Source organism: Staurois parvus, unplaced genomic scaffold (assembly GCF_062004578.1).
Source record: "Staurois parvus isolate SC_StPar_1 unplaced genomic scaffold, SC_StPar_1.0 ptg000151l, whole genome shotgun sequence".
Taxonomy (NCBI): Eukaryota; Metazoa; Chordata; class Amphibia; order Anura; family Ranidae; genus Staurois; species Staurois parvus.
In genome coordinates this window covers 4,358,163-4,430,251 of record NW_028317947.1, presented here as the reverse complement: position 1 = coordinate 4,430,251, position 72,089 = coordinate 4,358,163, and the positions used below count along the sequence as shown (strand labels likewise).

General features: G+C 44.1%; 2 protein-coding genes and 2 non-coding genes across 4 annotated transcripts; all 4 read left to right on the top strand.

The window, feature by feature from the left end:
- The first annotated feature begins 35,839 nt into the window (after positions 1 to 35,839).
- LOC149463860 (protein kinase C theta type-like) lies at positions 35,840 to 38,692 on the top strand. The gene is given in 4 exon segments (XM_089674696.1): positions 35,840 to 35,913; positions 37,025 to 37,226; positions 37,875 to 38,270; positions 38,390 to 38,692. Coding segments are annotated over 4 exon segments (975 nt in total).
- Positions 38,693 to 44,934: 6,242 nt separating this feature from the next.
- TRNAL-CAG (transfer RNA leucine (anticodon CAG)) lies at positions 44,935 to 45,017 on the top strand. Its single transcript has one exon. It is a non-coding gene; the product is annotated as a tRNA-Leu (tRNA).
- Positions 45,018 to 64,042: 19,025 nt separating this feature from the next.
- LOC149463858 (protein kinase C theta type-like) lies at positions 64,043 to 66,895 on the top strand. The gene is given in 4 exon segments (XM_089674695.1): positions 64,043 to 64,116; positions 65,228 to 65,429; positions 66,078 to 66,473; positions 66,593 to 66,895. Coding segments are annotated over 4 exon segments (975 nt in total).
- Positions 66,896 to 71,827: 4,932 nt separating this feature from the next.
- TRNAL-CAG (transfer RNA leucine (anticodon CAG)) lies at positions 71,828 to 71,910 on the top strand. Its single transcript has one exon. It is a non-coding gene; the product is annotated as a tRNA-Leu (tRNA).
- The last annotated feature ends 179 nt before the right edge of the window (positions 71,911 to 72,089 follow it).

Sequence of the window (72,089 nt, the reverse complement as noted above, 5' to 3'; positions counted from 1 at the left end):
ATCTTATCTAATGGCAAATTTGTCATGTCCATTAATGGGTTAACCATTTCTTTCCATTGACAGCAATCACAGGTGGTAATTGTCACATTACATGAAGAAGGGTTTGATGGATCCTCTAATGAGTGGAGCACACAAGTGATTGAAGTAGACTATTGATTAAATAATAAGTGCTTTTCTCGTTAACAGAGAACTGCTGTTCTGAAATAAGACATTGGTTTCCAGGACAATATGATGGAGTGATCAGCCTGGTCAGTTGCTTTCACTTCTTCCATATTTGGATACATTTTGTGCCTTGTCTCATCCCTGGCAGAACAAAAATGTTGTACTCAAGATGAGAAAATACCAAATCACTTGAAATCTGACATCACAGAGTTAACAAGTCTATTAAAAAAAATAGGCAACAGAACAAATATGTTGAAGCCTAACTCCCAATAGTTTTTTGTCCAGTTTTTATTTTTGCCAGTGACCCTACCGGGGAGAAATGGGGGTTAATTGTCATTGAGACAGGAAGGCTTGTTTATAAATACAGCATTCTTGTACATTTTAACTCTTGCTTACTCTACTAAAAAGGTTTTTTGTATGCGTCCCAAGTTTCCTTGTCTGGGCAGGAACAGAGGAAGAATCTTCTGAGTGGTGGTAAAGACAAAAATAAAAACCTGACAGAGACTCTGCCCCCCTACTCCTGTGCTCTATTCAAAATGAAAAGTTTTGTTTGGTTTTATAGGGAGCACGGCCTACCTGTTCAGGGAGCCAGTATTTCCTCCAGACATTACTATAGTGCAGAGTTCCACTTAAATGGGCGGTCTGAGTACGCTTTCCCTGAAAGTACAACTCCACACCTGCATTACACTCCGGACAAGCTCTACCTGTGTAAGACAGGCCTGGTACCACACGCCCAGTGGCATAGATATGGTGGCTCTCCTGCTAATATATGCCATGTATTCAGAATCTGCCCACATATCACCAGTCTCTGAGATGCACCATTTTCTAATATGGCAGCCCATCTTGGGTTTTATGGCCCTAGAACCTCCAGAATCCATCTTCCTGGTATTCTTAATGACTTTGTTCCCCTAACACACAGGTGTCAAACTGGTGGCCCTCCAGCTGTTGCCAAACTACAAGTCCCATGAGGCATTGCAAGATTGATAGTTACAAGCATGACTCCCAAAGGCAGAGGCATGATGGGACTACTCTTCCAAGCAAGGAAATCTATATTACTCAACTGGAAGAACCACTAAAGGCTCCTCGCTACTTTTCACATACAAACTAACAAAGCAAAGTATTCTTACTAAGAAAGTTTCACCTTTTGTTTTCCTTTGGGTTTGGACCCATTAGGACACCAGTCAAAGTTTATGGCTGCCACCTTTGTATTAAAAATTTTATCAAGAATAATAAGTTATTGCTCAGAGTTTGTGCCTGGCAGGTGGCAACAATTTTTCCTTACTTTGTCTTCTTTCGCTTAGCTAGAGTGAAGAGTGAGAAACATTGGGAGGAGGCCTCCTTTTAAATCAGAGGTGATAGCATGTTTTTCAGCATCTCCGATTGGTCCTTTGGGGGTCATGTAGCTCCCAGAAGCCTTGTGGGAAACCAAACTGCCAAAAATAATACTAAAATTGGAATTTGGCTCAAGCCATCCATATTCATGATATAGTTTGAAATTAGGGTAAGTGACTGAACAAATGCTGTCTGAATTATGGCATCAAATCTGTTACAAAGAATGTAGTGGCCAATGTGTGATTTGGAGAGGGAATATGTTATCCTGATCTTTGTGTTCACTTCTATTGGGGCTTAATTCCATTGCACTTTTTTAAATCCCTTTGTTGAAAATCCCTTAAAACATTTTTTTTAATTTTTGCAATGGCTTTTATATAATTATTTTTAAAGACTAATTAATAATATATACTTATTGAGGACAAGTGCACCTGAATGCAATGTCACATAAAGTCCACCATATTGTGTGCCACTCATCCCTTCTTGGAACCTTAAGGCCTGCCTATAGACCAGCAGGTATACTAGCTTTTGGAATTTCATGGTACATGGTATACCATCTTTGAGGCTGAACATGTATGGCAATATGCAGATCGTTGTCCTACTTTCCATAAGTGATCTCACAAGGAAAATACAGCATGCTTCCATCCTATCTCTGCTGTAATTGAAGAGAATAACAGGAAGTCAGTTTCCAAATCTCCAAAGACATTAAAGATTCTGAATGGTGATAACAATCTGTAGTTGTCAACTAGATTTTCCTTTTTTAATTCAATTACATGAAATACAATTAATTGCTATTTGTTATTGCAGTTTGTACTCTGCCATTTGCACATATACTTGTACATGAAATTAAGGGCACATATAACCGGGAATGTAACTAACGGCTTCAGGAGACATTAGAGGGTGACGGGAGGTAGAGAGCATTTCAATCACCCATAGGCATTTGAGTCTTCCAGCAATCCTAAACATGAGTAGTCATATTGTGGTACAGTTTGAGATTCTACCTATAGAGAGTGGCGTGGAAGGGTGCACTGCAGATACTTCTGGTTCCAGGTTTTTAGGTGCAAGACAACACCATATGGGCAAGATTTTCCAAACTCTTTGATCCCTTCTTCCCCAAGTAAGCCTCAACTAGCAGCATCTGTAGGCTATCCACTAACATGAGATTGTAACCCAATCCAACCATTATTGGACTGTATGTACATTTGTACACAAATCAGAAAACAGACAGAGCGCATTGGCCTAGTGAAGCATGCAAAGGTGTTATTGACAAATGTTGATATCAAATATACTCACAAAGATCAAGGGTAATCAGACACATAGGTGCATAGAGACCACATATATTTCCCCCCCCTAGATCCCTCAAAAGCCCATGTGAAACCTCCTGCTACAGTCAGTGTTGAAGCACCGTAAAGTTGATACATTTCTGGGGCCAGAACTCCCCTTTCCTCAGCGCCACAAATCCTAAAGTTTCAAATATTGTCAAATATAGAAAACAATGGTTCTGGTTAGTTGGCTCTTAAACAGAAATTGGGCCTTTAAAAGGGCCTTGGGCATATTCCAGGAGCTGGGGGAATCAAAAACTTACCACCGATGGTTTTAGAGAATTTAATTATAAAAATCCAGGACACAAAACTAGCACATTTTAAAGCAGACCTCCATAAAAAAAAGGTTTTCCTCTCACGCAGTGGGTTTGTACCCACACTGCATAGGTTAACTGCTTGTTTTGTCTAGGGGGGCATCAAAAGGCTATACTTACCCGATCCTTTGATCCTCTGGAAAAAAGTGCTCCCCCACGTCCAGTGGTGGACTGTTCCTGCTGTCCTTGTGTCCAGAGCCAGTCTATGACGATGACATCAGGAACAGTCCATTCACAAAACCGCTAGCATGCAGGGGGACAGGAGCAGCAGATACCAGTCTTGAGGATCGGCAATTTGGTAACTATTTCTCTGCTCTGCAATTCCCTAGACAAAAATGAGCAGTTAACCCACGCAGTGCAGGCATAGCCCCACTGCACGGGAAAAACAATTCTTAGAATTCTTCTTTAAGGGTTGTAAAACACCCCCTCCATCGGGGCTTAAAGTGCTGACTAGATGATAGATTCTGGAGAGAAATTGGTCCTTCTTCCAAAACAAACTTCAACTGCATGTTTCATGTCTATTTTCAATGGATATTTTGAAAAATCTGGCCCAGTTGCTGTCATTCTCCCACAATATAACAAGCTGGCTGAGCGGACCTTGCAAATTTAGTGAGCGTTTTGCAGTGCTAAGAAGATCTGATATCCTGGGTGGCCACATCATGCTGATATGGACTGGGTAATGTGTTAGGAATGTAAGGATGCCCCATCGTTTGATGGAAATGATAATTATCAACACACAGTGGACTGAATTCAAAGACACCCCAAAAATCAAAGTGAAAAAATGATGCAGTAAGCTAGTCCATTTTGATGAAATGTTATTGCAGCAACTCAGAATGGTACTCAGTAGTTTGTATGGCCCCCACGTGCTTGTATGCATGCCTGACATTGTTGGGGCATGCTCCTAATGAGATGATGGATGGTGTCCTGGGGTATTTCCTTCCAGACCTGGACCAGGGCATTAATGAGTTACTGGACAGTCTGAGGTGCAACCTGGCGGCATTGAATGGACCGAAACATGATATCCCAGAGTGTTCTATTGGATTTAGATCAGGCGAGTGTGGGGGCATTCAATGGTATCAATTCCTTCATACTCCAGGAACTGGCTGCATACTCTGGCCGCATGAGGCCGGGCATTGTCGTGCACCAGGAGGAACTCAGGACCCACTGCACCAATGTAGGGTCTGACAAAAGATTTCATCCCGAAACCTAATGGCAGTCAGGGTGCCATTGTCTAGTCTGTAATGGTCTGTGCGCCCCTCCATGGATATGCTTCCTAAGACCGTTACTGACCCACCACCAAAACGGTCATGCTGAATGATGTTACAGGCAGCAGAACGTTCTCCATGACTTCTGCAGACCCTTTCACGTCTGTTACATGGCGGACCTGCCAATTCTAGTGTTCAATTGCAAATGCCAATCGTGCTCTATGGTGCACAGGGCCCACTAGAGGACATCGGGCCCTCAGGCCACCCTCATGAAGTCTGTTTCTGATTGGTCAGAGACATTCACACCTGCTGGAGGTCATTTTGTAGGGCTCTGGCAGTGCTCATCCTGTTCCTCCTTGCACAAAAGAGCAGATACCGGTCTGTTGATGGCTTAAGGACCTTCTATGGCCCTGTCCAGCTCTCCTAGAGTAATTGCCTATCTCCTAGAATCTCCTCCATGCTCTTGAGACTGTGCTGGGAGACACAGCAAACCTTTTGAGAATAGCACGTCTTGATGTGCCATTCTGAAGGAGTTGGACTGCCGCTGCAACCACTGTAGGGTCCAGGTTTCACCTCATGCTACCTGTAGTGACACTGACCCTAGACAAATTCAAAACTAGTAAAAAAACAGAAAAGATTAGTAGGGAAAAAATTGTCAGTGGCCTCCTATAAAACCATTCCTGTTATGGGGGTCGTGTCATTGTTGCTCATCTAGTGCACCTGTTCTTAATTTCATTAACACCTAAGCAGCTGAAACTGATTAACAACCCCCTCTGCTACATAACTGACTAGATCAATATCCCAGGAGTTTAATTGACTGGACGCTGCAACTCCAGTTTTTTTGAACAGTATATATATATAAATGGCCTAGCGGTTGTGTAATACTATTTTTAGTTTTTGAATCCAGCAAGGGATTGCCATTCCCTTAACAGGATGAAGTTGTTTTAACCTATTGCATTATTGTAGTATTTTTGTGGGATTTTGCAGACTTCATTTAGAGGAGTGGTGAGTTACTTTCTACGGGGATTATGGCTACATTACTTTTGTACCCGTACATGATTATGAAGAGTACTTTGTTGTACTGTTGTTTAGAAGAGCTTCTGATTTATTTATTAAAGGCATTTACCGTATTTGCCGGCGTATAAGATGACTTTTTACCCCTTGAAAATCTTCTCAAAAGTCGGGGGTCGTCTTATACGCCAGTATACGGCATACTGACACTTTTTAGGGGGGCGGCGCGTTGCCGCCGCCGCCCCCCCCTTCCCCCAATGGAAGGGACACTAAGTACAGGGGTGGGCAGCGGCTGTTTCTTACCTGGTTCCGGTCCCACGACGATCCGGTCCAGGAAGCGCGGCTGCGCCTTCAGTTCGGCCACTGGATGTTCGTGCGGCTGCTCGGCTCCGCCTCCTCACCAGTGATTGGCCGCCAGAACTGTAGCTCAGGAAAGGCACACAGGCGGCCAATCACCGGCGAGGGGGTGGAGCCGAGCGGCCCCGCGAAAATCGAGTGCAGGACCAGCAGGTAAGTGGTCAGTGTAGAGGTGCTGCTGCAACCACATATGCTGGCTGCAGCAGCACCATACGAGAACAGGGTCAGCAAGTGTCAGTGGGAGGAATAGTGCCCCATCATTGGTGTCACTGATACCAATGATGGAGCACTATTCCTCCCACTGATACCAACGATGGGGCACTATTCCTCCCACTGACACCAACGATGGGGCACTATTCCTCCCCCCCACTGACACCAACGATGGGGCACTATTCCTCCCCCCCACTGACATCAACGATGGGGCACTATTCCCCCCCCCCCACTGACACCAATGATGGGGCACTATTCCACCCCCCACTGACACCAATGATGGGACACCATTCCTCCCACTGACACCAATGTTGGGACACCATTCCTCCCACTGACACCAATGATGGGGCACTATTCCCCCCACTGATACCAATGATGGGGCACTATTCCCCCCACTGATACTAATGATGACACCAATGATGGGGAACTATTCCTCCCACTGATACTAATGATGGGGCACTATTCCTGCCACTAATGCCAATGATGGGGCACTATTCCTGCCACTAATGCCAATGATGGGGCACTATTCCTGCCACTGATACCAATGATGGGGCACTATTCCTCCCACTGATACCAATGATGGGGCACTATTCCTGCCACTGATACCAATAATGGGGCACTATTCCTGCCACTGATACCAATGATGGGGCACTATTCCTGCCACTGATACCAATGATGGGGCACTATTCCTCCCACTGATACCAATGATGGGGCACTATTCCTGCCACTGATACCAATGATGGGGCACTATTCCTGCCACTGATACCAATGATGGGGCACTATTCCTCCCACTGATACCAATGATGGGGCACTATTCCTGCCACTGATACCAATGATGGGGCACTATTCCTGCCACTGGTGTGCATTGGAAGAGGGGTAGTCTTATACGGCGAGTATAGCTCAAACACTAAATTTTAGCAGGAAAAGTAGGGGGGTCGTCTTATACGCCCAGTCGTCTTATACGCCGGCAAATACGGTATATAGTGACAACAATTTATTTTATTTATTACAGGTACTTATATAGGGGCCTCAATTTACACAGCACTTTACATATATATTGTACATTCACATCAGTCCCTAACCATCAAGGGGCATACAATCTAAGGTCCCTAATTCACATTCATACATACACATACTAGGGCCAATGTAGGCAGGATCCAATTAACCTATCAGAATGTCTTTGGAGTGTGGGAGGAAACCAGAGTACCCAGAGGAAGTCCACAAAGGCACAGGGAGAACATGCAAACTCCAGGCAGGTAATTTACATATTGTATATTCGCATCAGTCTTTGCGCCCTAGGAGCTTACAATCTACAGGTAGCCATACATGGGTTGGATGAAATTTGGCTGGTTCAGCAAGGACTGGCTGAATTTCAGTCCATGAATGGGCAGGCTGGTCAGACAGAGGTCAGTCTACCAATTGACTTCTGTCCAGCTAGCCTGTTGGATTTTCCCCTCTCGATCACTGTATTCTGACAATGGGGAAGTCTCCTGCTGTCAAAATGCAATATCTCAGCGGGGAGGATCCCCCATCCACATTGAGTAATTTTTTTTTTGTCATTCAACCCGCTAGTTGACCAAAAAAATGACTCATCTTGGGCTGCTTAAGGCCCCTTTCACATGGCTGAACCAATAAGGTCCACTCTCAGTTTTTCAGGTTGACCTGATTGGAAGCTCCATGGTAGTCTATTGGTAGCCGAATGTAAATGGGTCCAAATCCGTTTACATCCAGTTACCTCCGAATCTGTCCAGATGTGAAAAAAAAAAAGTTTGCATCCTTTTTCATATCTTCAGACCTAAACATGAAGGATTGGGGGTAGTCTTATGTAAATGAATGCGAGATCTAACATTGACCCCCTAGATCTAACATGGCTCCAGAAAGCTCATGCAGCAAAAAATTACACAGTCATAGGTGTCACAAAAGTGACATCCGTTATGTTTTGCTCTGATTCAGCAGGATATCTATCCATGGATCCCTGCTGATCAGACCGGAGATGGCCACTGTCCGGTCTGATCATCAGGGTTCCATGAATAGATCCCCACTTGTCAAATCGGACAGTGGCCATGTTTAAGAGGCCTTAGTTCCCTATCTCGTGTATATTTCCTGTACACCAACCTTTCTCAAACTTTTTAACATGAGGAACCCTTAAAATAACTTTTAAATCTCAGGGACCCCTGCTAGTAATTACTATACCAACAACTAATGGTACATTAGTGTGGCGGTCAATGAGAACAATGCCTCTTACGTTGGTTGTCAGTGGAAGGAATGCTCCCCACACAAGCATCTAGAAGATCATTTATGTTAATGGTTACAATTCTGAGAAGTAGAAATTGCTCATTGCTCAAGAAGAAGAGAAGTGCTATCCACTATGTTACTGTGCTGGCCAATATGTGGTTTATTGAGTCATTTCATTATTGGGATGCAAACTGAATTTTGTATGGCTGCATTTTCCTATTTATCTGTAATCCACCCAACCAATATAAACTGTTTTGTGACTGTATACCAGTGATTGATGATACATTTTTAAGGGTTAACAAAAATCGTACATTGAACCATATTTTAATCGCTAAGGTTTTACATTTTGTAAGACACTTGAAAATTTGTACCACACATCAATTCTACAAAATAATTAATTTCTGCAATAAATCTTAACTGAATTTACACAGTGATATTCCATCCCCCACCTAATAATTCAATACAGAATCCAAGGTAACACAATTAAGACCAGTCAATCCACTGTCTACTGCTTCCAGCAGTCACCAGGGACCTTATTAACGCTAGAGCAATATTCCTCACATATGCTCGATTTTTGTAACTATTTCCCTGCCATGGAAGATATGTAGACCTAATTTATCTGGGAATCTGAAATAAATACTGATTGTACTAAAATATTGAATGAAAGCAGCCATTCAGATGTATTGTTTGTGTCAGCTATATAATAATTGTTATACCTGTAGTATCTGTTTATTATATACAGGCAAAGAAGATAATGGTGCCTGGGGGGAAGATATGATTTGTCCAATCTGAGTATGCAGAGAACATGAGTCTGGTCTAATGCTGGCCATAGACAGGTCGAAAATCGGGCGATTTTTTTTAAAAGGGCAAGAGGGCACCCTACGTCTGGGGGAAAAGAGATTTAGCCTTCACATACAGAAAGGCTTCTTCACAGTAAGAGCTGTGAAAATGTGGAATAGACTCCCTCAAGAACTAGTTCTGGCCAGCTCAGTAGATTGTTTTAAAAACCAGCTGGATGCATTCCTAATTCTACAAAATATAACATTTGTAGGTCATAACACCAAATTGTTGATGCAGGGAATAAGCAGCAAATTAGATCTTGCTTTGTTGGGGTTTTTTGCCTTCTTCTGGATCAACTGTGGAACTGTGGATTTTGTACATGAAGATTTTTTTTTCATTTCAATTTATTTTTTTCTCTTGGTTGGACTAGATGGCCTTGGATCCTTTTTTTGCCTTGACGATGTAACTACTACTAGATGCATGGAAGTTATTGTGTAATTTTAAAGTGTTACTAAACCCATGGTCCTTCATTCACTATATCTCGTCTCCCACGTTCACAGAACATGAAAATGCAATTATTTTAGTAAATATAACCTGCTATATACCTTTTCCCATTAGCAGTTAGAGCAGTCTTATAACTTCAGTGTCCAGCTGAGCACTGGTTAAAGCTTGTAGGAGGAGTTTCATTCCCCCATAATTGTCCTATGAGGCTGCAGGACCCCTGACCTTCTGTCTGGACAATGCTGATTGGCCCTGTGCTGATCACATGCACTCTCCAAAGAATAAAAAACTTCTCTAGCAATACACATCAAACGGAGCATGTGTAGCTTGCCTTCAAGGCTCTGTTCTGTCAGCAGATGGTTTGGGGACAGTAGAAGAAGGGGAGGATCAGAGAAGACAGGATCAAACTTCCATTTTACACAATGCAGAAGATTAATCCCTTTGGTTCCACAGTGAATATAACAAGCATGCTTTACTGCATATACAGACTGATTTTGCAGTTGTGAATTTAGTAACACTCTAAGCGACTAGCAAACATATCACGAAGACACAGCTGGTAGGGAAAAAACAGGAACATAGGTTGAACTGGTTCCAAGAGATAGAAACCTATAAGAGCCAGTGGATTGGCTACTCCTAGATATACCATAACTTGGATAAATGAGAACCTTTAGCGATGATACATTGCATGATTTCACACTGTGTGTGTCAATACGGCTGAAAGCTAGCTCGGGGTGCCACATAAATCACCCCAACAGGCTCTGCAGGCAAAGCTGGACCTGGTGTGAAATTTATCAATAACTACTATTATATAGCACCAACAGTTTGTGCAACGCTTTACAACATAAGGGTAGACAGTACAGTTACAATACATTTCAATACGGGGGAAACAGAGGGCCCTGCTCACTAGAGCTTACAATCTAAAATAATAAAATTAAACCCCTAAATAGAGACTACTACCCAGACTACTGTAATATTAGGCTTCCTCCTACACAAGCTGTCCTCTAAGATGCTTCTCTTCCCACTTCTCTGGCTGCAGGCTTTCTGACGTCATCATGTACAATGCAGGACCAGCAGTGAGGCTCCATGTGAGAACCTCTGTCAGTCATTGGAGAAAAACAGCCCACAGCCTTTGATGTGTGTTTCATACACTGAAAGTAAGATCCACAGCTTTGATCAAGTACATAAAAGACGTGTACGACTAATCTCTGCGGCTAAAGGACCTGCAGGTATTTGGTTGCGTACAGATACAGACTATTGACAGTTTATTTTTACTTTTACTGGACTAATTTTAAAAAATGTTATGTACAAGGAGTGTACTGAATAGCTTAGAAAGCCAAAGAGGCAAATGTATGGACCTATAGACACTTTAAACCTCATAGCTATACTGTATATCTGCAGTGTGAGATCTTTGGCACTGCTACCCTCATGAGGTTTGGAGCTGTCACCACTTGCTGCTCACTATTCTCCTTGCCAAAGAGGAAGCTGTACCTTGGACCTTCAGTGCAAGGATCTTCCGCCTGAAACATTCATTCTGTTGTTAAAAGCTGTCAGAAGTGGAATTCGAACCCACGCCTCCAAGGGACACTGCGACGAACACAGTGCCTTAGATCCTCAACCACCCTGACCCATCATGCATGTCCACAGAGACATAATGTGATATTATGTATCATAAACAATTGATATTTCCACAAAATTTCCCAGAGGGATCCACTTGTGCCTCTACCCCTTAGGGCCCATACACACCGGGAATTGCAAAGGAACACACTGTGTCTTCCCATGCAAGTCATATGCAGTTCTCTGCAATGCAACTTCAGCCCATTCCTTTTGAATGGGCAAAAATCGCTCCACACCGCACTAAAAGTATGGACTGTTTTTGGATATTCACTGCAACCATATCATATGGTTCTTCTGTACCATTCAATCTGGTGCGAGCAAACACATTGTGTTTCCAACCTGCATTTGGGATGTCCTCAACTTATTATTGACAACTGCTGCAGATTGCAACTGCAGTGTTTTGAACATGGTTCGGGAAACCTTTACAGAATGTGGGTTTCCCGCACTGTGAACTGGCCCTTAGTCAACAACACCTTGCACTATCTCTACAGCTTCTTTCCTATCAAAGGGGTAGACTTACAATTATACAGTATATTGATTTTTACACAAATATTTTTCACATATTTGTAAAAAAAAAATCAGAAGAGAAAAAAGAAAAAATTGTCAGACCAAGTAGCTTCTGCTGGGTCGGAACTCTCTCATTACACTTGTATTTACTACCATTATAAATAAATTTTAGGCAGCCTTCCAGCTTCTCTTATCAGCTGTGGGATAACAAGTCCTCTCAGGCTCCTAGCTGCTTCCATCAGCTGATGGGGTAACGAGTCTTCTCAGGCTCCTAGCTGCTTCCATCAGCTGATGGGGTAACGAGTCTTCTCAGGCTCCTAGCTGCTTCCATCAGCTGTGGGGTAATGAGTCTTCTCAGGCTCATAGCTGCTCCCATCAGCTGCGGGGTAACGAGTCTTCTCAGGCTCCTAGCTGCTCCCATCAGCTGCGGTGTAACGAGTCTTCTCAGGCTCCTAGCTGCTTCCATGAGCTGTGGGGTAACGAGTCTTCTGAGACTCCTATTGCTCCCATCAGCTGCGGGGTAACGAGTCTTCTCAGGCTCCTAGGTACTCCCATCAGCTGCGGGGTAACGAGTCTTCTCAGGCTCCTATCTGCTCCCATCAGCTGTGGGGTAACAAGTCTTCTCAGGCTCCTATCTGCTTCCATCAGCTGCGGGGTAACAAGTCTTCTCAGGCTCCTATCTGCTTCCATCAGCTGCGGGGTAACAAGTCTTCTCAGGCTCCTATCTGCTTCCATTAGCTTCGGGGTAACGAGTCTTCTCAGGCTCCTATCTGCTTCCATCAGCTGCGGGGTAACGAGTCTTCTCAGGTTCCTAGCTGCTCCCATCATCTGCGGGGTAATGAGTCTTCTCAGTTCTCAGGCTCCTAGCTGCTTCCATCAGCTGTGGGGTAATGAGTCTTCTCAGGCTCCTAGCTGCTTCCATCAGTTGCGGGGTAACGAGTCTTTTCAGGCTCCTAGCTACTCCCATCATCTGCGGGGTAACGAGTCTTCTCAAGTTTTTAGCTGCTTCCATCAGCTGCGGGGTACCGAGTCTTCTCGGGCTCCTATCTGCTTCCATCAGCTGCGGGGTAACAAGTCTTCTCAGGCTCCTAGCTGCTCCCATCAGCTGCGGGGTAACGAGTCTTCTCGGGCTCCTAGCTGCTCCCATCAGCTGCGGGGTAACAAGTCTTCTCAGGCTCCTAGCTGCTCCCATCAGCTGCGGCGTAAAGAGTCTTCTCAGGCTCCTATCTGCTCCCATCAGCTGCGGGGTAACGAGTGTGGCCCCAGCCAAGAGCTGCCTGCAAGATGTCTGTGGATATAGTAAAGCTAGCCATACACTTTTAGATCTTTCTTGTTTAGCCCACCAGCTGAACAAGATACAAATCAATGGGTTCCTCCATCAATGCTAAACAGCATAGGTATAGAAACCTCCTCTGCTGGCTTTTGTATTCAGGTAGTTGCAGCACCCATGGCTGCCTGAATACCCAAGAAAAAAAATGAATCTCTCTGGGGATCAATGTACACTGAAGGGATTCCAACAAACTTTGTAGCAGATTCCTACTCTTTGTTGCTCTGAAGGAATAGCTGTTTGTTTCACCATGTCCATTGCTGACTGAATCTGAATGGGAGGGTCTGGTTCATTATAATCACCTGGTACACTCTCAGTGTTGAGGAAAGGTCTTCATCCTTTTAGACATACTGTATTTAACCTTAGAGGGTATTTCACCTGAACTGAAATTCCTGGTACAGAAGATGCCTAAAATTTAACTTGAAACTCAGTGCAGACTTCTGGGAAAATCAATGAGCCAATCACACAGAAAATTATATATTTGGAGGAGTTCTGTCAGCTAACAGTGTACAGAATGCATCCAGGTAGCCACATTGCAATACATTTTACAGAAAAGTACAGTCCTGCAGATTGAAAAGGAAAGGTAATTTGTAAGAACATTCAATTGCAACACAGCTTGTGTTTTTTTATTTGCTAGATTTTTTTCTACTCCAAGTGGAGTAACCCTTTAAAAGGTAAATACACACATGAAATGCATGCATGAGCTCTGTCTCACCTACCAAGGGTTTTGTATTTCTTTCCATCCAGTCCTGGAATTTACACAGCCCTGTCTGGCAAAGAAGAGGGCCTGATCTTTCTCTCCTGCTCTTCTACTAACAGGTCCCCTCCTCACCCCCACCCTGTGCCTGAACAGTGAAAGGAAAAGCACCAGAAAAAATGAACTTATCTCTCTCTGAATCTGCTCTCTCCTCCAATCAACATGCTCCTTGAACTGCAACTTACTTGATTGTGCTGCTTCTCTCTCTTCATCTTTTAGCTCTGCTGTACAAGATTGATATCAAGTCAAATTAAGATACTTACACTGCTTGTTTTTAATATAAAAAAAATATGATGTATTAATGATTACAGAGCTGTATTTATTTGTGCATTTTTATATCTGCCTGGGGTTTATCTTTAACCGTCTCCCACCCACCATATAACGGCGTGACAAGCGCAAGGCAGTTCTCTCGTTCTGGGAGTACGTCATATGACGTCCTCCCCCCTCTAACCGCGCGTGCGCGCCCCCAGGGACACAGCGGATCACCGCTCAGTGGAAAGAGCCGATGACTTCGACTCTGTCATGTGATCAGCTGTGTCCAATCACAGCTGATCTCATGTAAATAAGGAAATGCCGGTTATCTGCATTTCTCCCCTCACGAGCTGTCACGCTGACAGCTCATGAGGAGAGGAGAGCCGGTACTTGGCATTACTCATACGGGACATCTACACTGATGATCAGTGCCCTGATGATCAGTGTAGTACCATCAGTGCCACCTGTCAGTGTCCATCAATGCCACCTGTTATTGCCCATCAATGCCACCTGTCAGTGCACATCAATGCCACATATTAGTGCCCATTTGAGCTGCCTTTCAGTGCCAGTCAGTGCTGCCTATGAGTGCTGTCAATCAGTGCCAGTCAGTGCCACCTAACAGTTCCAGTCAGTGCCGCCTATCAGTGCCAGTCAATGCTGCCTATCAGTGCCATATATGGGTACTGCCTTTCAGTGCCCATCAGTGGTGACTGTGAATGTCCGCCAGTGATGCCTGTCAATGCCCATCAGTGCCTCCTGTCAGTGCAGCCTATCAGTGCCCATCACTGCAGCCTCATTAGCGCACATCAGTGAAGGAGAAAAATTACTCATTTACAAAATTTTATAACAGAAATTAAGAAAACTTTTTTTTTCAAAATTTTCAGTTTTTGGTTTGTTTAGCAAAAAATAAAAAACCCAGAGGTAATTAAATACCACCAAAAGGAAGCTCTATCTGTCTCAAAAAAATGATAAAAAGTTCATATGTGTACAGTGTTGCATGACCGCACAATTCAAAGTGCAAAAGATCTGAAAGCTGAAAATTGGCCTGGGCAGGAAGGGAGTGAAAGTGTCCAGTACACAAGTGATTAAACAGAAAGGTGTGTTTATTAATGAATTGTACAGTATCGTATTGGGTCAACTTTTTTTTTTATATAGTTTTATTTTACGATATGTATACGGTCTTATTTTCACACCAAAAATTACTAAGGTACTATGGGGTGATCTAAAAAGGCTTTTTTTTGGTGGAAAACATATATTTAATCCTGGCCATAGTAAACAAAGAGCATATGTACAAAACCACTACACATTGCTTTCAATAGAGTGTTCAGTATGGCCTTTATTTTCCATGGCAAGTCCGCGCCATTCTGTTCTATTTCTTTGTTTGTTAGGCCATCTTGTGGTGAAATTGTGGTACAACTTGTAATCCTGAACATTGTATTTAGTATATGTATATAGCAAGTGCAGCGCTCGTAGCTAATAGAGTAAATAGATGAAATACAGTATCATAGGTCAAATTAGATTCAAATAAATGTAAGGAGCAGTCCCATAAATATAAATAAATCAGGATGATAAAATGGAATAATCAAAGGTGACTTCGTTGTCCGGGTAGAGGTGGAAATGAAATGCGCACTCACCGGACGCGCATATTAAGTGCGCCTTGTATGTATTAATCCTGATCTTAGGTGGTAGGAGGACTTCCTTCTGTTGGAACCCAGATGAGTTGTCCTTCTCACTCAGATATGCCTGTGTGGTCCTGGTGGGTGCTGTCACTCCCAATGGACTGGGTGGTAGGGGGTGATCCGTCTCAACACTGGACCTGTAGGCTAGAGTACTCCCCCAGGGGACTTTTTACCAGAGGTTATGTTACTCCATGTAGATGGATGCAGGAGGGGCGACGGGCGCCGGGCCCTCAGGCGGGGCGGCAGGCACCGGACCCCCAGGCGGAGCGGCGGCGCCGGACCCCCAGGAGGGACGGCAGGCACCGGGTCATCAGGCACGACAACGGGCATCGGGTCACCAGGCATCAGGTCATTTGGCTCGCCAGCGGGCACCGCGTCATCTGGCAAGGCAGTGGGCACCGAGTCACCAGGCACGACAGTGGGTTCCGAGTCAACTGGCATGACCACGGGCACTGGGTCAGACATTGGATCGTCTGGCTCGACAGCGGGCATTGGGTCACCAGACATCAGGTCATTTGGCTCGACAGCGGGCACCGCATCATCTGGCAAGGCAGTGGGCACCGAGTCACCAGGCACGACAGCGGGCACCGGGTCATCAGGTACCGGATCGTCTGGATCGACAGCAGGCACCGGGTCATCTGGCGTTGGATCGTCTGGCTCGACAGCGGGCATCGGGTCACCAGGCATGACAGCGGGCACTGGGTCACCAGGCATCAGGTCATTTGGCTCGCCAGCGGGCACCGCGTCATCTGGCAAGGCAGTGGGCACCGAGTCACCAGGCACGACAGTGGGCTCCGAGTCAACTGGCATGACCGCAGGCACTGGGTCAGACATTGGATCGTCTGGCCCGGCAGTGGGCATCGGGTCACCAGGCATGACAGCGGGCACTGGGTCATCAGGCATTGGATCGTCTGGCTCGACAGCGGGCATCGGGTCACCAGGCATAACAGCGGGCACCGGGTCATCAGGTACCGGATCGTCTGGATCGACAGCAGGCACCGGGTCATCTGGCGTTGGATCATCTGGCTTGACAGCGGGCATCGGGTCACCAGGCATGACAGCGGGCACTGGGTCATCAGGTACCGGATCGTCTGGATCGACAGCGGGCATCGAGTCAGCTGGCCTAATAGGATCATCAGGCTGGATCAGTTCATCAGGCTGGGTAGAAACATCATGCTGGGTAGAGACATCAGGCTGAATGGAGGCATCAGGCTGAATGGAGGCATCAGGCTGGGTCATCAGGCATTGGATCGTCTGGCTCGACAGCGGGCATCGGGTCACCAGGCATAACAGCGGGCACCGGGTCATCAGGTACCGGATCGTCTGGATCGACAGCAGGCACCGGGTCATCTGGCGTTGGATCATCTGGCTTGACAGCGGGCATCGGGTCACCAGGCATGACAGCGGGCACTGGGTCATCAGGTACCGGATCGTCTGGATCGACAGCGGGCATCGAGTCAGCTGGCCTAATAGGATCATCAGGCTGGATCAGTTCATCAGGCTGGGTAGAAACATCATGCTGGGTAGAGACATCAGGCTGAATGGAGGCATCAGGCTGAATGGAGGCATCAGGCTGAATGGAGGCATCAGGCTGGGTAGAGGCATCAGGCTGAATTGTGGGCGCCGAGGCACCAGGCTGCACCACGGAATGCAGGTTCTCAGATGGGAGGCTGACCGGTTTGGATACTGGCAGGATGGTATTGGTTGGAAAGAACTTTCGCCTTTTCCTGGTTTTAGTTACCGAAGCACTGTAAGTAAGCGCAGGTTTGTAAACGGATGGAGCAGCTGGAGACAGAGAAGAGCTGGAGGATGGAACAGGGGAGGGAACAGTTGCTACAGAGGGCTTCTTTACAGGGTTAAAGGCAGGATAGGTGCAGTGAGTGGGAACAGGGTACTGACATGCGGTAGATAGCAGGGTATACTGGGCTGTAACTGGAGGTGCTGTTGGGAATGCAGGAATAGAGCTTTGAAGAAATAGATTAGAAGCAGGACTGGGTTTTTGCAAGCTGACTGAGGCTGGGTGCAACAAGTCTGACCATGTCTGCAGTATGGGTTGAACAAAGCTCAGCTTACACAAAGCCTGTCTGACCAAAGACTGCACTGCGTTTATACAATCCCTTAATACCTGTGGTGAACATGCAGCATAATGTTCCAAGAAGCAATCCACATCATCCTCTAATAACCATACCAGGGACTCTACCTGGTCTGCACTAAATGGTGGCAAAAAGTCATTCCTGCTTTCAGGGGTACCAGATGAAGCCAACTCTACACAAACCTGAATCAAAGGTTGCACCTCAGAGAACTCTGTGCCCTGATCTACTAGGACATGAGCGATCCGTATACATTCTAGCAGTTGATCCCGGGTATACTCCCTCAGAGCCTGATAAGCATATTCTCTGTCATCAAAAACCAGCAGCGACAAATACACAACCTCATCAAGATCCATCCTTCCCAGCAACAAGCCAAGATGGCTTCCCTGTGCAGCCACTTCTGGTAAGGATTGGCCTTGGTGTAATGTCAGGGCTCCGGGTATGACCAGAGGTATGTGAACTGACGCAGGGAAACGCAGGCTTCAGATAAGTTATAAACAATATAATTTATTAAAGACGAACAATACAAACATAAACGCAGTGCACCAAACCCCAAGCTAACACAAATACATACAACAAGGTGAAACAAACCCAAACCTAGACTGATACAGATACACAGGTACATACACATATAGAGCACAACGTAATCAGGCAGGCCGGGTCGATAACTATCGGGCAGGTAGGTACAGGAGGAGCAGGCGGAGAGAATGGTCAGGGTCACAAGCCAGGGATCAAAACAGGAGAAGTCAGCAGAGGTCAGGATCAAGCAGGGTCAGCAACAAGTCAGGCAGAGGCAGGAACAGGAACGCAGGTTACAAGATACAGGGGCCCAGGAAAAACACACACCAAGGCCCAGACTGCAGGTCTGGCCATCCCTTAAATACACCTGCATAATCAGCTTCAGGTGTTTGGCTGGCGGCAGGGTTGAGTCTCTGATTGCTGAGAGCACCCGCTGGCCAGCCCTGGTACTGCAGCCCACAAGGCAGGTGAGTCCCACCATTACTGGCAAGTCCATTCCTGACACTCTGTGTACAATGGCAGGCTGTAGACCATTTCTCTCCATCTTCTCATCTGTACAACTCCCCAAGCTTGCTTTTGTAAGCCTTGCATATCGATGTGGTTACAAGTTAGGGCTTTATGATCTACTCATTCATAGGGCTTTATGATGGTGCTACTCATTCAAGTGTTGTCCTTATCAAGCCTAAAGTTGTCCATAGATGACTAATTTTTTTCAATCAGCTCACTGAATGGACTCTTCCATCCACACAAAGTGAGGTGGATAGAGGAATCTTCCCCACTAACACATTGTATTCTGAAAGCGGGGACTCTTCTGATCAAGAAACATTTTCCAACAAGCCCTTTCAACAGAGCAGGGGCTGCCATAGATTATCGACCCAATAATGGCTCCTCCTTCCATCTTATAAAGGCACTGGGCCGAGTGACTGAGGAGTACACATCTCAAGAGGGTAGTGGCTATACATTAATTGGACATCTTGTAGGCAGGTGCCTACAGACAAGGTTCTGTTTTAGCAAGATTAGTTATCTGCCCAGTCTGAGAAGGGGTTAATTGGGTCTGGGCTCCTTTCCCAGACTTTTTGGGCCCCATCTTCCTTCCCTGTGCATTTTTAAAGAAGGGGAAGGCTGTTTTCCAGGGGCTGTGGCACATGGGAAACTGAGAAGGGGCTGCTGCGCTATGGAGTACTGAAACATTGACGGAATCTGCCAGTTTTGGAGAACACCATTCATTGACATGCACCTTATTAAAGGCTAGGCTTAGACAGTTAGGGCTACAGCTGTATCATGTTAGCATGGACAATGACACAAGAGAGTCCTCAGTAATGTTTTCTAATGTTCTAAGCCTGGTCCAAAACCCAGGACCAAACCTGCGGTACAGAGACCCCATAGACTAGCTGCATGGTACGGGAGAGCTACAGGAGTTAAGTGAGAGTGCACATGAGGTCTGCTCTAGTGCTCAGCGGGACCCCATTCTGTCACTGGGAGTGAGGTGACAGAGGTACGCTGGACTGGTGGAGAGGGCACGGGCTCAGCGGTGTCCCACCTAAATGCAACACACATCAAGGAAAGTGTATAGTAACTTGGGACAGCATGTTTCACAGAGTAGTTGTATATGTTATATTATTACACACAGTGTACGGCTCATCTCTAAGTCGGGATACCACCATAATAATTGATGTTCACATGAACGTGGTCCCGCCTGGTCTTAGGCATTGACGAGCGCATGCACACATGCAAAGGTAACCCCATGTGCAGGGTGAGTGGGCCCCAACCGCAATCTGCTTATCTGTTTTTCAGGTGTTTTCAGGCTTGACCATTTTTTCTTTTAGCCAATGGAAAGCCAGTTACAAGGAGGAGGAGAGACATGAAATTGTGCAAAAGGAAAAAACCACACGTTACATGCATTTTAAGGCAATTTTAATCACTCGCACTGAACTCTTTGGCCTCATTTACACATGAACACCCCTAGACGTTTCTGCTCCTGGCAGAAGAAAAACGCTAACATGGCAAAAACGCGTGTATACACAGTACTGCATTTAGTGCTTGGACGTTTTTTCATTTGATTGGCCAGAGTATTTCCCAATGACATGAATAAACTCCCAAGCGCTAAACGTGACTAGCATTTAGACATGATTATACGCAGTTTGCCGCATTTAGCATTTTTTGGGCAAAATGTTCCTCTCCTGACCGCGCTTCTTCTGCGTTCAGGAGAAGAACGTTTAACTGTCCCTAAACTCTGCTGCTTCTAAACTCTGGTAAAGGCCTATGTGTACATGGACACATAGGCTTTTATTGAGTCGAGTTCAGGGGCTTTGATGAAAAAACGCCAGAAGCTCCTAAACGCACATTTAGGAGCAGCAGTGTACATGAGGCCTTAAAGGACCAAAAACACATGACTGCCCCAAAGAAGCTCATGACCTTTTCCAGCTACAAGCTTTAAGCAACACATAATCTCCTGTTTCCTGATTAAAGGCTTTTTTTGTCAGCTATGATTTGCTGGTGACACTTTGATACTTCCTACGGCCGAATGAGTTCTCCAGTCTGATGAAACTCCTGTTTAAAGTCACACCTTCATTTCTGGATGCTGGGAGGGTATATTCTGCCAGATGTAGGTTTGTGATTACTGCAATGGTGGCCATACACACTTCGATAAACATTCAACTTCTCCGATCACAAGGAAGAATCAATCTATAGTCTACAAACCCTACGATTGATATGCCACGCACGGGAATGTGGATTTCGATTGATAGCTAAAACACAATTGTAACTTACAATTGTAAGTTATCAATTGCATTTCCTTCCACCATGTAATTTGATCAGTCGAAATACAATCATGTGTATGAACAAAGTATCTCAAGGATGCCTATTGTTTCAAAACAATAAATACATTTCCAATCTGGCCAATCAGTTTGATCGAATACAATCTATCATTTTGATTAAACTGCACATTGATCAGACAATAAAACCACAGGGTGTTTGGTCACCCTTAAACGTGACATTTCTTTATTTCCCTTCTAACATCTTTGCAAACCTTCTCTTTTTGGGCTCAGTTCCAGTTTAAGCATCTCATTTATAAATGGGGCACAGGGCACAGAGGACATCTAGTGGTGGAATGGTGAAACTGCCTATTCATAACCTTCTTTGCAATTGTGTACTTAACACATTTAATATCCACTTCAGCTCTGGAAGGTTTTACCCCCTTCATGACTAGGCTATTGTTTGCTGTTTAGCACTGTGCTACTTTAACTGGCAATTGTGCGGTCAACCTACTGACAAATGTGTGCTGTGTCCAATCACAGCAAGGGTCAGCAGGGGGCACACATGCGCACCAAAAATCTGGTAGAAAGGCTGCAACGTATGGATACATCACCTAGCCTGGCCAAAGTAGATGAAAAACTGTATATACAGGAAGAATAAAGACAATTAGCCAAGAAGGTATTCTTCATTAGTAAAATAATTTATGTACTTGTTTAGCTACCAACAACTTTAATGTGTACAGTTTATTTAATGTGTTGAAAAGCAATGGCCAGACAGAGCACTTACTATTCTGAGTGCCCGTCTTTAAAGGAGAGGTACAGCCAAATCTCTTTTGGCTTTTCTTCTCCTGTGTCTGAAGTCCCCTGTCCAGGTTGGTGAAGGATTCTGACTTTAAAGTTGGGATCCACCCCAGAGTCTGGAGCGGCACCTGACTCAGCCTGTCAGTGATCTGCTGAGAGCCTGAGCCAGCCGCTCCCTCCCCCTCCACAGCCCAGCACTCCAGTGAGCATTGGAGGGGATAGAGCAGACAGCAGTGACTGACAGTCACCGCTCTCTGCTCACAGCGGTGGTGAGAACTCAGCGATCAGTGGTCATGTGATCGCTGAGTTCTCACACTTACAACAGGCAGGGGACAGATGCATCATTGGACCGATGCTGCATCCACCTAGGTAAGTATAATTTTGAAAAAACAAAAATTCCCATACTTTTTTTTAAACATTTTAACTATGATGACGTGTACATCCTAGTGTGCAGAAACACAGTGACTGTGTCTCAGTGAGTCTTTTAAAAATGCCTTTTTTGCCACACATTTTTGGAAACACTGGAAAGAAAATGAAAATGTGTTTGTTTTTTTTACACAAAATAGAGTTGTCAGTTATCAAGCTATTTGCAACACACATCATAGGCATGAAATAAAACCCCAAAACACATTCTGCTACTCCTCTCGAGTGTGCCGATACCACATGCATGAGACTTTTCACAGCCTAACAATACAGAGGAGCTCAAACACCAAGGAGCACCTTCAGGCTTTGTAGGGGCATAAAATACATTAGGACAGTGGAAACACCCATAAAATTACCACTTTTTGGAGAGTAAACACCCCAAGGTATTTTTTTAAAAGGCATGGTGAGTCTTTTGAAGAAAATTGGTAAAGCGTATAACATTAGAAATCGCACCTGAACCGGGCTGAAAATCGTACCTCTTTTTTTAAATTGCACTGCAGCCGGCCCGCACATATGTGAACCAGCTGCATAGAAAAGGCTGCAGGTTCACGTCATGCGAATCGGATGCGGTTCAAAACACATCTAATTTGCATATACAGTACATGGATTGGGACTTAAAGAAATTGAGAACTGCACACAGTCACTACAGCACAACACTTAGGTCGGTACCCAGACTGCCACAGGATCATCGTCTGCCTCCTTCCGATATCCACCAGGCACAGTGAGAGACACAGAATCACAATACTACAGAATAGCTGAACACTCTTCCCCAAACTTCCACCAGGTTCTCTTCAGTGAGCTCTCTAAACCATAGAACTCCCTGACCAGACTTAGAGAAAAGGCCTCCAACTTGAGTTCCAGCTGGGACTTCAATGATCTCTAAGTACCCTTCCAGCAGCCTTCCCTTAGGGGCAGAGCTCTTAAGCAAGGGACTTCTCTGGCAACTGGACTCACGATCAGCACACTATGATCCAGGCCTCAGACTATATATGGGCTCTTCAGCCCCCTGCTGGACACACCTCCTCAGGGACTGGCTGGAACTCCATAAATATTCACACTGCCTTTCTATTCTTCCTCTCACTATGGTTCTAGAATCAGCAGTCTGTGAGACGACATTGAGCAGACTGGAGCAATCATCCCCTACTCTACTGACTACAGAAGAACCAGACTAGATTTGCCTAGCAACTCACACTAACTAGGAGGGTGCTACATGAAAATATATTTTTTTTTTTACACAAAGTTGTCAATTTCATAAGATATTTCTTACACACAGCATGGGCATACTTAGAATGAAACCCCAAAACACATTCTCCTACTCCTCCCAAGTATGTGTGAGACTTTTTCAATTTGGATTAATTACTGGATGTTGTATCTTGTGTATCACACAACTCAACCAATTGTGTCAAAACCATTGTGCTGTAATGTCCACCTCGATACAAGTGATCAGGGAATATAGCTTAGTGCAGTGGTCGGCAAGCCGCGGCTCGCGAGCCACATGCGGCTCTTTACAAGCTTAAATGCGGCTCTTCTGTGTGCCGGGCGCCCGCTCCCCTCCCTCCTCTCCCTCCTCTCGGACGGGCGTGTGCAGGGCGGCCGCCCCCTCACCTCCCCTCCCCTCCCTCCTCTCGGACGGCCGCCCGCTCCCCTCCCTCCTCTCGGGCGGCCGCCCCAAAAGTCAGGACTCTGCAGCTGTCAGGATGTAGGCGGGGCAGCCAGGATGTAGGCGGGGCAGCGTGACGAACTCCTCTCCTCTCACAGTCCGCCCTGAAGACCAGAACGGCGCGGGAAGCACGGCGAGAGGAACGCTCGGAGCAAAGGTAAGTGAATTGACACAGGGGGGACTTACTATATGGGGGATGAATTACTATATGGGGGACTTACTATATGGGGGGACTTACTATATGGGGGGGGACTTACTATATGGGGGATGAATTACTATATGGGGGATGAATTACTATATGGGGGACTTACTATATGGGGGATGAATTACTATATGGGGGACTTACTATATGGGGGACTTACTATATGGGGGATGAATTACTATATGGGGGATGAATTACTATATGGGAGATGAATTACTATATGGGAGATGAATTACTATAGGGGGGATGAATTACTATGGGGGATGAATTACTATGGGAGATGAATTACTATATGGGAGATGAATTACTATATGGGGGATGAATTACTATGGGGGATGAATTACTATGGGGGATGAATTACTATATGGGGGATGAATTACTATGGGGGATGAATTACTATATGGGGGATGAATTACTATGGGGGATGAATTACTATGGGGGGATGAATTACTATATGGGGGATGAATTACTATGGGGGGTGAATTAATATGGGGGATGAATTACTATGGGGGGTGAATTAATATGGGGGATGAATTACTATATGGGGGATGAATTACTATATGGGGGATGAATTGCTATGGGGGATGAATTGCTATATGGGGAATGAATTACTATGGGGGATGAATTACTATATGGGGGATGAATTACTCTATGGGGGATGAATTACTATATGGGGGATGAATTACTATGGGGGATGAATTACTATATGGGAGATGTATTTTCAGTTTTAAAAATGTGGCTCTCAAAATAAATTTCAATCGTGGTTTTGGCGAGATTTGGCTCAGTTGAAAAAAAAGGTTGCCCACCACTGGCTTAGTGTATCATCACCTATAACAGTCCCAGTTCCTAGAAGCCAAGCAAGTCTAGCCCACTGGTACGTGACTTCCTCAGGAATGCCATGTTCTCTGGCCAGGAAGTACAAGAGGCTGAAGAAAGGAATAACAAGAGTTCCTATGGTTCCAGGAGTGCAGATGTCCGCAGGGGATGGTTGGGACTGGTGTCTGATGTGGTGGTGATCACAGACACCAGAACTAGCGTGGCGGTGATCACGCACACTCTAACTGTTGTGGCGGTGATCAAGGACAATTTGACTAATCCTCATTGCCTGCATTGAAAGGAAAGAAAACCATATAATCCAGTGATCCAATAAAATGTCAGCAGTGCAGTATTCTCAATCATAGAAATAAAAGTGCTCCCAATCTCCTCATGCAGCACCGCCACTCAATGCTGCACACTATGACCCAATATCGATTAGGTCAAAACATCCTTTTCCCAATCATATGGGTAACAACTCTCGATTTCCCACAATCCCAAATAGATGATTCGGTCGGTCATATGATTAGGTGAAAGAATGGAAATACCTCATAGTGTAGTATCCTATTGAAAGCAAATTCATTAAAAAGATGCTGAAAATGTACTCACAAATATAGTGCACTGGTCCTGGGCACAAAGAATAATCGCTTGTTCAGTTATACCAAAGATTTCCCCCTTAAGGAGAAACATCCGTCTGGCGTCTAGTAGGTAAAATGGTTGATCCTGCACTTCCAGCATACTGACATCACTAACCACACCACGGACGCGTTTCGTCACAAATAGCGTGACTTCCTCATAGGATCCTATAAGCAGCACTATTGAGCACAGAGAGGTGATGCTGCACGAGGTGATTGGGAGCACTTTTATTTCTATGAATTAGGATACTGCACTGCTGACACTTCATTGGATCACTGGATTATATTGCTTCTATCCTTTCAATGATGACTCTATGAACACTTACCTCTTTCTTGTTTTGCAGATTAATCTGTAATACTTGGAATTTTGGTATCTTTGATGTTATTTACTAAACACTAGCTGATTAGTATTATTCTGGGAAAAGTAGTTACGTTTTAGTTGCACAGCACTATTTTGGGAAAGTACACTGTTTTGATGTGGCAACACATGTCAGGCGCTACCAGCAACTAGGTTTTTTTTTTTCATCTACACACTTTTTTTGCAGGGATTTCCTATCACTTCCTGTTTTGGCTATGGGTCAGGAAGTGAAAGTAAATCTCCAAATTGGGACAAAGAAGGTAAGAATAAACTGACAGGGGCCATAACCCCCTTACTCTATCCAAAATGCAAAAAAAAAAAAAAAAAACAAGCTTTGTCTATAGTTTTACTTTAGTAAAAGTTCATTGTTCCCTAATAAAAAAAAAACAAAAAGAAACCCTTACACTGATCTGTGAGCCAGAGGAAGAATTTTCCAATGGGGACACTAGTTCTGGTGACCTGGAGGTCCCCAAGAAATTTGCTTAATTTGCAGGGATTTCCTCTCACTTCCTGTTTTGGCTGTGGGTCAGGAAGTGAAAGTAAATCTCCAAACTGGGACAAAGAGGGCAAAAATAAACTGACAGGGGCCATAACCCCCTTACTCTATTCAAAATGAAAAAAGAAAAAGCTTTGTCTATAGTTTTACTTTAAATGAGAACCTGCCATATCCCCACTGTGGAGTGATATACAGAACATTCTATGACAATAGATCACTCATCATTTCCTATATAGTTAGTTATATGGGAAGGATACATTCTTGAGGTGTATTGGGACATACTGTATATATAGTGTTCTATAGAAAAACAATCCAACAAAACCAATCCATACACATACACTAGGCGTTTAGCACTGAAATATGACGATGCACCAAGTGGTACTTACATTTAGGGCAGTATGCACCCCAGGAAGAAAGCCCACCTCCCTCTACCGCTGACTCCCTGCAGCCAGAACGGACAGCTGCTGCACACTAGACCCCTGTGGTTTGTGTGTGACAGCCATCCATTGCTGTGTGAACGGGCCCTTAGTGCTTGCTCAGGTCTAGACAGTAGTAACAAGTACAGTATATGGTAGAAAGATAGTCCAGCACAGCACACCCCGCTTGTCTATCCTGCAGCAGCCATTGGAGGGGAGCTGTGATTGGCTGGCTGCATGGATCGCTGGTGGCTGTGTGGAGCCATGATGTGGAAGGGAGAAAATGCTTGACTTCAGATGACAGGGCTAGGCTGCATTGCCATAAGAAATTAGGGGGGGAACTGGACAGCCTACCTGACCTGGACACCTACCCACAGGCAGCCTCTGTTGGTCCCCCCCACCTGCTGACCCAATGGGAAGTACTGCCTGTACCCCCTATCAATGGACCTCCTAACTTGTAATATGTAGTATTTGTAGACTGTTCATATATTAGGTTTTACCTCCTCCTGGTGCAACTGCTTGGTGCTGATCCTCAGAGCTTCCAGTGGGGTTTTGGCCTTTGAGCTGTTCATGGTGACCGGCCTTCTCTGAGCCCTGGATTCTGCCTTCTGGTTATTGATCTCCTCCTTCCTGTGATCTCCCTGAATCTGAGCTCCTTTACTGGCTGCCATTTTATTCTGGCCTTCCACAAACATCTATCTTTAACAGAAATAACATGTAAGACAAGTAAAGAACTCTATAATAAAACATAAAAGTAGGCCAATCACATCCACATTTCATATAATCAAATGCCCCCATCAGAATGTCTCATAAATCAACTGCCCCAAATATTAACTGCCCCAGCACAGTTTCCTTATAAACCATTTGCTCCATAACAGTGTCTGCATAGATTAATTTCCCCATCACAATACCCCTATAGATTAGTTTGTCCCATCACAGTGTCCCCATAGACCATTCTCCATCATCACAGTGTCCCTGTAGATTAGTTGCCCCATCAGAGGACTCCATATATTAGTTTCCCCATCACAGTACCCTCAAAGATTAGTTGCCTAAATTGGAGTGCCCCCATAAATGAGTTGCCCCATCACAGTACCCCCAAAGATTGGTTGCCCCATTAGCGTACCCCCATAGATTAATTGACCCATCAGAGGGTTCCTATAGACCATCACAGTACCCCTATAGATTAGCTGCCCCATCACAGTGTTCCTGTAGACCATTTTTCCCATCACAGGCCCCCCATTGACTAATTGCCCCCCATCACAGAGTCTCCATAGATAGGTTACCCCCCATAGATTAATTAATTACCGCCATCATAGTGCCCCCATAGACCAGCTGCCCCATCACAGTGTCCCCATAGATTACTTGCCCCATCACAGTGTCCGTATAGATTACTTGCCCCATCAGTGTCCTCATACATTACGTGCCCCATCACAGTGTCCCCATAGATTACTTGCCCCATCAGTGTCCCCATACATTACTTGCCCCATCACAGTGTCCCCATAGATTACTTGTCCCGTCACAGTGTCCCCATAGATTACTCGTCCCATCACAGTGTCCCCATAGAAAACTTGCCCCATAACAGTGCCCCCATAGATTACTTGCCACATCACAGTGTCCCAATAGATTACTTGCCCCATCACAGTGTCCCCATAGATTATTTGTCCCATCACAGCGTCCCCATAGATTACTTACCCCATCACAGTGTCCCCATAGATTACTTGCCCCATCACAGAGCCCCCATAGACCAGTTGTGTTATCACAGAGCTCAGTGTACCTCTCTGAGATGTCTCTGTAGTCTGACAGGCAGGAGGTGGGAGGAGGAAAGTACAGCAGGACACACAGCACACACGTGATGTCATTGATTGCTAGGGATGGCGGTGTACCTAGGAACCAATGACTGCTACTAATGTGGACCTGGACGTGTGGGTGGTCCACCATTATAGTGCAGGTTCTATGATCCTGTGTAGGAGGTGGAGTCAGGGACAATATGTGGGAGGAGACTCACCTAGTCTATTGGTATATGAAGATAAGAGAACTTATTCTAAGAAATGGGCGGAGCAGAATGGTGTTCTGGGGGAGGTGCTAGAAGAGGAAACTGCATCTGTCAGCTGTGCCCCCCCCCCCACACACACACACACACACACACAGTGCCCGGGTCATGTGACCCTTCCTTGTCCTGGCCCTGCTTCCATTAGTATGGAGACATATAACCCCCATCAATTGTAAATATAATCAGGAACAAGTAAGATTGCCTTCACTTCTGACCGACATGGGAGCCTCGTGTGTTTTGTGCGTGTTTTTTGTGCGTTTTTGGCACGCCATGTAGGGCAGTCCTCTCATGGTAATAAAAGTGCCCCCAGTAGCTCCTGTACCCTTCTTTGGGTCGGCTTTGGTGTGTTTTTGAATCGCATTTTCGTTTTTCCCATTCCTGCAACAAAACAGGCATTTGTTTAGTGTGTTTAGGGGGCCATTATTATTATTATACAGGATTTGTATAGTGACAACAGATTACGCAGTGCTTTATACCATAAGGGCACACAGTACAATCACAATACAAATGAATACCGGAGGGATCAGAGGGCCCGGCTCCATTCACAATGAATGGCACCCAATTGCAGAATCCATATGCTGCCATAGCGTGTCACCAAAAAATACAAACAACAATGTGCTTTTGGCATGTGCCTGGTGTGACTGCGGCCTTAATGACTTCAAATACTATTCAATGCTTCACGGAGAAAAATGAGTATTTATCACGTGTGCAGAAAAAATTTAAGTCCAGCAGTGAAAGGGTCAAAATTATCATTAAAATGAATATCTGAGCTCTCACCCCTCCCCCTCTCTGGCAGTTGCAGTTCCTCATGTCTGTAGATATCACTACAGCCCCCCCCCCCCACATAATCTGCTGCACCCCCTTTTCGAATACGGCACCATTCACATCTGTGCATTGTGAGAACGCACGCACTTTTTTGCACGCATTCCCAGAAAGTATGAAAAACGCGCATTGCGCTTGCGGTGCACGTCACACGTCAAATGCGCTATAAAAAGCACAAAGCTCCATGCCGGAAAAGGTCCGGGAGTCTCTTTTTGGCATGTTTTGTTGCACAGAGGAAGCCCATTTACTTCAATCATTTGCTGTTGTTCAAACAATGCAGCAAAAAAAACATGAAAAAGGTGCAATGAATGTGATGCAGCACTGTGAATGGGGGCCATTCCCTGCTTACCAGCTGAAAGTTAAAATCAGGAAGACTGGTAATGCCTGCACCAGCTGCCAGAAAGTGTATTGCATGTATTCCATTTTTGATGCGTTTTGCGTTTTAAATCTGCCTAGCAACAAGAAAAAGAAAAAAAAATGGAAAAAAAGCATCAAAAACGCAATGCAGAAATGGCTGAAATGCAACCTGCACAGGTGGGAACCTAGCCTAAGTCCCCATCATCCCCTGCTTACCAGCTGTAAGTTAAAATCAGGAAGACTGGAAATGCCTGCACCAGCTGCCAGCAAGAGAGAGAAAATACCGAGACAAAAATGAGAAAAAAAGAAAGACGGAAAAAAAAAAACTGTCCAGCAGTGAAAGGGTTAAAATGATCATAAACATGAATATCTGAGCGCTCACCCCTCCCCTTCTCTGGCAGTGGCAGTTGCTTGTGTCTATTGACACCTCTCCCCCCTCCCCCGCCGATCCTCATGTGTAATCTGTTGCACCCCCTTTTAGATTATGTCCCCATCATCCCCCGCTTACCAGCTGAAAGTTAAAATCAGGCAGACTTGAAATGCCTGCACCAGCTGCCAGCAAGAAAGAATGAATGATTGAAACATGACATCAGCCGAGGTTTGAGAATGCTAAACAAATACCAGAAGCATTAGAAAAAAATAAAAAAAATCTATTTTGTTTCGTAATAAATGATAGAATAAAAGATCCAAAACAAAAATCAAGACAAAATAAATATATAAATAATAATAAAATAAAATACTGAGAGAAAAATGAGAAAAACAAATAAAAACTGCCCAGCACTGAATGGTTAATATGATCATAACCATCATAAACATGAATATCTGAGCGCTCACTCCTCCCCTTCTCTGGCAGTGGCAGTTGCCTGTGTCTCTGGACATCCCTCCCCCACTGAGCCTCATCTGTAATCTGTTGCACCCCCTTTTAAAGTCTCCATCATCCCCCACATACCAGCTGAAAGTTAAAATCAGGCAGACTTGAAATGCCTGCACCAGCTGCCAGCAAGAGAGAACGAATGATTGAAACATGACATCAGCAGAGGTTTGAGAATGCTAAACAAATACCAGAAGCATTAGAAAAAATAAAAAAGTCAATCTTGTTTGGTAATAAATTATAAAAGATACAAAAAAAATCAAAACAAAATAAATAAATAATAATAAAATAAATGTGAGACAGAAATGAAAAGATTTGCTGTGCAGGACGGCTTTCTATTCAGTGATAAGGCTCAATTCACAGTGTTATCATAGGAATAATGACCTTTATTTGAGCCATGGGACTGGAAGGGTTAAATCTCCATCAAAATAACTGTCATATCAATAAAAAACCCAACATTTCTCTTAAAGGGGCCATCCTGTATACTGAGCCTACAGGCTGAATTCACAAGGAGAAATTAGGACGTGGCCCCTTTAAGAAAAATCTTGGCTCAGTGCCAAGCTGTGATGTCATCAGCTGTGATGTCATTGGCTGTGATGTCATTGGCTGCCCTGGTATCAGGAGTCACTCAGCAGAGTCCCCTCAGTTGCTACTCGTTCTTTGAACAGTGCACACGTGTCATCTTTGCTCCTGTGAATTTTTCCAGCTATTTCATTGGCTCAGATTTCATTTGATCAGTTCTGATTGCGGTTTCATTCTTGCCTGCCTTAAGCCCGTTTTACGCCTGTTTTGTTATTTTTATTAATGAAACTATTTCAGCGTAAAACACTTGTTTCTGCGAATCCCACCAAACAGGAACCAATCAGAGGAAGGCCAGCGATGGAAGGAGGTATCATTGAACAGCTTGCAGATCCCCCAATCAGAAAGCCCCCCATGAAGAGGGCTCGCGCTTTTGTACGCCGCTGCTTCAGAGTCGTCGTTGGATGCTTTGGTGTCGGCTGCCATGTTTGTGGCCCACACCAGAAGACGGACGATTGGAATGGTAAGTATTGTGATATTTATTCATACAAGTGGGCGGGGACATTGATTTGCCCCTCCCCATTCCCATATGTACACACCCATATATATATATATACAGGTCAGGACAGCACACACCCAGCATGGCACTTAGTCCTTCAGGTGCAGAGCAGACAATGGAGATCAGCCAAGCTCCAATATATAGAAACACAGAAAAGCCTCCAATCTGCAGCACCTCGTCCATTTATTAGGGTACAGATCACAAAGTCTATGGGACCAATACAAGCCCCGCCCACATTAGAATTGTAACCCCCAATCTGCAGAGGATTTCATATGTAGAGAAGCAAATAGTAATCAAATGTTTCCAATCACTGAGCTGCCCTCTGCGCCTCATACAACAACAACAACAGCAACAACAACAACAACAACAACAACAGCTTGTGTCCCTCTGATTGGTGTGACTGGGGCGAGGAAGTGACATCACACAAACAAACATGTCCTCCTTCCCTGCTCTGTGTGATGGTTCTGAGGAGAGGGGGGGTGTGGGGGTCTGAGGAGAGGTGTGTGGGGGGGTATGAGGAGAGCTGGGGGGAGGTGGGGGGGTATGAGGAGGAGAAGGGAGCTCTAGCTCTCAGTTGCCCCCTCCCCCCTCCAGTTGTACTCACAGTTACCAGGCTGGAGATGTCTTCTTCCCATCTCTGGATATGGCACAAGTCACATGACAAGGGGAGAGCCAACCAGAATGCAGTGTGCCCTCACTACTCAGCAGAGAACCATTGAGACTGCAGTTAGTCTCAGTGCAGGCTCTCCATCTCCCCCTACTGGCTGGAGGGAGGAATACATCAGAATCCTCTCCCCAGCAGAAGCTGGCCGCTCTTCTTGTGATTGGAGGGAATAACTCCTGTCAGTGAGGAGCGGCACAAGCGGCAAAGTCGCCAGTGCGCCCCCCCTTAACACTCTGCCATGGCAGGAGCCAACTCGGCCCCTCCCCCCTCCCAGCCCTGAATACAAGGCTTCCTGTGATTGGCTGAGCAGCACTCAGACCGACTGGATTTTGTCCTGGTAGTGGGAAGTCCCCATCCTGCTGCTGAAACCTAGCGCTGTATACTGTATGTAGCTGAAGGCCAGCAATAGTCATCCCCGTGTCCCTGTCATGTCAGATTTACTTATTGTCCCTGGAAATTGAGTTTTTTTTAATTACGGATATTTATATATCACGCGGCCAATTTACGCAGCGCTCTTACATGTATATATATATATTGTACATTCACATCAGTCCCTAACCTTCAAGGAGCGTACAATCTAAGGTCCCTAACTGACGTTCATACATACACATGCTAGGGCCAATTTAGATAGGAACCAATTAACCTACCAGCATGTCTTTGGAGTGTGGGAGGAAACCGGAATACCCGTAGGAAACCCACGCAGATACAGGGAGAACATGCAAACTCCAGGCAGGTGGTGACATGGTTGGGATTCGAACCAACGACCCTAGTGTGTTTTGAACTTTTCTATCTATAATTTTATGTTGCATAAAGAAAAATATATGAAATGTAGGGGAATGTGCTAATCTCTATTCCTCTTTTTTTATTGCAGATGCAGCCGGTATTTACTGCAGACACCGCTCACACAGCAGGACTGCCCCAGTGAGCGAGACCAAATGTGAAATCCACATTGAGACTCCGCCGGAGTGTGACATTCATGTTGAGGTTACACCAGAACATGATGTCCACACCGAGAGTCCACCAGAGTGTGATCTTCACTTTGAGACTTCGCCAGAATGTGACGTTCATGTTGAGATTCCACCAGAACATGACGTTCACATTGAGACTTCACCAGAATGTGACGTTCATGTTGAGATTCCACCAGAACATGACGTTCACATTGAGACTTCGCCAGAATGTGACGTTCATGTTGAGATTCCACCAGAACATGACGTTCACATTGAGACTTCGCCAGAATGTGACGTTCACGTTGAGATTCCGCCAGAACGTGACGTTCACATTGAGGCTTCACCAGAATGTGACGTTCACATTGAGGCTTCACCAGAACATGACGTTCACGTTGAGGCTTTGCCAGAACGTGACGTTCACGTTGAGGCTTTGCCAGAATGTGACGTTCACGTTGAGGCTTTGCCAGAATGTGACGTTCACGTTGAGATTCCACCAGAACGTGACGTTCACATTGAGGCTTCACCAGAATGTGACGTTCACATTGAGGCTTCACCAGAACATGACATTCACGTTGAGGCTTCGCCAGAATGTGACGTTCACGTTGAGGCTTCGCCAGAATGTGACGTTCACGTTGAGGCTTCGCCAGAATGTGACGGTCACATTGAGGCTTCGCCAGAACGTGACGTTCACGTTGAGGCTTCGCCAGAATGTGACATCCACATTGAGGCTCCACCAGAATGTGACATCCACATTGAGACTCCATCAAAATGTGATGTTTACATTGAGACTCAATCAGAAACTGATGTCCACATTGAGATTCCACCGGAATGTGACAGTGATCAGTCCACCAGCACTGTGGAACCTATCCCAGAGTTGGAAGGCTACGAAGTCCTTCACCTCCTCGGACAGGGATGTTTTGGAAAGGTAAGTTGTTGGATCCTTTCTTGGATTAAAATCATCAGATAGAGCGGCTGAAGATTAGAACCTTTGTCGGGTTTTATCACTCCAAGGCTGCATTAGAGAGATTTCCCCTCACTTCCTGTACTACTGACAATGGTTTCACCAGACAGGAAGTGATGGAAAATGTAAGGACACCCCCCACCCCCACTCTACTAAAGAAAAACCTTTTTTTCGGTCTTTGTGGCTGTTACAGAGTTGGACATACACTAGTCCAATTATTCTTTCCATTTCATTCAGCTAAATACATTCCAGGTGCACCAAACAAAAAGGCTTTACAAGTTTTTTCGATGGCAGCTAAAGCCAAAGTAGAAAAGCCTGTTCCCGCCATCATGTGCTAGAGAGGGGTCCTTGCTTTCAATTAGGAAGCAGTGGTCTCTCTACAGTAGTTTGACATGCCCCATTGATGAGTCAGAGCTAATGCTCTCCAATCAGCAAAGTTCTTGCTCCATGCTGACTGGAGAGCCCTGGACTCTGATTAAGAAAGGCATTTGCTGAACCTCTGCACAGAGATCCCCACAGAGAGCAAAAGTCCCACTCTGAAGCATGCTGGCAGGACACAGGCTTTTGTATTCAGGTTGTGGCTGCTTTTCGATTAAAAACCATGAAAAGACTTTTATTGCGCATATTTTGCTTTGTTGCATCTGCAATGTATTTTGCTGATTTCAGCTGAAAGTTTAATTGGGCTTCCAAGTATATAACACAGAAGTAATCCGGGTGGTGAAATGTAGTTGTAAGGACAATGGCTTTTTCATGAAGCAATGGGTTGTGGTGGAATAGGGGGTCTCACTTTTCTTCATTGACTTATATCTCTGTGCAGCGGGATAAGTGAGACTCCAGACAGGAGTGAGAGAAGGTCCTGGAATTTGAGCAGTTTCACCAATGTAGACCCTGTGATGAATAAAATGCAATTTTAGTGATTCTAGCCATTACTGTGCACCCATAAATGACATATTCAATGTGAATAAACTTCACCAATTGTCAGCTCTAATTTTCTTTCCCTCTTTCCCTTCCAGGTGGTTTTGGCATCACAAATCTCCACTGATAAGCTGATGGCTGTCAAAATCCAGAATAAGAAAGACAACAAGTTTGAAGATCTCCTTAAGGAGAGCCAAATAATGAAGAAAGTTCATGACAGCCCTTTCTGCACTCATGTATATGATGTTATGGTGACAGAAGTAAGTAACTCCATCCTCTACTTATTATGTGGCAGAGGTCGCTGTTAAATGGTTATCCTCTCGGGATACTGCTATAAGTGACACCTACCTCTCACAACCTACAAAGATGAATAGGGATTCACGGAGCAAATCATTTCTATAACCTCAATCTTTCTTTCCTCTGTGCAGGATCATGTATGCTTCGTCATGGAATACCTGAGTGGTGGAGACCTGGATCACTTCTTGGAACAACGCAAACCAGTAAATATTGAGACAACAAGGTAAGTCAATAGGAGTGCCATGATAATAGTGATGAGGGTAGAACATAGAACTGTAGATAGATCACAGCAGTGTGTAGACGTGTTCTAGAAACAAGATAGGTAAGATAATAGGGTAGACTTGTTCTAGATACAAGATAGGTAAGACAATAGGGTCACATGATTATAGGGATGTAGAACTTAGTACTGTAGATAGATCACATCAATGTGTAGACTTGTTCTAGATACAACATAGGTAAGACAACAGGGTACCATGATCATGAGGATAGAGGTAGAACCTAGTACTGTACATAGATCACATCAAAGTGTAGGCTTGTACTAGACACGAGATTGCGGTGGGAAAGTCTGATATTCAGTAAATCTGTCCTTTCTAGGCTCTCCCTATACATATACAATGAGCAGACATCCCAGGCACCGGATATATCTCAGAAAACGTCTAGTGAGACTGATTCTGGACAATCTGTCTTGCTCTGAGAATGATCTGTAAGCGTGCACCTACAGATGTTGTCCATATACATACTGTTATATCCAATCCATCCGTTACTGGTCAATTCATCATCCAGTGGAAGCCTTCAACTTTCCATCTGATTGGGCAACCTTTAACCCATCTCTTCTCAGCTTTACCAGCTATCATATTGTATGGGGGCCTATCAAAGAATCAATTCGATTTATATCTAACAAGTCCTTGTACAACATAATTTTTGATAAAGTTAGTTTGTAAATGTAGAACATTTTTTGTAGTTTTGGATGGAGCAGGAAAGCTTTTTTTAGCTTGCTTTCTGTTTTGGTCTTACATACACTTTAAGAGAGACTGTACAATCACATTCAGTCGTATTTGGACACCTTTTACTATCACAAAAAAATAGTGAAAATTTGCAAAGCCTATTTGCTACCAATTCATCGGCGATTTCAAATACCAGTATAAAACACTTCTATGTACAGTATTGTGCTAAATTCTGTCCTTACTGATAATATTTTCTTTCAACATAATTTAGTTATAGCAAAGGATACCTGACTATATCTGACCATTGAAGTGTTATCATCAATATTTTATTGGCTTTGGCTTAGATTATAATAAAATGCTTCATATCAATCTTTTCTCTCTCTCCATCAGATTCCTCACTGCGGAGATCATTTGCGGTCTGGAGTTCCTTCATGGCCAGGGGATTGTACACCGGGATCTGAAACCGGAAAACATTCTGCTGGATAGCGTTGGACATGTGAGAATCGCCGACTTTGGCTTATCAGCAATGGGTGTGGGCATGTCCCGGACCCTGACAGACTGGTACGGCACTCCACTGTACGTTGCTCCAGAAGTAAGTATTAGATCATTTTTGTTTTCCTGTCTTCTTGACAGTATTCAGTAATACTATTACAAATATATTATTACTATAGTAATATTCAGTATTAAAGTGTTACTAAACCCACAACAGTAAAATCAGTCTGTATATACAGTAAAACATGCTTGTTATACTCACTTTGGAACCTAAAAGGTTAATCCTCTGTCTTGTGTAAAAAGGCTGTTTGAGCCTGACTTCTCTGATCCTCCCCTTCTTCCAGTGTCCCTCTCTTATATGCTGATAAGGCATATTGTGTGGAGAGACATTGCACATGCTCAGTTTGGTGTGCATTGCAAGAGAGGTTTTTTTATTTTATTGGGAGAGTGTATGTGATCAGCACAGGGCTAATCAGCACTGTCCAGACAGAGGTCAGGAGTTATGAAAACTCTTCCTACAAGCTTTAACTAGTGCTCTGCTGGACACTGAGAGAAGTCACAAGACTGCTCTAACTGCTGATGAGAAAAGGGATTTAGCAGTTTATATCTACTAAAATAATTCCACTTCCATGTTCTGGGTACTGTGGGAGACCAGATATAGTGAATGCAGAGTCCTGGGTTTAGTAACACTTTAAGTAGTATTCTTGTCAGTAATCAGTATTGACCATTCTTTTTGATATTTCCACAGATCTACTTAGGTCTTCAATATAATTATGCCGTTGACTATTTCTCCCTTGGAGTTATAGTCTTCGAGATGGCGACTGGAAATCATCCATTCGACCGCCCAGATAACAACTTAGACACCAGCTCGGAGAGCGACTCGGACACCAGCTCGGAGAGCGACTCGGACACCAGCTCGGAGAGCGGCTCGGACACCAGCTCGGAGAGCGGCTCGGACACCAGCTCGAAGAGCGACTCGGACACCAGCTCAAAGAGCGACTCGAACACCAGCTCGGAGACTGACTCGGACACCAACTCATCGCCCATCAGAGTCAGCAAGGTGCTCAAAAACTCCATCTGCAACCATCATCCAAGTTTTCCCATTGACTTCAGTATGGATCTCCAGGACCTCATAGGGGATAAAGTAAGTAAACACCACCTATAGCATGCAAAAAATAGATATTCTTTTATTATTATAAAAGTAGAATTTCATTGTTATTGCCTTTTGTAAAATAGCTAACCTATTTTTGTATATTTTTACAGCTCTTATGCAAATGCCCCGACAAAAGACAGAGACGTGTTAAAGATCTGAGAAGCCACCCATTTTTCTGGGAGGTAGACTGGCTGAAAATGGATGCTGCCGAAGTGAGTCCACCATTTACCATGAAGATAAAGATGGAGATGGAAGAAATCATACCTTCTTCCAATGAGGAGCAGGAAGATCAGTTTATAGAAGAGGATAAGGAGCTTCATTGAGGGTTCTGATTTACCAGCAGCAGACGGGGAGAAATACAAAGACCACAGGTGCTATCAGCTCCCCCTGCAAAAGAACCCCCAGTCATCTAAGAACAACAGACTGGCTGCAACAGGAGGTTGGAGACAGTGGGCACAATTCACTAAGCGGTATCTTACCGCATCCGAGTATGTAGTAGGATACCGCACAGCATTTAAAAAAAAAAAAAGTGAATTCGCTAAAAAACGCTACTAAAATACCGCATGAGTTATTTTATCAAGTCATGCAGTAAAAGCACCTTGTCCCCACATTGATGGGGACAAGGGCCTCTTTCCCACAACTGTGGCCTGTGGTTGTGGGGGGCTAATCGGGAACCTGGAAGCCCCCTTGCATGTATTGCACTAGCTGTGAGGGAAGGTTGGAGGCCAGTAGTTTTTTCCGCAGGTGTGCGTTGGACCGGCTGTGAGGGGAGGTTGGAGGCTGGTAGACTTTGTTCGAAGGCGTGTGTTGGACTGGCTATTTGGGGAGGTTGGAGGCCAGTAGTTTTTTCCGCAGGTGTGCGTTGGACCGGCTGTGAGGGGAGGTTGGAGGCTGGTAGACTTTGTTCGAAGGCGTGTGTTGGACTGGCTATGAGGGGAGGTTGGAGGCCAGTAGTCTTTTTCCGCAGAATTGTGTTAGACCAGCTGTGAGGGGAGGTTGGGGGCTTGTAGACTTTATTTCTCAGGCATGTGTTGGACCAGCTGTGAGGGGAAGGTTGGAGGCTGGTAGCCTTTTTCTCTCAAGCGTGTGTTGGATTGGCTGTGAGGGGAGGTTGGAGGCCAGTAGTCTTTTTCCGAAGGAGCGCATTGGATCGGCTCTGAGGGGAGTTTGGAAGTTAGTAGACTTGGCTTGAAGGAGTGCGTTGGACTGGCTGTGAGGGGAGGTTGGAGGCCAGTAGTTTTTTTCGCAGGTGTGCGTTGGACCGGCTGTGAGGGGAGGTTGGAGGCCGGTAGACTTTGTTTGAGGGCATGTGTTGGACTGGCTATGAGGGGAGGTTGGAGGCCAGTAGTCTTTTTCTGCAGGATTGTGTTAGACCAGCTGTGAGGAGATTTTGGAGGCTGGTAGACTTTGTTCGAGGGCGTGTGTTGGAGTGGCTATGAGGGGAGGTTGGAGGCCAGTAGTCTTTTTCCGCAGAATTGTGTTAGACCAGCTGTGAGGGGAGGTTGGGGGCTGGTAGACTTTATTTCTCAGGCATGTGTTGGACCAGCTGTGAGGGGAAGGTTGGAGGCTTTTAGCCTTTTTCTCTCAAGCGTGTGTTGGATTGGCTGTGAGGGGAGGTTGGAGGCCAGTAGTCTTTTTCCGAAGGAGCGCATTGGATCGGCTCTGAGGGGAGTTTGGAAGTTAGTAGACTTGGCTTGAAGGAGTGCGTTGGACTGGCTGTGAGGGGAGGTTGGAGGCCAGTAGTTTTTTTCGCAGCTGTGCGTTGGACCGGCTGTGAGGGGAGGTTGGAGGCCGGTAGACTTTGTTCGAGGGCATGTGTTGGACTGGCTATGAGGGGAGGTTGGAGGTCAGTAGTCTTTTTCTGCAGGATTGTGTTAGACCAGCTGTGAGGAGATTTTGGAGGCTGGTAGACTTTGTTCGAGGGCGTGTGTTGGACTGGCTATGAGGGGAGGTTGGAGGCCAGTAGTCTTTTTCCGCAGAATTGTGTTAGACCAGCTGTGAGGGGAGGTTGGGGGCTGGTAGACTTTATTTCTCAGGCATGTGTTGGACCAGCTGTGAGGGGAAGGTTGGAGGCTTTTAGCCTTTTTCTCTCAAGCGTGTGTTGGATTGGCTGTGAGGGGAGGTTGCAGGCCAGTAGTCTTTTTCCGACGGTGCGCATTGGATCGGCTCTGAGGGGAGTTTGGAAGTTAGTAGACTTGGCTTGAAGGAGTGCGTTGGACTGGCTGTGAGGGGAGGTTGGAGGCCAGTAGTTTTTTTCGCAGGTGTGCGTTGGACCGGCTGTGAGGGGAGGTTGGAGGCCGGTAGACTTTGTTCGAGGGCATGTGTTGGACTGGCTATGAGGGGAGGTTGGAGGCCAGTAGTCTTTTTCTGCAGGATTGTGTTAGACCAGCTGTGAGGAGATTTTGGAGGCTGGTAGACTTTGTTCGAGGGCGTGTGTTGGACTGGCTATGAGGGGAGGTTGGAGGCCAGTAGTCTTTTTCCGCAGGATTGCGTTAGACCAGCTGTGAGGGGAAGTTGGGGGCTGGTAGACTTTATTTCTCAGGCTTGTGTTGAACCAGCTGTGAGGGGAATTTGGAGGCTGGTAGCCTTTTTTTCTCAAGCATGTGTTGGTTTGGCTGTGAGGGGAGGTTGGAGGCCAGTAGTCTTTTTCCGAAGGTGTGTATTGGATCGGCTCTGAGGGGAGTTTGGAAGTTAGTAGATTTGGCTTGAAGGAGTGCGTTGGACTGGCTGTGAGGGGAGGTTGGAGGCCAGTAGTTTTTTTCGCAGGTGTGCGTTGGACTGGCTGTAAGGGGAGGTTGGAGGCCAGTAGTCTTTTTCAGGAGACCAGAGTGGGCAGTCACACTCAAATGGTCGTGCCCCCTCTCCAGAGAGAATGGGACATTGTGTGTGCCATATAATAGAGACAAAATAAATCTACAATAAAATTAAAAATAAAAACTATGCATTTAATTGTTTCATCGTTAAAAAGTGAAGACACGCTTCGCATATTTAAAACCAAAACGGTCTATAGAGATAACATCAACATGGTTTTGGAATCGTATCATAAAGAAACATGAGCGTGTAGGATCAATGTATTTCGCTATAAATTGCTTGCTCAGGATCCACACTTCCGATGAACCACTATGACAATTTAAAAACATACAATCATAATATACAAATTTCTAAAATAGACAAACATTGACTAAACTGATAATCACTAAACGGTGGACAAAAGTTGGGGAAAAAAAATGCAAACACAGAGAGCAAAAGAGACCCCAGGAGTGGAAAAAGCAACCCATGGGGGGACTAATAGATAAAGGACCCAGACAAAGGGACGCACCAAGAATACAGGGTGCATATAAAATTATAATTGTATTGTAACACTTACCCAATATTACCTGCAAATATATTAAAAGTTGAACTCTAATTCAGAAATGCTTATTTGAATGAGAGAAGGATAGTTGACCACAATACGATTTTTCCAAGTACTTATTATAAAGGTACTGATATGTAGTCCTAGATGAGGGCAAGAACATACAACAAATATAACTTAGCTGCTATTCATCATATATATTCATACTTTCCCTCGCCACACATTCTAATCTTGTATCTTTAAGGACAAGATCAACATGCAAATAGCTTGCAGAAAACTGTAGGTCGAGATGGCCAGTTACGGCTTACACCAATTATTCAAATATACCTTGTCCTCCATACACTAACCACTCAAAAGAACGGCCATCAGAACTTAAAATTGGCCTAAAACATGAAAAAGAAAAAACAGAACTAGCGAGCTTCACCAAGGTGAAAGGAAAAGTTGACATAGTCCAAGTGAAGCATCAAGCATAGGTTGTAAGATGCAGTCTTCACGCTTGCAGAGTCACGCTGCGGCGCGATCTGTCACCGGCCGTGTACCTCGGACGCGGCCGATGACAGATCTGAGTACCGGCCCCCGTTGCTGGTACCATGTGATCTGCTCAGGTCACATGACAGTTGTATACAATGGATGGCTTCATTCATGCCATCCATTGTATACTAGTGTCTAGCTGTGAATGGTCACAGCGATCACATGCACATGTCATGTGATTTGCTGTGGCCAAATCACAGCTAAGCAGAAAAAAAAAAAAAAACCCTTAATGAATCGATTTTTTTCATTTTCAGAAAAATTATGACAAAAAAAATACAACTTCAAAAAACTCGCCATGTCTCTTATGAAGTACTTCGGACTGTCTACTTTGCAAAAAGGGGTAATTTGGGGGATATCTGTACTGTTCTGACATTCTTGGACCTCAAGAAATTAGATTGGCTGTCAGTACTTCAGGATTGATCAATATTCATATATATCCCATAGATTGTGAACTCTATAACTTTCCTACAAACTAAAAAATACATCCTAATTTGGGTTATTTTCACCAAAGACATGTAGCAGAATACATCTTGGTCTAAATTTATGAAGAACAATTATTTATTTGCAAAATTTTATAACAGAAACAAAGAAAAACGTGTTTTAAAAATAAAAACCATATAAATGCTGCGCTACATTCAAACTTATTAAGTGAATGTGGAATCCAATGACACAAATCCAATATAGTGACAATAATAATGAAATAAATAATACGTGCTTACTGATAACAAAATTATCAAATAAAACACCCAAAAAGATGAAAAAACACAAACTTAAATCTATACGCATGTGCATAAAAATACACATACATATAATTACATCACACGTGCAAATGTGAAGTGAAATAATAGTTACTTATTAAACGCAAACAAAAAGTCCAATATAAAAATGTTGAAGGTGAACAAAACAGTAAACGGTGTTTCCAATAATACTGTAAAGTGACCACAGGTGAAAACAAATCGTGCAGGTATCTGGGTGTAGATAGAGCTTATGAATCCAACCACCTTCTGGATTAGCCTCTCACCTCATCACTTCGACCCTTGCGGATCAAAGAGCAATAATGGATCCCTCTCACAGAGCCTCCAGGCACCACAGCACTCCAAAAACGCTTTTCAGGATTTAATATTCCCACTCAAGCTCTTCTCCAGGTATAGGTGAAATATCAATCTCTCAGAACAAAACAGAGGAATCCTCCCATAGTGTAGTATATTTATTATACCATAGGAACATAGGAACATAAAACTTTTTGGTAAAAATTCCACTTACATAGCAGCCAGTCCACATGAGACCCTCATGCTCTCAGATGAGGATATATCTGTGTTTGTTGGGTGTACAGCTGAATAACAGGTGTACCAAGATGGCCGCCACGCCGGAAATACGTCACCGCGCTTACGCCAACGTGTTTTGTTTTCAAAATTTTCGGTCTTTTTTTGTTAATTTATCAAAAAATAAAAACCCTGGCGATGATTAAATACCACCAAAAGAAAGCTCTACTTGTGTGAAGAAAATGATAACATTTTAGTTTGGGTACAGTGTTGTCTGACCGCGCAATTGTCATTCAAAGCGTGAGAACGCTGAAACCTGAAAAATGGCCTGGGCAGGAAGAGGGTAAAATTGCACGGTATTTAAATGGTTAAGTGCTTCCCATACATTATGCAATTTTCTTTCACTCCAGGAGTGGAAGGAAAGAAAATTGCTTGATTTCCCCATCAACACAGTCAATGTGGAAGGGGAAATCCCTCCCACAGCGATATTGTATTCTGACAGCAGGAGGTCTCCCCGCAGTTGCCATCAGAATACAATATTCCCTGCTGCCGGCTATAGCCAGTTGCAGTGATTGTACACCCTGACAGGCTGATTGTACTGAAGTCGATCAATAGACTGCACTGGCACCTGGGAATAGATCGCGACGGGTACATCGGGTATGGGTACGTTGCTTTGCCCAGAGCTGCCACCCATTCGCTATGTACATGGGGGCTGGGCTGCAAGTAAAGTCAAACATGTTTTTTTTTTTACATACCGTCACCAGTGTAGTAAAGCGTCACAATATGACAGGTGTGGCAGTAATCAGGGACACTGACTGGTGACAAGAAAAAAAAAAAACAAAACCTAAAAAAATGTTTTTTTTTAATATTATTTTTTTACTACTTCCATCAGAGTAGTTCATTGTTATCATAGTAACATTGAACTACTCTGGGGGGGTGATTAGGTTTTTTTTTTACTTTTACACTTTGCTGGTGTAAGTACATTGCGCTAGCGATGCTATGAACTGTAATTAATAGATTAGTATCCTAAACTGTCATGAACTTAGTGATCTGTGATTGGCTACAGCTAATCACATGGTACAGGGTGCTCTGATTGACCCAGATACCATGTGGTACCATGTGAGTCAAACACAGCTCACTAGTATCAGAAGCAAAGCTGGTTTGAATGAAATTCACAACAGCTTTGTAGACATAGTGATCACATGATCACTGGGTTTCCAATTACTGGGATCCACATTTCACTACATCCAGTGGACACAGCGTTTGTGGGGGGGTGGGTGGGTGTCAGTACAGGAAGAGCGACATCCACATAGCTCTGCCACAACATGGGCGGTTGGCAGGTGGTTATACTTTATTATTACGAACACAAAAAAAGTCGCATCAAAGCTGCACACAAGCCACATTAAAGTCTTACCCATTCAAAGTTGTAACCATCCAAAGTTGCATCATACGCACGAATACGCACTACATATGAGTGTCATCAGGATCGCACTGGGAGGGCACTCAACAGGTCAGAATGGCCGAGCGGTATAAGGCACTGCGTTCAGGTCGCAGTCTCCACTGGAGGCGTGGGTTCGAATCCCACTTCTGACAGCAATTTCAGCTTTTCATATCTTGCTCTTTAGGTTCTCTTGCTCGTTTAGCGCTCTATCTCTAGTGAAAAAAAAATCTGCTGCAGGGAAAAAAAAGTTCCTGACCTTTTCCAAAAAGTGCATTGGCTCAAAACACATAGATGTGAACGCATAGTGCGTTTCTGCAAACTGGAAAACACACTGAAATCTGCACAAGTGTGAACCTAGGGGAAAGGATTGCTGACAACATTTGGTTCATTTATCTGCAGGTCTAAAAAAAAGAGTTGTGGTCACCCGAGCAACCAGATTCTACCTTTCATTTTCAGACCTTCACTGGAAAATGATACTTGAAAGCTGAATGGTTTCTGTGGGACATCAGAACCAGGTCTTGAGGCCACTAACACTCATCAAAGGCCGCACTGGAATGAGATGTTTACTGGTTTAACAACCTTCACTTTAGTGATTTACAAAAACTTAGTTCAGAACATAATGAAATTTCAGAAACTGCAACGGGAGCATTTGTAAGGAAAAACCAAAGGCACATATTAGGTGTGATGTCCCATATCACATGTCTGATACATAGTATATTATTCCTACATTTGCACAAATGAAGACGTTGAGGGGCTGGTAGGATACCATGATGACCATTTTGGATGAAATCTAAGATGAATATAATATTCCAACATTCTAAAACTGAAATCTGGAGATGATCCATTCCATGCATTATACAAAGGAGACCCAGGACATTCAGTAGAAGATTTGGGACATGTATTCTCAATGCCAGAGTCTAGCACTGCCGCAGAAATTCGCATCAATCTCTTCTGCTAAAAGGAGCTCACCCACATGGAAGAAAAATATATTTTAAAAATATTCTTCCCAAATATATTGAAACATATTTGAAATACTACAATTTTGGCAGTATTCAGTATATTTCAATAAATATATATATATACTGTAGGTTGAAATGCGTTTTTATTACAAAATATATGAAAAATATTTTTAAAAATAATTTTTTCTAATATACTATATATCTTTAAAAATTAATTTAACCAGTTGCCTGCCAGCCACAGTACATATACTGTGGCAGAGAGGCACCACTGTGCAAAATCACGTTTATAAACGTCGTTCTGCATATCAGGTAGGGGGCGTGCGCGAGACACGCGACCGTCCTACCCGTGCCGCCGATCGCGGCCACGGGTGTCAATCACTGGGTCCCGGACGGTCATTACCCGCCGGATCCCGGCGATTGCCGGCAAACAGTGACACAGAGCACAGCTGCATTGTTTTCAATGCAGCCCTGCTCCCTGTCAGTTCCCAGCTCTCTGTTCCTGAGAGCAGAGATTAGCTTTCTGGGACAGCATGCAACAGTAAAGTACACACCCCCCGCCCACTAGTAAAACACTCCCCACACAGTTAACCCATTGATTGCCTAAAAAAAGTTAACCCCTTCCTCCCCAGTGCCATTAGTACAGTGTTAGGGGTTTTATTTTTGCACTGATTACTGTATTGGTGTCACAGGGGATGTCAGTGACCCTAAGTCAGTCCCCCCCCCCAGGGTCAGAATGTCCGCCGCAGTCCCGCAGTGCCGCCATAAGTCACTGATTGCCGCCATAAGTCGCTGATCGCTGCTATTATTAGTATAAAAAAAAAATTAAAAATCCAGTATCTATACCGCCATTTGTAAACGCTATAACTTTCACGTAAGCCAATTAATTTACACGTATTGGGATTTTTTTTTAGCCAAGACATGTCGCAGAATACATTTTGGACGAAATATATGATGAAATTTGATTTTTACATTTTTTTACTGAACATGTTTTAAAGCAAAAAGTCTAAAATATTGGTTTTTTTTTCTCAAAATTGTCGGCCTTATATTTTATAGCGCAAAAAATAAAAACCGGACAGGCAATCAAATACTACCGAAAGAAAGCTCAATTTGTGGGAAAAAAAGGATGTAAATTTAATTTGGGTGCAGTGTTGCATGACCGCGCATATGTCAGTTAAATTAACGCAGCGACATAACACAAACCGCTTCTGTAACCGCTTCCTGTTCACGCCCCTCCCAGATAGCGTCAGATTGTCCATCAGTACACCAGTAATCACATTTAACCCCTTGATTGCCAGGAACACGCTCATGCACAATAAACCTCTATTGCTAATATAGTGTCTGAACGAATCAATATCTTTGATCAGATCAGCACTATACCAGCGTTCACATTAGTATAGTGTCCCCAAAAACGCAGCGTTAGTGGAATCAGCCCCGGCACCTGCTAGCACCTGCGTTTAGCCCCTACGCTTACCCCCCCCTTCTCCCCCAGCAAGTGCAGTGTCAGTAGGTCACTGTCACTTGATACATTGCACACAAAACCACAGTGTTGGCAGAATCAGGCCTGATCTCTGTTAGCACTTGTCAGTAAATTTTGATGTCTCTCATATGCAGCAGAGTGACAGTACTAGTGCCACGCTACCTTTTGGTGAACTGGCGAGTACTAGTGGCCTAGTACATCCTGGTCTTTCACATATCTCGTAGATTGTAAGCTCCTAGGATCAGGCCCTACTAACCCTCTTGTATTGAACTGTATTGTTCTGTATTGTCTCCCGTTACATTATAGCGCTGAGCAAACTGTTGGCGCTATATAAGCCCTGTATAATAATAATAATAATAATAATAATACCAGCACTGCAGTATGACTTGGCGAGTCCCATAAGTGTAGTACAAACTGGTGTGGTGGCGAGCACAAGTATTGTCCTGCAACCACCAAGAATTTGCACACAGGCCTGTAGAGCCCCTAGTATCCTTCCGGATGTGCTTGCAAATCCCGATTGACAGCCCACAAATTCTGCAGCACCCGTACTTCCCCCATTCACTGCCCGACCCGGAATTCAGGTGGAAATAGCAAATATAACTACTCCCCTTGATTTTTTAGCTGTTTTTCACAGAATATTTGTATGCGCTGATTGTGGATCAAAGCAATTTATATGCACAACAATTTATCACCACCAACCCAAATTCAAACCTTGCCAGACCAGTCACATGGAAACTTACATAGCAGTCACATAGCAAAATTCTATGGTTTTAGAATTTACATTTTTTTTGGCCCTAACCCTCAACATGAGCATTACTACAAAAAATTAATTCCAGTTGTTTTGGTCCACAGACCCGATTCATCATATACCCATGTTCTTTGCTGCCATGGCCAGGCATAGATATGAGAGTATAATGTGTTTTCTGCATTTCAACAATACACTCTGTCATCCTTGAGGTGTCCCTGAATTTGACCGGCTCCACAAAATTCAGCCCCTCGTAAATCACCTTAACCAAAAATTTGCAGATGTCTATACTCCCCAGCAAAACATCTGTGTTGATGAGTCCCTGATTAATTTTTCTGGCCGCCTTGCATTCAAACAATTTCTCCCCAGCAAGCGTGCCAGATATGGGGTCAGGATGTAGAAGACCTGTGAGAGGGCAACAGGCTATACTGATAAGTTTCGGATTTATGAGGGAAAAGATAGTCACGTGGAGCCCCTTGGATGCCCAGACTACATGGGGAGCAGTGGCAAGATAGTTCGGGACTTGGTGTCATCCTTTTTCCATATGGGGTACCACTTATACGTGGACAATGTTTATACAAGCGTGCCACTATTTAAACATTTGTTCAATCTTGGAACTGGTGCTTGAGGCAAAGTGTGACCTAATGTGTGCCCACCATTAGAAGTGGGTGGATGCAGGGCGGTATATTCTAATGGTGGGCATACCACACACTTTTTCTGGCAGAGATTTCTTCTCTTTTTTCGATCAGCCCACAGGCTGCATACAAAAAAAAAAGAACAACATAGCATATATACCCAACAAGGACCAGCGACGTACCGGTACATCACTGGACTTTGAATGGTTATACCAGGATGATGCCTACAGCTGCAGGCATCATCCTGGTAAAAAATTTTTCAGCCGGTGATCGGCTTTTATGTAAAAGCAATCCTAGTGGCTAATTAGCTGCAGGATTGCTTTTACAAGCAGTGGGAGATGATGCTCCCCACGGCCTTGTCGAGCAGTCCCGTGACATCGGGGGGAATCTGAGAATACAGCCAGTGTTTCTGCCAGCTGACCATAGAGCTGACTGGAGACTGGAATGGTGCCAATCATATCATATAAACAGAACCATTTGTAAATTGGGAAAGCATCTGATCACACCGATCTTGGTTTGATTAGATAATGTAAGGGCAGAGGAGATATCCAGAGTCTGATAGACCCCAGATTTCTCAAAAAAGAATATATGACAATGCCCATTGAAGTAATAGGGGATATTTGCATTCCCTGTGATAGCATTAAAAGTGATAAAAAAAAAATGAAAGTTACAGTGTAAAAATAATAAAAAAATCAAAATAACTTAAAAAAAATTAAAAACTCGCCCCTCCCATGCGCGCACACCTGTGTGCACAAGCGTTGACCCTGTGCCAGTATGTAAACAGCGGTTGCACCATGCACGTGAGGTATCGACACGAATGTCAGATCAAGGGCAGTAATTCTAACACTAGACCTCCTCTGTAAATCTAAAATGGTAGCTTTTAAAGGCTTTTAAAGCGTTGCCTATGGATATTAAAAACGTAGGCAGTTTTTCGCCATTGCACGGGGCACGCGCAGTTTTAATGCATGTCGTGTTTGGTATCTATTTACTCAGCATACCATTATCTTTTATATTTTACCAAATAATTGGCCAATATATTGTGTGTTTGTGCATTAAAAGTAAAAAAGTGTATATTTTTTTAAAACGTGCTTTTGAAAAAAATCGCTGAGCGAGTACTATGTGCCATGAAAAATTGTAGTACCCTCCATTTTATTCACTAGGGTGTCTGCTTTAAAAAAATATTTAATGTTTGGGGGTTTAAATTAATTTCCTAGCAAAAAATACTGATTTTTTTCATGTGAACAAAAAGTGTCAGAAAAGGCTTGATCTTCAGGTGGTTAGAAGTGTGAATGTGTGGCATAAACTTCTAATGCTGGGCATAAAACGCCCCCACCCCCCAAAACGACCCCTTTTTGGAAAGTAGACACCCCAAACTATTTGCTGAGAGGCATGTTGAATCAATAGAAGAATTTTACCACAAGTTTTTGGAAAATGACAAAAAAAATATTTTTTTTTTTTACACAAAATTGTCACTTAAATGATTTACTGCTCACACATGCCATGGGTATATGTGGAATTACTCCCCAAAATACATTCTGCTACTTCTCCCGAGTATGGGGGTACCACATGTGAGAGACATTTTGGCAGTCTAGCCAAGTACAGGACCCCAAAATCCAATAAGCACTTTCAGGCTTTTAAAGGGCTTTATTTCCTCATTACACTTCCAGACTACCTATCGCAGTTTCGGAGGCTCTGAAATGCCAGGAAAGTACCTAACCCCCTAAATGAGCCCTTTTTGGAAAGTAGACACCCCAAGGAATTTGATAAGAAGCATGGTAAGTATTTTGCAGATCTCATTTGTTGCCACAAGTTTTTGGAAAATGAAGAAAAAAAACAAAAACCTAATTTTCTATTTTTTTATATATTTCAAAACCTTGTGAGAAAAAATGAGATCTACAAAATACTCACCATGCCTCTTTTTAAATTCCTTGGGGTGTCTACTTTCCAATAAGGGATCATTGGGGGGGGGGGGTTTGGTGCTCTCCTCTCTCATGTCAGGGCCTTCAAAACTGTGATAGGTAGTGAGGAAGTGTAATGAGGAAGTTACGTACCTTCAGGCTTTCAAAGTGGTCATTGGATTTCAGGCCCCTGTACGTGGCTAGGCTCCCAAAAAGTCTCAGACATGTGGTATCCCCATACTCAGTAGAAGTAGCAGAATGTATTTTGGGGTGTAATTCCACATATGCCCATGGCTTGTGCAAGAAATAAATCATTTAAATGACGACTTTGTGTAAAAAAAAAAAAAGTCATTTTCCAGAAACTTGTGGAAAAAAATAAATCTTCCATAGAATCAATATGCCTCTCAGCAGATACTTGTCTACTTTCCGAAAAGGGGTCATTTGAGGGTGTTTGTACTATCCTGGTATTTTAGCACCTCAAGAAATGTGATGGGCAGTCAGAAAGTAAAAGCTGTGTAAATTCCATTATCTATACCATAGTTTGTAGATGCTATAACTTTTCACACAAAGCAATAAATATACACTTACTGGGATTTTTTTTTACCAAAAACATGTAGTAGAATACATTTTGGCCTAAATTTATGACGAAATTTTAGGTTTTTTTGGATATTTTTTATGACCGAAATGAGAAAATATTTTTTTTTTGTAAAAATATATGTTAAAATTACTTTTTTAGATTTAAAAAAAAAATCTGAAGAATATATTTAAAAAATATATATTTTAAAAAATATTTTTCATATATTTTGTAATATATAAAAAATTAGCAGTCCACATGATCTCTAGGATGAGTGTGGGGTCAGGAGCTGACGGGTGAACATACGGTCTGGAAACACCCGGCGAGCTGTGATAGAGTGAAGCAATCACTCTGGAGTAGACAAGAAGAGAAACACAGCGCCTCTGAGTGTAGACTGTAAGACGTATTTAATGGTCAAGACATGTTACACCACTCACATGTAGATGGTAATAAGTAGGCTCATAAGGGGTTAAAAGAGCACCACTCCTCATGGCTGGGTTCTGGAACAGTGAACAAGAATGCTGGCTGCACAGCAGGGAGTGCTGGGGGGGTGTTGAGTGAAGCCTGATGTAAAAACCTGGCAAGTCTGTGTGAACTCTGGCTGGACAGCAGGGGGCGCTGAAGAGGTGTTAGATGAAGCCTGATGTGAAAGGCTGGCAAGTCTCTGTACACACCGGAGCAGGGGTGATGGCGTGTGATGTCATAAGCATGCGACACGCTTCTGAGCATGCGCAGGCTCCGAGGAGCGGCACGATCCTTTCTCAAGCATGCTTGATATATATTGTATATATCATATGCAAAGCACTGTATAAATTGATGGATACAAGTACCTGTAATAATAATGGTTGTAGATTTCCCTGGTTTGCATTACTTCCTTGTTTCCAATTTACCATCTTGATTGAATAAAAAAAAAAAAAGAACAAGAAAAATCCAAATTAAAAGACATAAAATATATTTTGCAGTAGCGAGTACATTGCGGCTGATCTTCACTCTCCTGCAGAGCTACAATGGTCAGCAAGACACTACAAGGAATATAACTGGATATTAACATTTACAAGTAATGAGATGATTGATCCAGGGAATATTCATTTGCCTTAGAGGATCTGGAAGGTTTTTTCCCCCCCGTTGGAGCAAATTGGACCATTCTTTAGACCTGGTTCACATCATTGCAGGTGGTCGCGGGTGTGGGAATCGCAACTGTTCCTGTGCCCGCAGCCAAAATGCACTGCTCTTTAAAAATGTGCAGGGTTGACACTCATTCTTAATAGAACCCCCACGCATCTAAAAATGCTTTGCGGATGCGGGAACCATAGGGAAATGGTGCAAAACCACCTTGGGATTTCCCGGTCATGCATTTTCAAAATGGTGCAGGAACTTTTTTCTTGCATCAAATGCAGGCAGAACAGCCCTTTCAAATGAATGGTCTGCCGTGCCTGCACAAACAGGGTCAGCGGTGTGAACCAGGCCTCAAATTTTGTATCAAATGTTATAAAATGTATTCATTCAGAAAAACGCTCATTTTTTTTTTTAGTTCACAAAAACACAATATTATCTGCAAATTTTAAACAATTTTATTGTTTGTTGTGATTATATTTAGTTGTACATGTCGTTGCATTTAGCCTGCATTGTGTCTGGTGTTTCTGAACAGAAAAAGATGTCAAATTTTTTTATTTTGAATTATCTCCAAATTAACCATAAAATATAAAACAATGTGTCAAATTCATAATTACCAAACATATTTATTGTCTAAAAACAGCACGTGGTTGTGAAATAGCAAAAATAAAAAAAAAATGACAATACTCCAAATTATGAATAGGTGACACCGCTTATCAATTTAGAGTTTAACCAAAAAAGGTGGCCCTAAAATTATTCTCGTTTCTGTGGCATCCCTGGGGTCAAATAATATGCTGTGTAATTGGATTTTAAGTACGTATTCGAATCCCACCTGTGTGTGTATTCTTTTTACCTACATATGTGTGTGTGGGGGTCTTATACATTTTTTAAATAATAATTATTTTTTTAATAAGTGTAATTTTTATAAAACATTTGCATACATTTTTTTGCATGGAGATTTATTTCTGTCACAATGAAGCTGGCTTACCACCTATGTAACAATATAAAATATAGAAAATAATGCAAAAGGTCCTTGGTGTACTTTAAAAAACAAAACAAAACTAAATTGTTTCACCTGCTTAGGTTACAAGTAGAGAACGCAGAGAGTTTAGAGTTAGGGACCATACTTATCAGAGATGCCTCGAAGTGATAGTGCGGCTTCCACATGTATTTGGAAATGTGTGCAACAAAAACCTCTGCTTTTAAACTGAGTAGTTAACCACTTCCTGCCCAACCTCGGTACATTTACTTTGGGTTGGAATCCCTGGCAGGCTGGATCATGTACGTGTACATGTATTTATATATATATATATATATATACACAAGGTCTGTCCTGAAAAATAATAATACAATGAGAACAGTTTGCAGGACATCAACCTGGCAGCCGAGGAGAATGGACTGGAATGCACATGAATGAACAAAGATGACTTGACTGTACTAGTCAGCAGGGGTGCTAGATGCCATTGGGTGAACATGTTTACTGTGGCCATCGCATTCAAAATGACTGAATGAGTAGAGCAATGAATCTGTATCAAGAGCCAAAGCTGTCCAGAGGCGGTGTGAGTCTACATCTCCCTCACTAGGAAGAGCCCCGTGGATATCGGCAGGAGGCAACCTATGATCCTGTGGCTACATGAGTATTCACATTCAGAATACTTTATTCATCCTCAGGGCTACAAGTGTGACAGTGTGGTGCTCTGAGACCCTGGGAAGAGTACAGGTCACAGACAGCTTAGAGATCCTATGGGACTTTACTTTGTGAAAGCACATCCACATGTTGTGCAGTACAGCCGGCAGTTGTGCAATACAGTTGTTCAGAGCAATCAGAAGTTAAGCAGTGCTCAGGTTGTACAAGTGTTGCAGTTCCGGGGTTTCCCAAGCTCTCTACCCCTTTCCAAGTTCATTGTTCCCTAATAAAAAAAACAAAACAAAAAGAAACCCCTAGACTGATCTGTGAGCCAGAGGAAGAATTTTCCAATGGGGACACTAGTTCTGGTGACCTTGAGGTCCCCAAGAAATTCCCTTAATTTGCAGGGATTTCCTCTCACTTCCTGTTTTGGCTGTGGGTCAGGAAGTGAAAGTAAATCTCTAAATTGGGACAAAGAGGGCAAAAATAAACTGACAGGGGCCATAACCCCCTTACTCTATCCAAAATGAAAAAAAAAAAGCTTTGTCTATAGTTTTACTTTAAATGAGAACCTGCCATATCCCCACTGTGGAGTGATATACAGAACATTCTATGACAATAGATCACTCATCATTTCCTATATAGTTAGTTATATGGGAAGGATACATTCTTGAGGTGTATTGGGACATACTGTATATATAGTGTTCTATAGAAAAACAATCCAACAAAACCAATCCATACACATACACTAGGCGTTTAGCCCTGAAACATGACGATGCACCAAGTGGTACTTACATTTAGGGCAGTATGCACCCCAGGAAGAAAGCCCACCTCCCTCTACCGCTGACTCCCTGCAGCCAGAACGGACAGCTGCTGCACACTAGAGCCCTGTGGTTTGTGTGTGACAGCCATCCATTGCTGTGTGAACGGGCCCTTAGTGCTTGCTCAGGTCTAGACAGTAGTAACAAGTACAGTATATGGTAGAAAGATAGTCCAGCACAGCACACCCCGCTTGTCTATCCTGCAGCAGCCATTGGAGGGGAGCTGTGATTGGCTGGCTGCATGGATCGCTGGTGGCTGTGTGGAGCCACGATGTGAAAGGGAGAAAATGCTTGACTTCAGATGACAGGGCTAGGCTGCATTGCCATAGGAAATTAGGGTGGAACTGGACAGCCTACCTGACCTGGACACCTACCCACAGGCAGCCTCTGTTGGTCCCCCTCCCCCGCTGACCCAATGGGAAGTACTGCCTGTACCCCCTATCAATGGACCTGCTAACTTGTAATATGTAGTATTTGTAGACTGGGCCAGAGGGAGGCCTGGAGTATTGGGAGAATGGTCATTACAGATGACCTATAATGTTGTCCAACTATAATGGTGAATGAACTGAAGTGTAAGTGGACCAAACTGGAGCATAATCTGGAGTATTAGCAGGCCAGACTGGAGGCTGACTTGTAGCAAAGACATTGTTCATAGATTAGGTTTTACCTCCTCCTGGGGCAACTGCTTGGTGCTGATCCTCAGAGCTTCCAGTGGGGTTTTGGCCTTTGAGCTGTTCATGGTGACCGGCCTTCTCTGAGCCCTGGATTCTGCCTTCTGGTCATTCATCTCCTCCTTCCTGTGATCTCCCTGAATCTGAGCTCCTTTACTGGCTGCCATTTTATTCTGGCCTTCCAGAAACATCTATCTTTAACAGAAATAACATGTAAGACAAGTAAATAACTTTATAATAAAACATAAAAGTAGACCAATCACATCCACATTTCATATAATCAAATGCCCCCATCAGTGTCCCATAAATCAACTGCCCCAAATATTAACTGCCCCAGCACAGTTTCCTTATAAACCATTTGCCCCATCACAATGTCCCCACAGATAAGTTTCCCCCATAGATTAATTGCCCCATCAGAGTGCCCCATAGATTAGCTGTCCCATTGCAGTGTCCCAATAAATCATTTACTCCAGCTCAGGCCCCTCATAGATTAATTGCCCCATCACTATACCCCTACAGATTAGTGTCCCCATAGACCATTCTCCATCATCACAGTGTCCTTGTAGATCAGTTGCCTCATCAGAAGGCTCCACATGTTAGTTGCCCCATCACAGTACCCCCAAAGAGTGGTTGCCCCATCAGCATGCCCCCATAGATTACTTGCCTCATCACAGTGCCCCCAAAGACAAGGTGCCCCATCAGTGTCCCCATAGATTACTTTCCCCATCACAGTGTCCCCATAGAATACTTGCCCCGTCACAGTGTCCCCAGAGATTATTTGCCCCGTCACAGTGTCCCCATAGATTACTTGCCCCGTCACAGTGTCCCCATAGATTATTTGCCCCATCACAGTGCCCCCATAGACCAGCTGCCCCATCACAGTGTCTCCATAGATTACTTGCCCCGTCACAGTGTCCCCATAGATTATTTGCCCCATCACAGTGTCCCCATAAATGACTTGCCCCATCACAGTGTCCCCATAGATTACTTGCCCCATCACAGTGTCCCCATAGATTACTTGCCCCATCACAGTGTCCCCATAGATTACTTGCCCCGTCACAGTGTCCCCATAGATTACTTGCCCCGTCACAATGCCCCCATAGACCAGCTGCCCCATCACAGTGTCCCCATAGATTACTTGCCCCGTCACAGTGTCCCCATAGATTATTTGCCCCGTCACAGTGTCCCCATAACTTACTTGCCCCATCACAGTGTCCCCATAGATTACTTGCCCCATCACAGTGTCCCCATAGATTACTTGCCCCATCACAGTGTCCCCATAGATTACTTGCCCCATCACAGCGTCCCCATAGATTACTTGCCCCGTCACAGTGTCCCCATAGATTATTTGCCCCGTCACAGTGTCCCCATAAATTACTTGCCCCATCACAGTGTCCCCATAGATTACTTGCCCCATCACAGTGTCCCCATAGATTACTTGCCCCATCACAGTGTCCCCATAGATTACTTGCCCCGTCACAGTGTCCCCATAGATTACTTGCCCCATCACAGTGTCCCCATAGATTACTTGCCCCATCACAGTGTCCCCATAGATTACTTGCCCCATCACAGAGCCTCCATAGACCAGTTGTCTTATCACAGAGCTCAGTGTACCTCTCTGAGATGTCTCTGTAGTCTGACAGGCAGGAGGTGGGAGGAGGAAAGTACAGCAGGACACACAGCACACACGTGATGTCATTGATTGCTAGGGATGGCGGTCAACCAATAACTGCTGCTAATGTGGACCTGGACGTGTGGGCGGTCCATTGTTATAGTGCAGGTTCTATGATCCTGTGTAGGAGGTGGAGTCAGGGACAATATGTGGGAGGAGACTCACCTAGTCTCTTGGTATATGAAAGAAGATAAGAGAACTTATTCTGAGAAATGGGCGGAGCAGAATAGTGTTCTGGGGGAGGTGCTAGAAGAGGAGACTGCATCTGTCAGCTGTGGCCCCCCCCCCACACACACACACACACACAGTGCCCGGGTCATGTGACCCTTCCTTGTCCTGGCCCTGCTTCCATTAGTATGGAGACATATAACCCCCATCAATTGTAAGTATAATCAGGCACAAGTAAGATTGCCTTCACTTCTGACCGACATGGGAGCCTCGTGTGTTTTGTGCGTGGGGTTTTTTTTTGTGCGTTTTTGGCACGCCATGTAGGGCAGTCCTCTCATGGTAATAAAAGTGCCCCCAGTAGCTCCTGTACCCTTCTCTGGGGTCGGCTTTGGTGTGTTTTTGAATAGCATTTTGTTTTTTCCCATTCCTGCAACAAAACAGGCATTTGTTTAGTGTGTTTAGGGGGCCATTATTATTATTATACAGGATTTGTATAGTGACAACAGATTACGCAGTGCTTTATACCATAAGGGCACACAGTACAATCACAATACAAATGAATACCGGAGGGATCAGAGGGCCCGGCTCCATTCACAATGAATGGCACCCAATTGCAGAATCCATATGCTGCCCAATGCGTGTCACCAAAAAAAGCTAAACAACAATGTGCTTTTGGCATGTGCCTGGTGTGACTGCGGCCTTAATGACTTTTACTATTACTATAGTATATAGTATACTATACTATTCAGTGCTTCAGGGACAAAAATGAGAATTTATCACGTGTGCAGAAAAAAATTTAAGTCCAGCAGTGAAAGGGTCAAAATTATAATTAAAATGAATATCTGAGCTCTCACCCCTCCCCCTCTCTGGCAGTTGCAGTTCCTCATGTCTGTAGATATCACTACACCCCCCCCCCACATAATCTGCTGCACCCTCTTTTCGAATACGGCACCATTCACATCTGTGCATTGTGAGAACGCACGCACTTTTTTGCACGCATTCCCAGAAAGTATGAAAAATGCGCATTGCGCTTGCGGTGCACGTCACACGTCAAATGCGCTATAAAAAGCACAAAGCTCCATGCCGGAAAAGGTCCGGGAGTCTCTTTTTGGCATGTTTTGTTGCACAGAGGAAGCCCATTCACTTCAATCATTTGCTGTTGTTCAAACAATGCAGCAAAAAAAACATGAAAAAGGTGCAATGAATGTGATGCAGCACTGTGAATGGGGGCCATTCCCTGCTTACCAGCTGAAAGTTAAAATCAGGAAGACTGGTAATGCCTGCACCAGCTGCCAGCAAGTGTATTGCATGTATTCCATTTTTGATGCGTTTTGCGTTTTAAATCTGCCTAGCAACAAGAAAAAGAAAAAAAAAATGGAAAAAAAGCATCAAAAACGCAATGCAGAAATGGCTGAAATGCAACCTGCACAGGTGGGAACCTAGCCTAAGTCCCCATCATCCCCTGCTTACCAGCTGTAAGTTAAAATCAGGAAGACTGGAAATGCCTGCACCAGCTGCCAGCAAGAGAGAGAAAATACCGAGACAAAAATGAGAAAAAAAGAAAGACGGAAAAAGAAAAAAAAAACTGTCCAGCAGTGAAAGGGTTAATGTGATCATAAACATGAATATCTGAGCGCTAACCCCTCCCCTTCTCTGGCAGTTGCAGTTGCTTGTGTCTATTGACACCTCTCCCCCCTCCCCCGCCGATCCTCATGTGTAATCTGTTGCACCCCCTTTTAGATTAAGTCCCCATCATCCCCCGCTTACCAGCTGAAAGTTAAAATCAGGCAGACTTGAAATGCCTGCACCAGCTGCCAGCAAGAAAGAATGAATGATTGAAACATGACATCAGCAGAGGTTTGAGAATGCTAAACAAATACCAGAAGCATTAGAAAAAAATAAAAAAAAATCTATTTTGTTTCGTAATAAATGATAGAATAAAAGATCCAAAACAAAAATCAAGACAAAATAAATATATAAATAATAATAAAATAAAATACTGAGAGAAAAATGAGAAAAACAAATAAAAACTGCCCAGCACTGAATGGTTAATATGATCATAACCATCATAAACATGAATATCTGAGCGCTCACCCCTCCCCTTCTCTGGCAGTGGCAGTTGCCTGTGTCTCTGGACATCCCTCCCCCACTGAGCCTCATCTGTAATCTGTTGCACCCCCTTTTAAAGTCTCCATCATCCCCCACATACCAGCTGAAAGTTAAAATCAGGCAGACTTGAAATGCCCGCACCAGCTGCCAGCAAGAGAGAACGAATGATTGAAACATGACATCAGCAGAGGTTTGAGAATGCTAAACAAATACCAGAAGCATTAGAAAAAATAAAAAAGTCCATTTTGTTTGGTAATAAATTATAAAAGATACAAAAAAAATCAAAACAAAATAAATAAATAATAATAAAATAAATGTGAGACAGAAATGAAAAGATTTGCTGTGCAGGACGGCTTTCTATTCAGTGATAAGGCTCAATTCACAGTGTTATCATAGGAATAATGACCTTTATTTGAGCCATGGGACTGGAAGGGTTAAATCTCCATCAAAATAACTGTCATATCAATAAAAAACCCAACATTTCTCTTAAAGGGGCCATCCTGTATACTGAGCCTACAGGCTGAATTCACAAGGAGAAATTAGGACGTGGCCCCTTTAAGAAAAATCTTGGCTCAGTGCCAAGCTGTGATGTCATCAGCTGTGATGTCATTGGCTGTGATGTCATTGGCTGCCCTGGTATCAGGAGTCACTCAGCAGAGTCCCCTCAGTTGCTACTCGTTCTTTGAACAGTGCACACGTGTCATCTTTGCTCCTGTGAATTTTTCCAGCTATTTCATTGGCTCAGATTTCATTTGATCAGTTCTGATTGCGGTTTCATTCTTGCCTGCCTTAAGCCCGTTTTACGCCTGTTTTGTTATTTTTATTAATGAAACTATTTCAGCGTAAAACAGTTGTTTCTGCGAATCCCACCAAACAGGAACCAATCAGAGGAAGGCCAGCGATGGAAGGAGGTATCATTGAACAGCTTGCAGATCCCCCAATCAGAAAGCCCCCCATGAAGAGGGCTCGCGCTTTTGTACGCCGCTGCTTCAGAGTCGTCGTTGGATGCTTTGGTGTCGGCTGCCATGTTTGTGGCCCACACCAGAAGACGGACGATTGGAATGGTAAGTATTGTGATATTTATTCATACAAGTGGGCGGGGACATTGATTTGCTCCTCCCCATTCCCATATGTACACACCCATATATATATATATACAGGTCAGGACAGCACACACCCAGCATGGCACTTAGTCCTTCAGGTGCAGAGCAGACAATGGAGATCAGCCAAGCTCCAATATATAGAAACACAGAAAAGCCTCCAATCTGCAGCACCTCGTCCATTTATTAGGGTACAGATCACAAAGTCTATGGGAACCATACAAGCCCCGCCCACATTAGAATTGTAACCCCCAATCTGCAGAGGATTTCATATGTAGAGAAGCAAATAGTAATCAAATGTTTCCAATCACTGAGCTGTCCTCTGCGCCCCATACAACAACAACAACAACAACAGCTTGTGTCCCTCTGGTGTGACTGGGGCGAGGAAGTGACATCACACAAACAAACATGTCCTCCTTCCCTGCTCTGTGTGATGGTTCTGAGGAGAGGGGGGGTGTGGGGGTCTGAGGAGAGGTGTGGGGGGGGGGTATGAGGAGAGCTGGGGGGAGGTGGGGGGGTATGAGGAGGAGAAGGGAGCTCTAGCTCTCAGTTGCCCCCTCCCCCCTCCAGTTGTACTCACAGTTACCAGGCTGGAGATGTCTTCTTCCCATCTCTGGATATGGGACAAGTCACATGACAAGGGGAGAGCCAACCAGAATGCAGTGTGCCCTCACTACTCAGCAGAGAACCGTTGAGACTGCAGTTAGTCTCAGTGCAGGCTCTCCATCTCCCCCTACTGGCTGGAGGGAGGAATACATCAGAATCCTCTTCCCAGCAGAACTTGGCCGCTCTTCTTGTGATTGGAGGAAATAACTCCTGTCAGTGAGGAGCGGCACAAGCGGCAAAGTCGCCAGTGCACCCCCCCTTAACACTCTGCCATGGCAGGAGCCAACTCGGCCCCTCCCTCCTCCCAGCCCTGAATACAAGGCTTCCTGTGATTGGCTGAGCAGCACTCAGACCGACTGGATTTTGTCCTGGTAGTGGGAAGTCCCCATCCTGCTGCTGAAACCTAGCGCTGTATACTGTATGTAGCTGAAGGCCAGCAATAGTCATCCCCGTGTCCCTGTCATGTCAGATTTACTTATTGTCCCTGGAAATTAAGTTTTTTTTAATTACGGATATTTATATATCACGCGGCCAATTTACGCAGCGCTCTTACATGTATATATATATATTGTACATTCACATCAGTCCCTAACCTTCAGGGAGCGTACAATCTAAGGTCCCTAACTGACGTTCATACATACACATGCTAGGGCCAATTTAGATAGGAACCAATTAACCTGTCAGCATGTCTTTGGAGTGTGGGAGGAAACCGGAATACCCGTAGGAAACCCACGCAGATACAGGGAGAACATGCAAACTCCAGGCAGGTGGTGACATGGTTGGGATTCGAACCAACGACCCTAGTGTGTTTTGAACTTTTCTATCTATAATTTTATGTTGCATAAAGAAAAATATATGAAATGTAGGGGAATGTGCTAATCTCTATTCCTCTTTTTTTATTGCAGATGCAGCCGGTATTTACTGCAGACACCGCTCACACAGCAGGACTGCCCCAGTGAGCGAGACCAAATGTGAAATCCACATTGAGACTCCGCCGGAGTGTGACATTCATGTTGAGGTTACACCAGAACATGATGTCCACACCGAGAGTCCACCAGAGTGTGATCTTCACTTTGAGACTTCGCCAGAATGTGACGTTCATGTTGAGATTCCACCAGAACATGACGTTCACATTGAGACTTCACCAGAATGTGACGTTCATGTTGAGATTCCACCAGAACATGACGTTCACATTGAGACTTCGCCAGAATGTGACGTTCATGTTGAGATTCCACCAGAACATGACGTTCACATTGAGACTTCACCAGAATGTGACGTTCATGTTGAGATTCCACCAGAACGTGACGTTCACATTGAGACTTCGCCAGAATGTGACGTTCACGTTGAGATTCCGCCAGAACGTGACGTTCACATTGAGGCTTCACCAGAATGTGACGTTCACATTGAGGCTTCACCAGAACATGACGTTCACGTTGAGGCTTTGCCAGAATGTGACGTTCACGTTGAGGCTTCGCCAGAATGTGACGTTCACGTTGAGGCTTCGCCAGAATGTGACGTTCACGTTGAGGCTTCGCCAGAATGTGACGGTCACATTGAGGCTTCGCCAGAATGTGACGGTGACTTTGAGGCTTCGCCAGAACGTGACGTTCACGTTGAGGCTTCGCCAGAATGTGACATCCACATTGAGGCTCCACCAGAATGTGACATCCACATTGAGACTCCATCAAAATGTGATGTTTACATTGAGACTCAATCAGAAACTGATGTCCACATTGAGATTCCACCAGAATGTGACAGTGATCAGTCCACCAGCACTGTGGAACCTATCCCAGAGTTGGAAGGCTACGAAGTCCTTCACCTCCTCGGACAGGGATGTTTTGGAAAGGTAAGTTGTTGGATCTTTTCTTGGATTTAAAATCATCAGATAGAGCGGCTGAAGATTAGAACCTTTGTCGGGTTTTATCACTCCAAGGCTGCATTAGAGAGATTTCCCCTCACTTCCTGTACTACTGACAATGGTTTCACCAGACAGGAAGTGATGGAAAATGTAAGGACACCCCCCACCCCCACTCTACTAAAGAAAAACCTTTTTTTCGGTCTTTGTGGCTGTTACAGAGTTCTTGCTCCATGCTGATTGGAGAGCCCTGGACTCTGATTAAGAAAGGCATTTGCTGAACCTCTGCACAGAGATCCCCACAGAGAGCAAAAGTCCCACTCTGAAGCATGCTGGCAGGACACAGGCTTTTGTATTCAGGTTGTGGCTGCTTTTCGATTAAAAACCATGAAAAGACTTTTATTGCGCATATTTTGCTTTGTTGCATCTTCAATGTAGTTTGCTGATTTCAGCTGAAAGTTTAATTGGGCTTCCAAGTATATAACACAGAAGTAATCCGGGTGGTGAAATGTAGTTGTAAGGACAATGGCTTTTTCATGAAGCAATGGGTTGTGGTGGAATAGGGGGTCTCACTTTTCTTCATTGACTTATATCTCTGTGCAGCGGGATAAGTGAGACTCCAGACAGGAGTGAGAGAAGGCCCTGGAATTTGAGCAGTTTCACCAATGTAGACCCTGTGATGAATAAAATGCAATTTTAGTGATTCTAGCCATTATTGTGCACCCATAAATGACATATTCAATGTGAATAAACTTCACCAATTGTCAGCTCTAATTTTCTTTCCCTCTTTCCCCTCCAGGTGGTTTTGGCATCACAAATCTCCACTGATAAGCTGATGGCTGTCAAAATCCAGAATAAGAAAGACAACAAGTTTGAAGATCTCCTTAAGGAGAGCCAAATAATGAAGAAAGTTCATGCCAGCCCTTTCTGCACTCATGTATATGATGTTATGGTGACAGAAGTAAGTAACTCTACCCTCTACTTATTATGTGGCAGAGGTCGCTGTTAAATGGTTATCCTCTCGGGATACTGCTATAAGTGACACCTACCTCTCACAACCTACAAAGATGAATAGGGATTCACGGAGCAAATCATTTCTATAACCTCAATCTTTCTTTCCTCTGTGCAGGATCATGTATGCTTCGTCATGGAATACCTGAGTGGTGGAGACCTGGATCACTTCTTGGAACAACGCAAACCAGTAAATATTGAGACAACAAGGTAAGTCAATAGGAGTGCCATGATAATAGTGATGGGGGTAGAACATAGAACTGTAGATAGATCACAGCAGTGTGTAGACGTGTTCTAGAAACAAGATAGGTAAGATAATAGGGTAGACTTGTTCTAGATACAAGATAGGTAAGACAATAGGGTCACATGATTATAGGGATGTAGAACTTAGTACTGTAGATAGATCACATCAATGTGTAGACTTGTTCTAGATACAACATAGGTAAGACAACAGGGTACCATGATCATGAGGATAGAGGTAGAACCTAGTACTGTACATAGATCACATCAAAGTGTAGGCTTGTACTAGACACGAGATTGCGGTGGGAAAGTCTGATATTCAGTAAATCTGTCCTTTCTAGGCTCTCCCTATACATATACAATGAGTAGACATCCCAGGCACCGGATATATCTCAGAAAACGTCTAGTGAGACTGATTCTGGACAATCTGTCTTGCTCTGAGAATGATCTGTAAGCGTGCACCTACAGATGTTGTCCATATACATACTGTTATATCCAATCCATCCGTTACTGGTCAATTCATCATCCAGTGGAAGCCTTCAACTTTCCATCTGATTGGGCAACCTTTAACCCATCTCTTCTCAGCTTTACCAGCTATCATATTGTATGGGGGCCTATCAAAGAATCAATTCGATTTATATCTAACAAGTCCTTGTACAACATCATTTTTGATAAAGTTAGTTTGTAAATGTAGAACATTTTTTGTAGTTTTGGATGGAGCAGGAAAGCTTTTTTTAGCTTGCTTTCTGTTTTGGTCTTACATACACTTTAAGAGAGACTGTACAATCACATTCAGTCGTATTTGGACACCTTTTACTATCACAAAAAAATAGTGAAAATTTGCAAAGCCTATTTGCTACCAATTCATCGGCGATTTCAAATACCAGTATAAAACACTTCTATGTACAGTATTGTGCTAAATTCTGTCCTTACTGATAATATTTTCTTTCAACATAATTTAGTTATAGCAAAGGATACCTGACTATATCTGACCATTGAAGTGTTATCATCAATATTTTATTGGCTTTGGCTTAGATTATAATAAAATGCTTCATATCAATCTTTTCTCTCTCTCCATCAGATTCCTCACTGCGGAGATCATTTGCGGTCTGGAGTTCCTTCATGGCCAGGGGATTGTACACCGGGATCTGAAACCGGAAAACATTCTGCTGGATAGCGTTGGACATGTGAGAATCGCCGACTTTGGCTTATCAGCAATGGGTGTGGGCATGTCCCGGACCCTGACAGACTGGTACGGCACTCCACTGTACGTTGCTCCAGAAGTAAGTATTAGATCATTTTTGTTTTCCTGTCTTCTTGACAGTATTCAGTAATACTATTACAAATATATTATTACTATAGTAATATTCAGTATTAAAGTGTTACTAAACCCACAACAGTAAAATCAGTCTGTATATACAGTAAAACATGCTTGTTATACTCACTTTGGAACCTAAAAGGTTAATCCTCTGTCTTGTGTAAAAAGGCTGTTTGAGCCTGACTTCTCTGATCCTCCCCTTCTTCCAGTGTCCCTCTCTTATATGCTGATAAGGCATATTGTGTGGAGAGACATTGCACATGCTCAGTTTGGTGTGCATTGCAAGAGAGGTTTTTTTATTTTATTGGGAGAGTGTATGTGATCAGCACAGGGCTAATCAGCACTGTCCAGACAGAGGTCAGGAGTTATGAAAACTCTTCCTACAAGCTTTAACTAGTGCTCTGCTGGACACTGAGAGAAGTCACAAGACTGCTCTAACTGCTGATGAGAAAAGGGATTTAGCAGTTTATATCTACTAAAATAATTCCACTTCCATGTTCTGGGTACTGTGGGAGACCAGATATAGTGAATGCAGAGTCCTGGGTTTAGTAACACTTTAAGTAGTATTCTTGTCAGTAATCAGTATTGACCATTCTTTTTGATATTTCCACAGATCTACTTAGGTCTTCAATATAATTATGCCGTTGACTATTTCTCCCTTGGAGTTATAGTCTTCGAGATGGCGACTGGAAATCATCCATTCGACCGCCCAGATAACAACTTAGACACCAGCTCGGAGAGCGACTCGGACACCAGCTCGGAGAGCGACTCGGACACCAGCTCGGAGAGCGGCTCGGACACCAGCTCGGAGAGCGGCTCGGACACCAGCTCGAAGAGCGACTCGGACACCAGCTCAAAGAGCGACTCGAACACCAGCTCGGAGACTGACTCGGACACCAACTCATCGCCCATCAGAGTCAGCAAGGTGCTCAAAAACTCCATCTGCAACCATCATCCAAGTTTTCCCATTGACTTCAGTATGGATCTCCAGGACCTCATAGGGGATAAAGTAAGTAAACACCACCTATAGCATGCAAAAAATAGATATTCTTTTATTATTATAAAAGTAGAATTTCATTGTTATTGCCTTTTGTAAAATAGCTAACCTATTTTTGTATATTTTTACAGCTCTTATGCAAATGCCCCGACAAAAGACAGAGACGTGTTAAAGATCTGAGAAGCCACCCATTTTTCTGGGAGGTAGACTGGCTGAAAATGGATGCTGCCGAAGTGAGTCCACCATTTACCATGAAGATAAAGATGGAGATGGAAGAAATCATACCTTCTTCCAATGAGGAGCAGGAAGATCAGTTTATAGAAGAGGATAAGGAGCTTCATTGAGGGTTCTGATTTACCAGCAGCAGACGGGGAGAAATACAAAGACCACAGGTGCTATCAGCTCCCCCTGCAAAAGAACCCCCAGTCATCTAAGAACAACAGACTGGCTGCAACAGGAGGTTGGAGACAGTGGGCACAATTCACTAAGCGGTATCTTACCGCATCCGAGTATGTAGTAGGATACCGCACAGCATTTAAAAAAAAAAAAGTGAATTCGCTAAAAAACGCTACTAAAATACCGCATGAGTTATTTTATCAAGTCATGCAGTAAAAGCACCTTGTCCCCACATTGATGGGGACAAGGGCCTCTTTCCCACAACTGTGGCCTGTGGTTGTGGGGGGCTAATCGGGAACCTGGAAGCCCCCTTGCATGTATTGCACTAGCTGTGAGGGAAGGTTGGAGGCCAGTAGTTTTTTCCGCAGGTGTGCGTTGGACCGGCTGTGAGGGGAGGTTGGAGGCTGGTAGACTTTGTTCGAAGGCGTGTGTTGGACTGGCTATTTGGGGAGGTTGGAGGCCAGTAGTTTTTTCCGCAGGTGTGCGTTGGACCGGCTGTGAGGGGAGGTTGGAGGCTGGTAGACTTTGTTCGAAGGCGTGTGTTGGACTGGCTATGAGGGGAGGTTGGAGGCCAGTAGTCTTTTTCCGCAGAATTGTGTTAGACCAGCTGTGAGGGGAGGTTGGGGGCTTGTAGACTTTATTTCTCAGGCATGTGTTGGACCAGCTGTGAGGGGAAGGTTGGAGGCTGGTAGCCTTTTTCTCTCAAGCGTGTGTTGGATTGGCTGTGAGGGGAGGTTGGAGGCCAGTAGTCTTTTTCCGAAGGAGCGCATTGGATCGGCTCTGAGGGGAGTTTGGAAGTTAGTAGACTTGGCTTGAAGGAGTGCGTTGGACTGGCTGTGAGGGGAGGTTGGAGGCCAGTAGTTTTTTTCGCAGGTGTGCGTTGGACCGGCTGTGAGGGGAGGTTGGAGGCCGGTAGACTTTGTTTGAGGGCATGTGTTGGACTGGCTATGAGGGGAGGTTGGAGGCCAGTAGTCTTTTTCTGCAGGATTGTGTTAGACCAGCTGTGAGGAGATTTTGGAGGCTGGTAGACTTTGTTCGAGGGCGTGTGTTGGAGTGGCTATGAGGGGAGGTTGGAGGCCAGTAGTCTTTTTCCGCAGAATTGTGTTAGACCAGCTGTGAGGGGAGGTTGGGGGCTGGTAGACTTTATTTCTCAGGCATGTGTTGGACCAGCTGTGAGGGGAAGGTTGGAGGCTTGTAGCCTTTTTCTCTCAAGCGTGTGTTGGATTGGCTGTGAGGGGAGGTTGCAGGCCAGTAGTCTTTTTCCGACGGTGCGCATTGGATCGGCTCTGAGGGGAGTTTGGAAGTTAGTAGACTTGGCTTGAAGGAGTGCGTTGGACTGGCTGTGAGGGGAGGTTGGAGGCCAGTAGTTTTTTTCGCAGGTGTGCGTTGGACCGGCTGTGAGGGGAGGTTGGAGGCCGGTAGACTTTGTTCGAGGGCATGTGTTGGACTGGCTATGAGGGGAGGTTGGAGGCCAGTAGTCTTTTTCTGCAGGATTGTGTTAGACCAGCTGTGAGGAGATTTTGGAGGCTGGTAGACTTTGTTCGAGGGCGTGTGTTGGACTGGCTATGAGGGGAGGTTGGAGGCCAATAGTCTTTTTCCGCAGGATTGCGTTAGACCAGCTGTGAGGGGAAGTTGGGGGCTGGTAGACTTTATTTCTCAGGCTTGTGTTGAACCAGCTGTGAGGGGAATTTGGAGGCTGGTAGCCTTTTTTTCTCAAGCATGTGTTGGTTTGCTGTGAGGGGAGGTTGGAGGCCAGTAGTCTTTTTCCGAAGGTGTGTATTGGATCGGCTCTGAGGGGAGTTTGGAAGTTAGTAGATTTGGCTTGAAGGAGTGCGTTGGACTGGCTGTGAGGGGAGGTTGGAGGCCAGTAGTTTTTTTCGCAGGTGTGCGTTGGACTGGCTGTAAGGGGAGGTTGGAGGCCAGTAGTCTTTTTCAGGAGACCAGAGTGGGCAGTCACACTCGAATGGTCGTGCCCCCTCTCCAGAGAGAATGGGACATTGTGTGTGCCATATAATAGAGACAAAATAAATCTACAATAAAATTAAAAATAAAAACTATGCATTTAATTGTTTCATCGTTAAAAAGTGAAGACACGCTTCGCATATTTAAAACCAAAACGGTCTATAGAGATAACATCAACATGGTTTTGGAATCATATCATAAAGAAACATGAGCGTGTAGGATCAATGTATTTCGCTATAAATTGCTTGCTCAGGATCCACACTTCCGATGAACCACTATGACAATTTAAAAACATACAATCATAATATACAAATTTCTAAAATAGACAAACATTGACTAAACTGATAATCACTAAACGGTGGACAAAAGTTGGGGAAAAAAAATGCAAACACAGAGAGCAAAAGAGACCCCAGGAGTGGAAAAAGCAACCCATGGGGGGACTAATAGATAAAGGACCCAGACAAAGGGACGCACCAAGAATACAGGGTGCATATAAAATTATAATTGTATTGTAACACTTACCCAATATTACCTGCAAATATATTAAAAGTTGAACTCTAATTCAGAAATGCTTATTTGAATGAGAGAAGGATAGTTGACCACAATACGATTTTTCCAAGTACTTATTATAAAGGTACTGATATGTAGTCCTAGATGAGGGCAAGAACATACAACAAATATAACTTAGCTGCTATTCATCATATATATTCATACTTTCCCTCGCCACACATTCTAATCTTGTATCTTTAAGGACAAGATCAACATGCAAATAGCTTGCAGAAAACTGTAGGTCGAGATGGCCAGTTACGGCTTACACCAATTATTCAAATATACCTTGTCCTCCATACACTAACCACTCAAAAGAACGGCCATCAGAACTTAAAATTGGCCTAAAACATGAAAAAGAAAAAACAGAACTAGCGAGCTTCACCAAGGTGAAAGGAAAAGTTGACATAGTCCAAGTGAAGCATCAAGCATAGGTTGTAAGATGCAGTCTTCGCGCTTGCAGAGCCACGCTGCGGCGCGATCTGTCACCGGCCGTGTACCTCGGACGCGGCCGATGACAGATCTGAGTACCGGCCCCCGTTGCTGGTACCATGTGATCTGCTCAGGTCACATGACAGTTGTATACAATGAATGGCTTCATTCATGCCATCCATTGTATACTAGTGTCTAGCTGTGAATGGTCACAGCGATCACATGCACATGTCATGTGATTTGCTGTGGCCAAATCACAGCTAAGCAGAAAAAAAAAAAAAACCCTGAATGAATCGATTTTTTTCATTTTCAGAAAAATTATGACAAAAAAAATACAACTTCAAAAAACTCGCCATGTCTCTTATGAAGTACTTCGGACTGTCTACTTTGCAAAAAGGGGTAATTTGGGGGATATCTGTACTGTTCTGACATTCTTGGACCTCAAGAAATTAGATTGGCTGTCAGTACTTCAGGATTGATCAATATTCATATATATCCCATAGATTGTGAACTCTATAACTTTCCTACAAACTAAAAAATACATCCTAATTTGGGTTATTTTCACCAAAGACATGTAGCAGAATACATCTTGGTCTAAATTTATGAAGAACAATTATTTATTTGCAAACTTTTATAACAGAAACAAAGAAAAACGTGTTTTGTTTTCAAAATGTTTGGTCTTTTTTTGTTAATTTAGCAAAAAATAAAAACCCTGGCGATGATTAAATACCACCAAAAGAAAGCTCTACTTGTGTGAAGAAAATGATAACATTTTAGTTTGGGTACAGTGTTGTCTGACCGCGCAATTGTCATTCAAAGCGTGAGAACGCTGAAACCTGAAAAATGGCCTGGGCAGGAAGAGGGTAAAATTGCACGGTATTTAAATGGTTAAGTGCTTCCCATACATTATGCAATTTTCTTTCACTCCAGGAGTGGAAGGAAAGAAAATTGCTTGATTTCCCCATCAACACAGTCAATGTGGAAGGGGAAATCCCTCCCACAGCGATATTGTATTCTGACAGCAGGAGGTCTCCCCGCAGTTGCCATCAGAATACAATATTCCCTGCTGCCGGCTATAGCCAGTTGCAGTGATTGTACACCCTGACAGGCTGATTGTACTGAAGTCGATCAATAGACTGCACTGGCACCTGGGAATAGATCGCGACGGGTACATCGGGTATGGGTACGTTGCTTTGCCCAGAGCTGCCACCCATTCGCTATGTACATGGGGGCTGGGCTGCAAGTAAAGTCAAACATGTTTTTTTTTTTACATACCGTCACCAGTGTAGTAAAGCGTCACAATATGACAGGTGTGGCAGTAATCAGGGACACTGAGTGGTGACAAGAAAAAAAAAAAACAAAACCTAAAAAAAGTTTTTTTTTAATATTATTTTTTTACTACTTCCATCAGAGTAGTTCATTGTTATCATAGTAACATTGAACTACTCTGGGGGGGTGATTAGGTTTTTTTTTTACTTTTACACTTTGCTGGTGTAAGTACATTGCGCTAGCGATGCTATGAACTGTAATTAATAGATTAAGTTCATGACAGTTTAGGATACTAGTGATCTGTGATTGGCTACAGCTAATCACATGGTACAGGGTGCTCTGATTGACCCAGATACCATGTGGTACCATGTGAGTCAAACACAGCTCACTAGTATCAGAAGCAAAGCTGGTTTGAATGAAATTCACAACAGCTTTGTAGACATAGTGATCACATGATCACTGGGTTTCCAATTACTGGGATCCACATTTCACTACATCCAGTGGACACAGCGTTTGTGGGGGGGGGGGGTGGGTGTCAGTACAGGAAGAGCGGCATCCACATAGCTCTGCCACAACATGGGCGGTTGGCAGGTGGTTATACTTTATTATTACGAACACAAAAAAAGTCGCATCAAAGCTGCACACAAGCCACATTAAAGTCTTACCCATTCAAAGTTGTAACCGTCCAAAGTTGCATCATACGCACGAATACGCACTACATATGAGTGTCATCAGGATCGCACTGGGAGGGCACTCAACAGGTCAGAATGGCCGAGCGGTATAAGGCACTGCGTTCAGGTCGCAGTCTCCACTGGAGGCGTGGGTTCGAATCCCACTTCTGACAGCAATTTCAGCTTTTCATATCTTGCTCTTTAGGTTCTCTTGCTCGTTTAGCGCTCTATCTCTAGTGAAAAAAAAATCTGCTGCAGGGAAAAAAAAGTTCCTCACCTTTTCCAAAAAGTGCATTGGCTCAAAACACATAGATGTGAACGCATAGTGCGTTTCTGCAAACTGGAAAACACA